The sequence below is a fragment of the Rhinopithecus bieti genome, unplaced genomic scaffold (genome assembly GCF_001698545.2).
Source record: "Rhinopithecus bieti isolate Rb0 unplaced genomic scaffold, ASM169854v2 scaffold_1853, whole genome shotgun sequence".
In the NCBI taxonomy this organism is placed as follows: Eukaryota; Metazoa; Chordata; class Mammalia; order Primates; family Cercopithecidae; genus Rhinopithecus; species Rhinopithecus bieti.
In genome coordinates this window covers 144132-216220 of record NW_016804151.1, presented here as the reverse complement: position 1 = coordinate 216220, position 72089 = coordinate 144132, and the positions used below count along the sequence as shown (strand labels likewise).

Below are 72089 nucleotides of genomic sequence, written 5' to 3'. Positions count from 1 at the left end.
AAATTCTAGGAATAATATTTTTCAGGACAATATATTTCATTTTGATTTAAGTTTCCTTTGAGATTCTGGAATTTCCTGCAAGTATCTCAGACACAAACTTTGTAAATCCTGAAATGCGTCTCTACTTCCATATCATTTTCTGTCTATCTAATCCTGCAACCTCTTCTTTTACCTTACAAGGTAGCAAAACATAGATTGCAATGAAACCTGTTTTTTCTCCCCCATTCCCCCTCCAGAAACTTTGGGTAATTGGAACCCTTTCCAAAAGGAAGCTTAGTTTTTAGAATGAATGCATCTCCAAAACTATGTTTTAATTGTCAAAATGGAAAGGCCAAAATATAATTTATAGATACTCTTACAAGATAAAAAAATCTTAACCAGCTCAAGCTATGGGACTTATATTGAACATAATTTTTAAAAACTTTTATTTTAGGTTTGGGGGTCCATGGTTTGTTATATAAGTAAACTGTGTGTCACAGGGGTTTGGTGTACAGATAATTTCGTTACCTGGGTAATAAGCATAGTACCTGATAAGTATTTTTTCTAATCCTCTCCCTCCTGCCACCCTCTACCCTCAAGGAGGCCCCAGTGTTAAATGCACAAAATCAACATTTTTTTAGGGTTATAGCAGTCTGCACGACTTGGTAGTATAAGTTGCTTTGGATTGACAGTTTAGCTCCTAAATCTGGCATTTGCTCTTTTGATGTGCAGTTCCTCCTTTTTCTTAACCTTTCTCTAAACACAATGAAACTTTTGGCTAGCATGGACCAGGAGATAAAATTTCTCAGTTCTTTCTTTTCTTATCAACTTAAATATTCTTTTTTTCTATTGATACGCTGGTTCTTCTACCTGGAGTGACCTTCCTAATTAGTAAGTGTTGGGCCCTGTCTCTATAAAGAAGTAAATAAATGAATTGACTAATCTTATGGGCCATGTTAGTTCTGTGACTCTCCATTGCTTTATGTGTTCCATGCCTCCTGATGGTCCTGCAAAAATGTCAACATTTCGGGGTGGAAGAAGTGTGCACTTTTGTTTTGAGACGTCCTACTTGCTGAGACATGTTGATTAACACTGTTTTGTTATTTGCTCCTTTGAAGCACATTAAGAAATTTGAAACTAAGAAGAACCAATTTTTTTAAAGCTTTATCATTTACAAAGCAATTCTTGTATTTTTATATTATTGAATACCACAACCATCTTGAGAAGCAGGTATTATTATTGATATCCCCTTTCATCCATAAGCATGGACAAGATATTCTTCCAAAAATCCAATTTAAGTTTGTTCAGTCCTCAAAGTTCTATGTGTTAGCTTGTAGCTATCACAAAAGAAGCATGCATGGCAGGGTGATTTATCTGCCAGCATCATCTCCATTTCAGGTTTTTCTATACCCTTTCTGTACTGGACTAATTTCAATAAGGTTTCCAAGCCATATATGGTCTCTGGGTATATCTTGTCACCTGTGAAACCTTTAGTTTAATGTTACTAGGCTCAATGAGACAACAAAAGTTCTAGAGAGAATAAATTCACTTAAATGAGTGTCCCCCCTTTTTTGAAAAAAATATTCTATTTTTAAGTACCCATTTAAAGGCATCAGGCCATAGTTCTCATGCTTAAACCATGTGTTCATCTTCTGGACATATAACCAGTCAGAGACGAATGAAGGAAGGACATTCTGGAGAAAGGATGCAAAGCGGGTAACATACACCATATCCCAAGGATAGCCATCATCCCAGACCCGACTCATGACCCAGGAACCACTTCTGGTACTGATAATGACCTGGTGGGGAAAGGCAACACAGATTTCAGTATCACTTTGTAAGAAATAAACACAACACAACACACTTCTTTGGGCACTTCCATGCATTTTCCTCAATATCCAAGTAGGAACACTTTTAAAAGGTGGGTCTAAATAAATTGATTAGCAGCCATAAAAAAGAATGAGTTCATGTCCTTTGCAGACACATGGATGAAGCTATAAAAACCATCATCCTCAGCAAATTAACACGGGAACAGAAAACCAAACACCGCATGTTCTCACTCATAAGTGGGAGTTGAACAATGAGAACACATAGACACAGGGAGGGGAACAACACACACGGGGACCTGTCGGGGGAGTGGGGGGCATATGCATACCTATGCATGTTCTGTATGTGTATCCCAGAACTTAAAATTAAAAAAAAAATTTAAAGTCTAAAATTTAAACTAGTAGAGACAGGACTCTCTCACCACTCCTGAGGGCTGGTGTGCAGATGTTGAAAGGATTAGAACCATACCTCAAGGAACAATAGGGCTCTGTGTTCAACTGTGATGGTTTAATCTTCACATACTCATAGACTAAGATGGCAAGTCTGGTAGGGACCAGATGATCCAGTGAGCCCCAGAGGTTGTGGCTGGTGATAGTGCACTAGGTGGAGGAAAAATGTAGCTAAATCTCTAGCTGAAATTAGGCTGATGAGATGTCAAGGATTTAATTCTGTTCTCTGTCCCTGGTTGTCTTTTCCAGTTCTCCCTACACCCATACCCCAAGGACTTTTCCTGAGCAACCCAAACCATGGCAACCGCCTCAGCCCTGAGATGAGTCTGGCTGCTTATCTATTTTACCATCTTTGCAAAATAGACTTTAACTTTGTGATAACTGAAGGGAATTTTTAGTTAAAAAAATTTAGGTTTTATTTACATCTATTTAAGAATTTATTTATTGAGAACCTATTTTCTTAAATATATGTTGTTTCTTTAGGGTCTATCAGTGATACATGATTCAGCTTGGAGTCCTCTGGGAAGTCTTCCTTGACCTTATCCAGGCTAAGTTAGATTCTCTTTTCCCTGTGTTGCCATTGCCACACCTAATTCTACTGGAAGACTCACTACCTCCTTTGGTAATAGTCTGTGTGTACCTGTGAACCTCATCTCCATCCATTGACTCTTCCTTGAAGTCAGGAACTAGTTTAACGTATTTATGCATTTATTTTTAGTTTTTCATAGTTCTGACACATAGTAAGCATAGTAAGTGCCCAATATTTGCTAAGCACCTGCTGTTGATTGAATTTATGTTAGTAAATACCAAATCATGCATATCTTTCAGAACTTCAGGGTGGTAAACAGAGTGCTTTTTGCATGATAGGTTATAATTAATACTGTTAAATAAATAAAGATTAAGTCTGACCAGGAACTAGTCTGTTTGGAGGTGATCAGAATATAAAATGAAAACAAGAAATACACACATACACACTCACCTATCCATACACACACTTATGCACTTATCTTTGGATTCAATGGATTATACTTCCTTACTAGCATTGGGCCACATTACGTGGCTTCACATGGAGGATGTCTCAAGTCCTTCTTGATTTAAAGGACCACATACAAAAAGTGGATCTCTTGTGATGTGACATGTAAGTACCATCCTTAGTGCCTTGGCTGCTGACTTAGTAGCACAGCCCTACCTTAGGTTTATTTCCCAAAACCTTTATGTCATGTACCTGTGTAGCCAGACGGCTGAGCTCAACAGCAATGTCAGATCCCGAATTCTCCAGACCGATCACGAGGACCCTCTTCCCCTTGAAGGCTTCTGGATTCTTATAATCCCAGCTATGGAGGTAGTTGCCTCGAAACCGGTCCAGGCCTAAGTGGAACATGGTGAGTGGTTTGAACTGATTTTCAGAAATTATGAAGATGTTTTCTTTGTGTCTTTTTAAACCTATTATCGGTTTTAATTAAAAAATTCCCCAGTTGAAGTGTATCCAGTTAGCATTTTTTGACATTAAGCCCCCGAAAACTTACTTTTAGTGTCTTAAAAAATCTTAAGGCATGAGAATGTATGTTTCGATAATAATAATGGTTAATATTTACTGAGTAAACTCTGTGGGCTAGATCCTCTGCTAAATGCTTTACATGTTTTAGCCATTTGATCTTGATAACATCCCTGCATGGTAGGCTATTGTCCCTATTTTAAAAGATGAGGAAATTGAGACAAGTTAAGTGGTAAGGAACTAGTGGAATAATAAGTTGAACCCAGGTGTTCTGATCCCATGCTCATAAACATTAAATATACTGCCTGTTAACATTAAGAATTTTAATCTTATTTTCCTTCTGAACCTTTACTCTTTAATTTGACTTGGCCTACGGACATCATACCTAGACATGGGAACTCTAATATCTTTGAGTAGACTGTGTTCCTGTGGCATGGAAGGAAGGCTCCATCTATGTTGTATTTATTTCAGGTTTGCCAGTTTTGGATGGTAATGAAGTGTGCTGCTATACACACACCCATGCGTGTACCCACACGCAAATCACTGAGATTTCTAAAGTTTATTTGCAAATTGTGGATGAAGATGAAATTAGAAACTTAGGAGTCTCCTATAAATAACATAAGCCATTTGGCAGTTGGATTCCTTTTTTTGAATGTAAATGTGGTCGGAGATCCCATGTGCTGTCAGAACTTATATTTCAGTTACTGTCTGTAAAATAGGAACTTGTGTTTGTCTGATCTCTGGCTTGCAGGTCCTTGATTTTTTAATATAAGGACTTGTGAAGCTATTTATTACTATATCTATCCTATCATTAAACTTAATTTTTTTTTCTTTTGAAATCTTTGGGACTTTAAGAATAATCATTATGTAATATCTATAGAAATACATGTTTCTAACTCTTGAGGTTTGCATATAAAGTCCCCAGATTATTATATATTTTTCAAACTTACCAGGAAAGGAATCAGTTGGCAGATTGGGGTATACATGATGTCCTGAACAAATCATTACAGCATCAAAAATAGTAGATTCCTGTTTCCCATCCTTTTCAGTAACAACAACCCATTGGCCCATGACTAAGAAGCTGGTACATTTCTTTATACTGGAAACCAGGGTCTTAAAGAAATCCAGAAAATTTATTTTTCTATTTACAATTCTGTATGTGAAAATTTTTTTCCTTCTTGCCCTGTTTCTGTGGAAGAAATAATTGTTATGAGCTCTCTTGGTCATTCAGAGATGTATAGAAAGATATTAAAATTGGAGTCACAGTGAATCTTCAGTGAGTATTTGAATCTCACAAGAAAAATTACTCACTGGAGTACATTTACTTTTTGACATCAAGTTAGTAGATTTAGGGGTAAATCACACCGAATATTTTTGTGAATGATGTCATCTAACAAATCTGTGTTGTTTTCTTATGGCTACTCTCTACTGACATGGCTTCCTCCTTTTCTGACCTCATCTTCCATCTACTCAATAAATATGGGACTATTTCAAGGTTTGATCGTTGGCGTCTCTTTTGCTCTACATAAATACTCTACCTTAGAAATATTAGCAACTTTCATGGTATGAATATACAAATACATCTATCTTTGGTCTCTCTTCTATCCAGTTTAGCTTGACCTTTCCATCTGGAGGGCCACCTAATACTTCCTCATATGTAGCAGGTTTTGATTGACCTACTTAAATTTCCTTTGAAACTGGCTTCTGACTTTATTTCTTTGAATGATGACATGAACCTCCCAGTCACTTATGCTTCAAATCCACGACTTGTTTTCCTTGTTATTTCTCCATCCTTGCCTTACGTTTAACAATAATTTCTCTCCCAATCTCACGCTTTCTTTCCATGATTGCTAACACTGCCTTCATTCAAGTCCTTATCACTCCCTTGCATGGACTACGGCAAAAACTCTAACTAGCCTGTCTTCAGTCTGCCATTTCCTACAAGCCATCCTTTGTCCTGCCTGTCAGATTAATCTTTCTAAAGGACCATATTATTTCATGTCTCCTGCTCAATTTCTGTTACTTCACAGCCTCTTAAACTTATTCTACATTTCGAATGTGATTACTATTAAGTCCATGCAATTTTGTTCCAATTTACTCTTTTGGTTTTATTTTCTGTTATTCCCACAGACTTTTCTGGAACATATGCTGCAAATTGCTTCCCTAATGTCCATTCTCCCTTCATTCTTACTAACAGAACCCTGATTTTGTTTGGAGTGACAACATACCCAGCAAAGGGATGCATTTTCCAGGTTCCTGTGCAACTAGGGTGGCCTGTGAGATATAAGCAGACAATGTTGGACAGCTTTTTCAAGAGAATTTGTAAAAGGGGAGCTGATTCAGGTGGGAGAACATCCCTTTGCCCTTCATTCTTTCCTTTTTTTTTTTTTTTTTTTTTGGCCTAGAAGGCAGATGTGATGGCTCCAGCTTCAGCAACTGTTTTGGACCACAAGGCAAACCTCATGATGTCGGCCTCATGCTAAGAAGGGTGAAGCTGAATCTTTGATGACTTTGGTGCCATCATAGAAGCTCTGGGTGTCTCTTCTTTGGACTTATTTTACATGGTTGCAAAATAATCCTCTGTTTTTTTCAAAATCACAGTATTTACACACTAGTTTACTGATATATGTAGCCATATCTCATCTTACCAGATATATCTCCCTCCTAGCCAACTTGGTTTGCCCACTGTTCTCCAAATGAGCAGGGCATTTTCTCACCTCTCTAATTGTACTCATGCCACTCATTTATCTAAAACACCTGCTAAATACAACTAAATTTTACCTCCTGTAGAAAATACCTTCCCCCAAAGTGTTGCCTCTTGCTTCATGATCTCCATAGCATTGTTTTATTTATAAACAAATCATATATAGCTTTAAAAAGTTTTCTCTTTGATTGAAATTGTTACTGGAATCTTATTACTTACTCTTTTATATATTTATTTTGAAATAACTTCGTGAGAGCTGAGTCTTAGACCTCCTTTTCTTTTACATATAGCACATAGCACAATCCTAGCACACAGTAGGAACTTCATTAATGGTTGTTGATATTAATACCGTGATGGAAGCAAATGAATGTAATGAATGAATGGAATAAAATGACTATTGGAAAATTTTATTTTTACTATACATTTGGGGCTACTCCAGGTAAAATAATGTAAATATCACCACAATTCATAATTCTGCTGATTGTTTTTCCCACTATATGCATGTGTTCTGCATTTAACAGCAGTTAATTGAGGTTAAGAGTTCCAAACATACAGACAGAAATGCTTAGTAAAGAGTCCCAAACAAATGTAAAACATTATTCTCACAGAAACAATGCTGAAATCTCAAGTCTTTTAATAAAAAAACTTATGAACCGAGTGGGTAAAATGGGGCAATGACTATATTTCCCATTTAAGTTGTTAACCTTTTCATAACGTAATGGGAGAATTCCTACCAAATGCTGTGGTTTTTTGAACCACAACTCGTTGGCATTGAACTGACAAAATTCCTAATATATACTAAAGAATTCTGAATTATTTCCAAAACATCAGAGCATGAGGGTGGAAAGTGGACAATGACGGGATAGCTGCCTCCATTTTCTAAGGTAGTCTGAAAGCTCTCAGGGAGTAGTGGACTAATAAGTCTAGTAGAAAAAAAAATCAGTGCGTGAATGCTTTATAATCAGAGCCAGTCTTTGATTACTGAGGTGCCTAAACATTTGGCTCCAAGTTTTATAATAGTTTGCTGTCTCCTTTGCTCTAACCCACACATATATTAATTTCAACAGTACAAGTTATGAGGCCCCTACCTCAAACTGTATGTATCTTAAAAGATCCTTCTTTTGAGCAAATGTCTTTATATATTCCTGGAGCTTGCTGTGGTGCATGTAGTTTGGGTAATCATCCGGGTAAGGGAAGTCTGGAAAGCACATCATTTCTTTGGAAGAGTTCGTGAATACAGACTGGTAAATGCTGGCTCTGCCTTCTTCTGTGTGGTCCTAGGGAGAATAAGAAAGCTTAAAGAGAAAGCCAAGAATTGTCTTCCCTTCAGCGAACACAGTGGTTCAATTCTTGGTTGACTAAAAAACCCTTTTAATATTTAAAAGCACAAACAAAAATTAAAAGCTCTCAGTAAGACATGGAATGGAAAGCTCTTTACGTAGCACCTGGCACAGAACTGGAGATCTTTCCACGTGAATCCTCTTACTGTAATTACCCTCAGTGTTAGCTCTGTCTTTATAGTCACTCAGTGGTTTTTGCTTTCTCCTGTGCCACCACTGGTTCTGACCTTATACTCAGGTTAAAACAAACAAACAAACAAACAAACAAAAAACAAAAAACAAAACAGTTTAGAGGAGGCTTTGAGTTCCAGCCTATTTATTTGCTATTGGAGTTTAGCAAACTCTTCACTGGCAGCAACCCGATATTGAAGTGGTTTCCCAACTTTGGCATAATCTGAATCACCTGGAGGGCTCCTTAGACCATAGATTCTTGAGCCCTATTCTTAGAATTTCAGATTCAATCTGTCTCGGGTATTGTCTGAGGTGGTTTGCATTTCTAACAAGTTCCTGGTGATGCTGATGCAGCTGGTTTAGGAACCACACTTTGACAACCACTGCTCTGTTGTAAATGAACCCTGTTCTTTGGCTCATCAGTTGCTGGCCTTCACTCCTCACCAAAGAAACACAGGAAACCAGAGCCCTTAGAACATGTGTTAGTTCTTGGCACTTCATTGTAAAGCCTCTGTGTAATTGAAAAGTGGCTTATCTTTTAGAAGCAGTCAAAGGCTAAATTGAAAATAAACATTTCCTCTCAGCCGTGAGGGTAGGGTAAAAGTGCACACAATGTGCTGCCTTGAACATACATTTCAGAGCTGGCAGCTTCTGCTTCCAAGGTCCCGAAGGGACTCTTGTGCAATGGGGGAAAGAGATGGAATGTCACGTTGCTGATGGATTCAAGATGTGTATCTCCCTCTCACACCAGATGACCTCTGGAAGAGGGAGACAAAAAGTGCTGGAAAGGGTTGAGAGGATTGTGTCCCAGTGGGGAAGTAGGCGGCTGCCCGAAGCCTCAGTATTTTTTCTGAAGTTGAAAACCTAATCTTCCTCTGTTCATGGTTGCTGTATTTCTCATAAACATGGAAGCACAGAAATTTAAACTTTTAAAAATGTTTGTGGAGGTCAGAAAAAGTGTGAAGGCTCATGCCCAGCAGTTTGGCAGGCTGAGTGCTTCCCTTTCACCCACAACTAGTGCCTTTTACTGATGGTTGTGAGAAGGAGGAGAGGTTGGAAGGAGGTTTTTTTCAGCTGCCCATTGAAAGGAGGCAGGGCTGAACTGTGGGATGGAGCCTGGTTGAAGAATATGAGACTCTGTTCTGGGAAACAGATGCTAAGGCCTTGGAATATTTCCATCTTGAAATATTTTTATGCCCCTTGACCCCAGGCAATTATAACACGAGGAGAGAAGAGTTCGTACACTACAGCTCCTTGGAATTTTTCCTAAAACACTGTTCTCCAAACAAACACAAAAAAGCAAATGTATTATGTAACAAGTCAGTTGCTCCAAGGAGCAGGCATTTTTATTATTTCAATATGAGGTGTGGTTTGAGCCAGTAAGGAGGAAATTCAACTTAGACTCTGCCTCTAGCTGAGGGAGCTTGCCCTAGAACCAGAGATCTAAGCAGCTGTGGGCACCATCTGTCTTAGATGATAACTGTGTTCATCTCTCATCTTTCCCACGAGAACATAAGTAACTTGAGGGCAAAGCAGAGGTTAATTTCAGAATGTTGTACATGCATCTGAGCAGTCTACCTTGATCTTCTTTCCTATTCCAGCTCTGCTTATGAGTCCCACATCTCCTTGTCTAAATATGCCCTTGAAATATGCTCAAAAGTTGCCTTCAACTTTCTCATGCCTTTCCTTACCTTCCCTCTCAGCTACTGCCAAATCATCTTTAGCTTTACTGAGCTCCCATTATCCTTACTGCCCTAATTATATAGTCACTTATAGTTATTCTAATACTTGTTTTCTCACTGCTTTTACAGTGCTGACTGGTCTCTTATCTGCAGCTATGCTTAACATAGTACCCTACACATAATGTACTCATTACATATTAATCAAATGAATATATGAATAAATGAGTGGGGAAAAGTTCAAATAGTCCTGGTTACAGCTTTTGCAATCAAAATGCTACTAACTTATTGTTAAGCATTTTTTTTTTTTTTGAAATGGTGTCTTTCTTTGTTGCCCAGGCTGGAGTGCAGTGGCATGATCTCAGCTCACTGCAACTTCTGCCTCCTGGGTTCGAGATTCTCCTGCCTCAGCCTCCTGAGTAGCTGGGATTACAGGCACCCACCACCACACCTGGCTAATTTTTGTGTTTTTAGTAGAGATGGGGTTTTTTCGTGTTGGCCAGGCTGGAACTCCTGACCTCAGGTGATCCACCCGCTTCAGCCTCCCAAAGTGCTGGGATAATGGGCATGAGTCTCCGCACCTGGCTGTTAAGCAGCTTGTTATTACAGCAGTAATAAAATCTTTTGAGGACATGAGGCCCTATTTAGGAGTGGATGAAACTGAAAACACACTCACATTCAGCCTGCTAGTGTGTAAATCCCATTTGGTTTTCATTTCTCAGAAAAAGCAAATAGTGAAAAGTTCAGAATTATCAGGTTTCTGTCTGCTAGAACACCTTCTAAAAAAGGCTTGCAAGATACAGTCTTATGTAACATGTTAAAAAAAATTCCTCTCTGATTATATATTGTGCCAAGCAACTTTTCTAAGAAAAGAAGGAAGGGTTGGGGTGTGTGGAGGGGGCTAAAGTTTTCAGTATTTGTATGGGTCCATCTCCTCACCAGGCCTTTGAGTAGAAGATTGCTTACAGACACGACCTTATGGAAAAGAGGAATTTCCTCTTGTGGATAACTCAGAATCCAACTTTGCATCTTATTGATAACTCAGAATCCAACTTTGTATGTTATTGATCTTTGTATCATATTATTGCTTCCTTAAATAAACTTTCTGATCTGGCTATATTGGCTAACTCATGGATCCCTCTCTGCACACACCATGTTCATCGCCTTTTCTGTGCCTCCTGATTGTTAGTCTCTGTTACCTGGTGCTGGCACACAGTCAATGCCTACATAGGTCTATGGAGTGCCATTCGCAGACTCTGTTGGGAAATGCACTCTCTAGGAGTTGTGTCACAGGGTGTCCTCTATTTTGCTTGTCTGGGGTTATCCTTCAAGGCTAAGTGTAATCCCTGTGGGAGGTTTACTTTGACCTACTAAGATTTCCGTAGTCCACCCTCTTCTAAAAGCTCGAGGTACTTGTCCATCGAATTGATGGTGACAAGGTCTATCTTGTTATCATGATTATGCAATCTCTTATTTAAAAGTCTTAGGGCCAGATATATTTTGGAATGTGTACATTTTTGGACTTCGCTCCATAACACTCCTAGACAGATCTGGGGCAGCAATCTGTCAAATGCAATAAACTTTCTGCTGTACAACAGAAAGTGAGCCTTAGCCTCATGTTGATCCAATTCACGTTTTTTAATCTTATGATTTCAGAAGAGATTCTGCTATCAAATGAGTTTTTGCCCATTTTCTATCAAAGGATTGTGGAATTATATTATGGTTTGCTTAATCAAATGAAATGGAACCATTTACAAAGAGTGATTATATTCCATATTTATCATTCCAGTACTTAGCACAAACTAGCAGAATAGATGCTCAAGCATAATTTAATTGTTACTAGGGAGATGGTAGAAAGCCATTTTATGATTTAGTCTAAGCTGTCCACATTTCCCTGAGCAAATGTAAATAAGGAAAATTAAATTCTTGAAAATATTAACTCTTGATTATCCCCTACTGGGAAATAAAATTAATGACCTTATATCTCATGGAGTGCTTTAAGGGTTACAAAACCAAATTTTTTTAAAAAAAAGCTTGGAGAAGAATAAAGATGTGTTTTAAGTTAGCACTGATATACTCTATTGGAGGAGGCTATTGGTGCAGGCAGGGCAATAACTGAGACCAGGACAGGAAGTAGTTACAAGACGAATGATGTGAATATAATGTTTTCAAGCCAAATATGTATCATCAACAACTGATTACAATGACTGGGAAATTCAGGACAGAAGAACTAGAAGTTTCTCCAAACTTGGCTTTGAAATTTAAAAAAAAAATGTGTTTACAAGGACTGTTTCCTAATTATATTATTTCTACGGTGAGTCCAAATGGCAAAGACCATAATTTTTCTCTTTGGATTTGGAGCTGATAGACTATTCAACAACTGCACACACATCACACACAATCATCATCTATTATAATTTCTATCTGCCCAATAGACATAAGTTAATTATAGAATCATATCCTCTGCATTTGACAAATGAGCATTTGAGGTCCAGGGAAACAAAAGCAACTGGCCTGAAATCTATCTGCCTAGAAAACCTACAAGTTGAAATTAGAACTCAGGACTTCTGACCTCAGGATCTCAGTCCAGGTTTGTTTGCCTCTTTTCCAACCATGTTCCTGGCATTTAAGAGCAATAAAGAATAGAATCGTTTCAGTTACCTGGGAAGGCCATGGTACATTTTTGACTAATTACTAACATTAGTGCCCTTTACAGCTTGGAGATCTGGACTTCACCATGCAGGTGATGATGTTTAATGAGCTGAAGATGTCCTTTTCAGAACAAATTTTGCTGGTGTGAAATAGTTTTTAGGGCATTAGTATGATGGGAGAGGTAAGATTTTACTTTCCAGATCTGGAGCTTTTGTGACCTGCCTCCTAAATCTGAATTAGAACTGACCAGATGTGGTTTGCACTGGAACCCATCTCCTTTCACTGGTGTTACAATGATGTGCCACTCACCGAGAATTTCCACAGGCCTCCAACATTGTTGCTCCTTTCAAAGCAAGTGGGCTCCAACCCCTCCTCCAGACAGCACCATATGGCAGCCAAGCCACTGACTCCAGCTCCGATGATGCCAACCCTCTTGCTCATGATTGCCTGTAGGAGAGTCTGGAGAGAACACCTTCAGAAGAGTGTCTTTAATACTTACAATTTTTTCGGTAGAAATTATCAGCCAAGGTTTATGTATCAGGAACCTCACTCAAACATAAGAAGACATAGATGCACATTGATAGTATATGCTCATTATTTTTACCACTTTTGCTATAATAAGATACTAAAACTGGCTGCTTCTGATTATTCAATATGTCAAAAATAGCAGAGTCAGTGAATGCTAGAGCAGGAAGGACCTTGAAGATCATCAATCCAATGCTCTCAATTGCAGATGAAGCTTTGGCATGCCAAGACTAGAAACTACTTCTTCAAGGTCTCAGAGGTAACAAATAAAGGAATGGGAAATAGACGTTCAGCCTGCTGCATGACATCCTCTGTACAAAATCACTCCTCATTTTGAATGCTCTAAGGTGCTTCACCTCTTAAGCAATCACCTTTCTCTCCCCAGAGAATTTGCAGTTCTCTAAATGTGGAAGAGAATGGCATTTAACAATATCTTTTGATGTAAAATTGGGAAAGGGGAGGAGTTATTCTTAAAGTAAAATTCCTTTTTTTTTCCTTGTATTTTTAATGGTATAGAACCCTAGTAAAATCTGAAAGAGAAGGATTGAGTGTGGTAGGGATAAGAGAAGAACAGGGGAGGGGTGGGTGGAGTAAAAAGAAAGGGATAGGAAAAGGGCAAGAATGAAGTCCCTGGTTCTTGTTACAAAAAGTATAAAACAGTGACTGCCATGGCCACGGGAGCTGTAAGGTGAAACTCCTGGGAGATTAGGGGAACAATGATTCTTTTATTTATTTTTGCTTTGGAAATATAGAATATATAAACAAAGGCTATGCACCTGGACTATAATGAAATGTTTTGTTGTGCCAACAGTGAAAAGTAGCTCAGATTTCTGGAAACTTAGGAGGGCCTGATCTGAGTTGCTGAACTAACTCTAGTAGAGGAGCTTGTAAAACTAGTGAACTCAAAAGACAGAATTGTGGTCTTTGAAGCTTGTCTCTGGCTCCCTCACATTTCTATACCTGTGCTTCCTGCTTCTGTTTCCCTCCTTCCCTTCCTCTGGCCATTCCTTTCACTGTACTGACAGCCTTCTATATGTCATGCATTATAATAGTCTTTTGGGGGGTTCAAAGACGAGAAAACACAGCGCTTTCCATCCAGAACCACGAAGTCTAGTGGTGAGAGAGGTGATAAATGTCACAGTGGAAGTATGGTTCAGTGTAGTGCTAGCATGTAGGAAGAAAAATCTAGGTCCACCTGGAGGAAGAATAAGAGAGGCTTCAAGGAGTGTGAGAAGAGTGCACTAAATCATGAACTTCTATCATTCTTCCTTCAAACTGAGTCTTGAAGTAAGAATAGATGTTTTCCAGACAGATAAGGGACAAGAAATAGAAAACAGGCAGAGAGAAAAATATGTGCAAATGCATAGAAAAGTAAGAACACATGATGGGGGAACTATAATTAGTTCAGTTTTGCTGGACCATAAGTGATGGGAATAGCAGAATATGGGTTAAACATGCAGGACACAGGTTATGAAGGATACTGAAGTGCCACAATCACAGGTTTGGATACCACCTTCTGGATTATGGTTGTCCATTAGAGAATTTTGAACAAGGAAGTGACAACATCAGACCAGATCAGATTCACATGGAGGCTGGAGCAGATGGTGACTAGAAGCAAGGAGACCAAAAACCCAGGATGTTATTTCAACAATCTAGGCCAGAGAGGCTGAGGACTTAGAGTAGCATCAGAGGAATGGATAATAGAGACAGGATATATGAGATATTCAGGAATTAGATGTTTGGGGACCTGCTGACTGATTATATGCTTAATGCTTCAGCAAAAGTACTTCTGTTTTTTAAGATTTCATATTATGATTTATATGCATATGCTCATGATTCAGTGCAGGAGATAAAAAACACTATATTTCCTGAAGAAAGGTGTATAATACAGGGAATTAGGTGCTTGCAAAAGGTCGAAGAGCTGAAATAGCAGAAACTAGGAGATTGCTGCAGGAACCTCCTAGACCTACACCACTAGAGCTACTATCAAGAGGGCAGGAAACTGCTTCTATCACTGCAGATGCCTCCAACATACAAATTGGGGGGCTAAAGTGTGGAACACGGAGTTCAGCTGATGAAAGCACACCTGTTGGAATATATTTGCCTATCAACATTATCACAAAAATTTAGCTTTAGCTTTCCTTTGCTTTCTGAGCCTAGATGACTATCTCACTGGCAAAACTAATTGCATCCAAGCCCTAACTGTAACAGAGTCTTAGAAATGTGGTTTTTAGCTTTCCAATTCTTGTAATACATATATTAAATGAAAGCCAGTTCTGCCTTCTTATAAATTTAAGAAATATTCATACTATTATCTAATATTATAGTTAAAAACTCAGTTATTCATCTCTTTGTATATTTTCTGATAATTCTTGCAGGAATTTAGATCTCTCTCCTGTAAAATAAGCAAATAGGATTAATTAATTACTAATGTCCCTTCAACATTTTGTGAATCTCTTAACTTCACGCATATACCTCAGTCAAGCTTTTCAAATACAGAAAATAGAATCTTCTGAAAGGGTTAGAAACTTTTCCATCAGCATCATGGGGAGGAGGAGTGGAAGCATAAGGTGATAAAGGAGAAAAGCCTCATGCTTCCTTTCCAGGACCTCAGGCTTCCCCTAGCTGCAGGCTCAGCTGGAGGTAATACCGAAAAGATGACAACTGAAAGGAAAGCCCAAGGTTTTGATTATCACATATAATGGGATCTATTTTCTGGATTGAGACTGTGTTTGTGATTTAATGAGATCACAGAAAGGCTTGTTACTCAAAAATGATCAGGAAAATCAGACCTTGTGGGTCTTCTGCCTCCCCCTGCATTCTCGCAGCTTGGCAGTGTCTTTAGAGCTATAAGAATGTGGTATCCCAGGTATTTAATCAACTGAAAGGTGAAGCCCCTGGAGTTATTTGATAGGCCAAAGTGAGCAAGACCATGAAACAAAGGGAGAACGTTGTCCACAGTGTCTTGTTCTTCTTCCTCAGTGCCAGGAGTTCTTTACTGGTGAACCCTTTTTGGGCTGGTCCTGAGCACTATGGAGGACCCAGGAGGAAGAGACATGTTAAGGCCAGGGAGAAAGGTGGTCATTTCCAGAGCTCCCCTACCTTCCCCACGGCTGGAAGTTCTATCTCTCTGTGGCCTTTCCATGTCTCCTTGTACTTAAAGCTCCATGCTTTTCCCTTATAGCTCAGGGCTCTCTAGACCATACCACTGAGGCTGGCAGTCCCCAGTGGTTCACACTAGTCACTCCAAGAATAGGATTAAGAATAGGTTGAGATTAATGAACATCTTCAGAATGCTGACAAGAATTTGGAAAGTGTTTTTTCATGTATTTTCTTCCATTAACCTTGTAAGGCAGATATTATTATTATCCTCAATATACTAATGAAAAACTGAACTGTTCAAATTTGCTAAACCAGCAAAAATTGATGACTTGATGCTATGTTTTTTCCAATACCCCATAAACGGGAATAGTGAGAAGACATACTTCAGAGAGTATGAAGAAGATATTCTTACTTTAGAGAGTATGGAACCTTCAGAGGGTTATTCAACAAGTATTGATTGAGCATTTACTGCCTGCCAGGCATTCTTTGCAATATTAGAGATACAGTGGCAACAAAAAAGGACAGAGTACCATCCCCTAGGAAGCTAAGTTCTAGTACAGACTCTGGGACATGGTATATAAAATGCTTCAGACTGTGCCTCACAGTCAGAAAATGATGGGGGGAAATACCACTAAAAATAATCACTTTAGAATGTACATTCACTGGGTGCCGGGCACTAAGCTAAGCACTTTAGATACATTATGTTATTTGTTTTCAAAAGTACCTTATAAGGCAAGTATTACTGTGGCCATTTTTCTGAAGAAAGACTGGGACTTAGCAGGTTAACCTGGCACAGTGATACAACTAACATGTGGCAGGCTATGAAGATGGGCTGCCTCCCCTTAAGAGAAAGAAAAGAAAAGGAAAATGAATTATTATGTACCAAATATTTAATAGGTATTAGTCACAGCATTAGGTCAGATAGATGGGAGGAAGACACATACATTGTTAACTATGCTACAGCTTTGACCATGATTCATATAGTAACAAAGCTTAAAAGGAGCTATTTAAACCTAGAAGAGTGAGAAATTTACTCTGTGGGAGGGGACTGGAGGAAGATTTGCAGTTGCATCAGTGTTTGAAAAAGGACTTGAAGAATGAAGAAAAATGTGTGGTTTGAAATGGAGGCAACGTGTTGTCAGCTATAGGGACCATGGGAGCAAAAGCACATACCTGAGAGTGCACACACAGAGTTGGGGAGAGTGCAGAATGCAAACCATGAGGTGGGGTGTATGACAAAACTGTATATATTTAAGGCACAAAACATGGTGGATATGTGTATGTGTGTATATATATCCCCATTGTGAAATGATAAGCTATTTAACATATTCATCACCTCACATAGTTACCATTATTTTTGAGTGAGAACATTTAAGATCTACTCTTTTAGCAAATTTGAAGCATACAATACAGTATTTTAACCATAGTCACCATATTGTATATTACATCTTCAGAACTTATTCATCCTGAATGACTGAAACTTTGTACTATTTGACCATGATTACTCAATTTCCCCCACCCTCAAGCCCCTGGCAACCACCCTACTACTCTTTGCTTCTGTGAGTTTGTCTTTTTTAGATTCTGCACGTAAGTGAGAATGATCAGTATTTGTCTTTCTGGGCCTGGGTTAATTTACATAGCAAAATGTCTGTCAGGTTCACCCATATTGTTGCAACAGGTTGTTTTCCATTTTCAAGCCTGAGTAATACTCCACTGTAGGTAAGCGCCACATTTTCTTTATCCATTTGTTGATGAGCGCTTAGGTTGATTCTATATTTTGGTCATTGTGAATAATGTTGCAGTGAAAATGGGAGTGCAGACATGTCTTTGACTTACTGATTTCATGTCCTGTGAATATATACCCAGAAGTAGGATTGCAGAATCATATGGTAGTTCCATTCTACTTTTTTGGGGAACCGTCATACTGTTTTCCATAATGGCTATTCTAATTTACATTCCCATGAACAGTGTTCAAGGATTTCCCTTACTCCACATCCTCACCAACACTTGTTATCTTTCATCTTTTTGATAACAGCCATCCTAATAGGTGTGAGGGGACATCTCATTGTTGTTTTGATTAGCATTTTCCTGATGATTAGTGATGTTGAGCATTTTTTCAGATGGCCATTTTTTTTGAGATCTTTATTCAGGTCCTTTGCCCATTTTCAAATCAGGTTATTTGTTTTCTTGCTGTTGACATGTTTATGTTTCTTATATATTTTGATATTAACCCCTTATCACATGTATGGTTTGCAAATCTTTTCTGTCATTCTATAGGTTATCTCTTCACTCTGTTATTTCCTATCCTGTATAGAAGCCTTTTATTTTGAAGCACTCACATTTGTCTTTTTTTTTGCTTTTGTTACCTATGGTTTTGGGGTTATATCTGAAAAAAATCATTGCCCAGACAAATCTCAAAAAGCTTTGTCTCTATGGTTTTTTTTTTCTAGTAGTTTTACAGTTTCATGTTTTACATATGTTTTATACTTACAATTTAAGTCTTTAATATATTTTGAGTTAATTTTTGCATATTGTGTGAGCTAAGGGTCCAATTTCATTATTTTGCATGTGGATACCCAGTTTTTTCCGACACCATTTATTGAAGAAACTATCCTTTTCTCATTGTGTGTCCTTGGCACTTTTGTTAAAGATTAGTTGGCTGTATATGTGTGGGGTAATTACTTGGCTCTCTATACTGTTTCATTGGTCTGTGTCTGTTTTGATGCCAGTACATTACTGTTTTGAATACTATAGCTTTGTAATATATTTTGAAATCAGGTAGTCTGATGTTTCCAGCTTTGTTCTTTTTGCTCAAGACTGCTTTGGCTATCTGGGATATTTTTGGTTCCATATAAATTTTAGGAATGCTTTTTTCTATTTATGTGAAAAATGTCATTTATATTTTGAAAGGAATTGCATTAAATATGTAAATTGCTTTGGGTTGGTTATATGGACATTTTAACAATATTCTTTCAATTAATGAACACAAAATATCTTTGCATTCTTTAGTGTCTTCCTCAATTTCCTTAAAGATTATGGTTGTCAATGTCCAGATTTTTCACCTTATTGGCTAATTGTATTCCTAAGTATTTTTTCTTTTTGATGCTATTTTAAATGGAATTTCTTTCTTAATTTCTTTTTTGGATAGTTTGTTGTTGGTGTATGGAAATGCAATCAATTTTTTTAGTGTTGATTTTGTATTCTGCAACTTTACTGAATGTGTTTATTAGTTATAAAAGTTTTTGGTGAAGTCTTTAGGGCTTTCTATATAAAATATGTCAACTGCAAACAAAGACAATTTCCTGTTTTCCTTTCTGATTTGATTTTTTTTTTTTTTCTTGCTTGATTGCTCTGGCTAGGACTTTCAGTTCTACATTGCATAGAAGGGGTAAGAGTTAGCTTTCTTGGTTTGTTTCTGATCTTAGAAGAAAAGCTTTCAGCTTTTTACCATTTTGCATGAAGTTAGCTGTAAGCTTATCATATATGGTCTCATTATATTGAGGTACATTCCTTGTATATGTAATTGTTGAGAGTTTTCATCTTGAAAGGATGCTGAATTGTCAAACACTTTCTCTGCATCGATTGAGATGATCTTTTTTGTCTTTCTTTTTTGTTAAGTTGATGTATCACATTTACTGATTTGCATATGTTAAACCTTCCTTCTATCCCAAGGATAAATCGCACTTGGTCATAATGTATAATCATTATAATGTGTTGTAAACTCAGTTTGCTAGCATTTTGTTGAGGATTTTTGCATCTATGTTCATTAGGGATATTAGCCTAGAATTTTCTTTTCTTATAGTATCCTTGTCTGGTTTTGTTTTGAAGATAACACTGGCCTTACAAAATGAGTTTGATTTCCTCTGGTTCAATTTTTTGGAAGAGCTTAAGAAGGATTGATATTATTTATTTGAATGTTTTCTAGACTGTAGCTATGAAGTCATCTTTTCCTGGGTTTTTATTTTTCTTTATTTTATTTATTTATTTTTTCGAGACCGGATCTAACTATGTTGCCCAGGCTACAGTGCAGTGGGGCTATCTGTGCTCACCACAACCTCCACGTCCCTGGCTAAAGCTATTCCTCCCACCTCAGCCTCCTAAGTAGCTGGGACTACTGGTGCACACCACCTCAACTGGCTAATTTTGTATTTTTTGTAGAGATGGTGTTTTACCATGTTTCTCAGGCTGGTCTCAAACTCCTGGGCTCAAGCAATCCACCTACCTCAGCCTCCCAAACTGCTGGGATTATAGGCATGAGCCACCATCCCCAGCCTGGTCCTGGGCTTTTCTTTATCGGAAGATTCGAAATTACTACTTAAATTTTTTTTGTTCATCTGTTCAGGTTTTTAATTTCTTCTTGACTCAATTTTGGTTTGTTATGTTTCTAGGAATTCATATATTTCCTCTAGGTTATTCAATTTGTTGGTATATAATTGTTCATAATAGTCTCCCATGATCTTTTTTGTTTCTGAGGCATCCATTATAATGTCTCTTCTTTCATTTATTTTAAAATGTAGGCATTTATCTCTGTAAGCTTTGCTCTTAGAACTGCTTGTGCTGCCTCCCTCAGTTTCGGTATTTTTTTTTTTCTCTCAAGATATTTTAAAATGTTCTTTTTGATTTCTTCTTTGTCCCAGTGATTGCTCAGGAGAATATTATTTAATTTACATATATTTGTGAATTTTCCAAAGTTATTTCTGTCATCGATTTCTGATTTAATATCATTGTGGTCAGTAAAGATACTTGATGTGATTTCAGTCTTTTTAAATTTGTTAAGACTTGTTTTGTGGCCTAACATATTATCTATCCTGGAGAGTAGTCTATGTGCACTTGAGACAAATGTGGGCTCATAGGTGGAAAGGATTCATCTCCAGATAAGATGTTGGACTTCAGACTCGGAACTTGGGACTTTTAAGTTCATACTAGAATGAGTTAAGACTTTGGGGGACTATTGGGAAGGGCTAATTTTGCAATGTGAGAAGGACATGAGGTTTGGGGGCTAGGTGTGGGGGAATGATGTAGTTTCAGTGTTTGTGCCCTCCAAATCTTATGTTGAAATGTAATCCCCAATATTGGAAGTGGGACCTGGTAGGAGATGCTTGGATCCTGGGGTCATATTGCTCATGAATGGCTTATTGGCATCCCCTTGGTCATGTGTAATTTCTTGCTCTGGTAGTTCACTCAAGATCTGAGTGGCCACCTCCTCTCTTTCTCTCTTGATCCCTCTCTGGCTATGTAACATGCTTGCTTTTCTTCAGTTTCTGCCATAATTGCAAGTTTCCCAAGGCCCTTACCAAAGGCAGATGCTGGCACTCTGCTTCCTATACAACCTGAAGAACTGTGAGTGAAAAATAAAACCTCTTTTCTTTATAAATCACCCAGCATCAGGTATTCCTTTATAGAAATGCAAGAACAGACTAACACACCACATATAGTATTCTTGATTGGCATTTTATTTTTCTTTCAGCATGTTGAGTATATCATTCCATTTTTGCCTACAAAGTTTCTACTGAGAAATCTACTGATTGTTTTATTAGTGTTCTCTTGTATGTGATGAATCACATTTTTATTGGTGCCTTTAAACTTGTCTTTGACTTTTGTTAATTTGATTATGTGTCACAGTGAAGATCTCTTTATGTTTAATCTAACTGAGTTCTTTGGGATTTATGGATCTGGATGTGTAGTTCCCTTTCTAGATTTGGAAAGTCTGCTGTCATTATTTCTTTATATAAGCTTTCTACCTCTATTTCTTTGTTCTTTGTGGGGTTCCCATAATGCATACTTTGGTTCACTTGATGGTTTCCCACTTGTTTTGTAGACTTCCTTTACTATCTGTCATTCTTTTTTCTTTTTTCTGTTTGTTTATCTCAATTTCAACTAATCTGTCTTAAAGTTTGCTGATTTATTTTTCTGCTTGATCAAGTCTGCTGTGGAAGTTCTCTATTGAATCTTTCAGTTCTGTAATTGTGTTTTTCAGCTTCAGATTTTTGTGTGTGTGTGTTTTTTGAATCATTTTTATGTCTTTGTTAAACTCGTCATTTTGTTTGTGTATTTTCCCCTGATTTCATTTAGTTGCCTATCTGTGTTCTATTTTAGCTCACTGGAGTTCTTTAAGGCAATTACTTTACATTCTTTTTCAGGGAGTTTGTAGATCTTCATTTCTTTAGTGTTGGTTTACTGGTGCTTTATTCTGTTCCTTTGGTGGTGTCACATTTCCCAGATTATTTGTGATCTTGTGGTCTTGAACTGCTGTCTACAGATTTTAAAAAGTAGGGACCTCTTCTAGTTGTTAGAGACAGGTTTTGGCAGGGAGATCCCTTTGCAGTCTGACTGGGCAGAGATTCTTGGCAGTCTGACATGCAAGGTCTGTGACAGGTTTGCTACTGAAGTCCTCAGGTGAGTTGGCTTGGTGCCTAAGTTAGCAGGTGAGCAGGTCTGATGCCTAGATTCACAGAGGTCAGCTTGATGCTTAGGTCCATGGGAAAGACTTGGAGTCTGGGTCCGCCTGGCTTGGTCTGAAGCTGCAGCCATGTGGACAGTCCTGGTGCTTGCATCCACAGGGGCCAGCATGGCTCTGTGGTCCACTGGGGTGAGCTTGGTGACTGTCCATGAGGATGGGCTTGAAGCTTGTGTCTACAGGAGCTATCCTGGCACTGGGGCAGTTCTTAGGCCCAAGTCCACAGGGGGTGGCCTGGTACTGGGGTGGGCCTAAAACCCGGGTTCTCAGTGGTCAGTCTGGTGTCTGGGGTCATGACAGCTGCTGACCTTAAATCACAGGCAGGCCTGAAAAACCAGGTTCACAGGAGTTATCCTGCAGCCTAGGACCATTAGATATGGCCTGGCACCTGGTTAGGCCTGGAGCCTGGGTCTGTGAGGACTCACGTGGTCCTGGGGTTTAGTAGGGCAGGCCTGGTAATAGGATCGAGAGCAAAGTTGCCTACTCATTTTCTTCTCCTTACTTAAAAGGAGGGCATCTGTCTCCAGACTGTGTTGCCTAGGCATGGGGGAGAGGTGATGCAGGTAGTGTGAAACTGTCTCTCCTATCCTCTTCTATGTGTTTTTTTCTTATTTCTGTGCGCCATTCAGGTGCTGTAATCTCTCACCTGGATTTCTTTGGTCTTGTGCAGTTATTTTTGTTGTGGATGGTTATAAAATTGATATTACTGTGAGAGAATGAGCACTGGAAATTCCTGTTCCACCAGCTGACACTCTCTAGTGTTTTCTTATTAATAACACAGAAAAGTGATTAAATTTATCTGCCAGGGGATTTTAGGCTCTCTGGTACCCCGGGATTTGGAACAGACTTTATTTCTTACCACAGGAATGCTAAGAGCCATTTTTCCTTTGTTTTGAATGTAATACGCTATGTTTATCTTTTCAGGCAAGTCTATGCCAAATACATTTTTTGGTCATTACTACTGGTTGCAAAACACATTCTCTACATTTGTTGTGTTATGGGAACAGCTTCAGGTTTGGATCCACTTAAATCTTTCTTTTGACATGGTCAAGGGGAGGAGTGAAGGAAGGCAGTGAATTAGATGCTGAGAAGTTTTTCAAGTTTGAGATTAGGTTAACCACTGTAAAAAGAATCTATTTTCTTTTATTTCCTCAAGTGGACATTACTGTTTAATCGAAGCATTCCCATATTCAGAATCCCCTATTATCATTCAAGTCTGACTTCCTGGACTGACATTCAATTCAGTTACATTTATTCATTAAATAATTTAATCATTCATTTTCACACAAATACACACATACACATACATATGTGGTGTATTATACTCTAGGTCTAGTTCTAAGCACTGGGGATTCAGCAGTGAACAAGTTCAACAACTAGCTATTGAGAAGTCAGAGGCAATATGGAAATAAATGAAATACTGTTCTAGCATTCATTGATTTTTTTCTAATACATATGTATTTGTGTATGGAGAAAGATGACAATGAAAAGGGGAGAGATTAAGACAGCTATAGGGATAACTGTAGTACAGGGCAAAATATAAGTGACACCAAAAAGCATCTAAGTTGCTGTAGAGATTCTAAGGAGAGAGAAAAACACATATATGGAGAGTAAATTAAGAAAGCCTCAAAGGACGAGGATTTAAACCCATTTGAGATGTGTTTAAAGGCTTCCTGATTAAATTACTTTCTCTCAACTTCAAACATGTTCTTTTATGCTGTGCTTTATGTTGCTGGGACTGGGACTCCGCAAACCTTATTCCTTTTCGCTCCTTCCTGGTTGCTTCCTGTTCATGTTAGTATTGTTGCAGAAAAAGGTCTTCACCTCTGCAGCCATGCTGGTGCTGTAGCTAGTTCCAATTTATAGTTGTTCCCAAACTCCTAGAACAAGTTTCTTCATGTGACTTCAGGGAGAGCAACACCAGCCAGCTGACACCCTCTTCGGAGATGAGATTCCAGCTCTGCAAGTTCCTCCTAAGTCTCTAAGTTTTAACAATACCAACCTGTTTCTGTTTTCTCTTCAGGCATAGGAGAGGCAGCTCCTTCTGTAGAAACTATCTGTGTGATACTCTGAGTTCTCTTTTTGCCTTTAAGAGTCTCTGATACCTTGCTAATGCTTTTAAATATTATATTTGTATTAGTCCATTTTCACACTGCTGATAAAGACATAGCAGAGACTGGGCAATTTACAAAACAAAGAGGTTTATTGGACTTACAGTTCCACGTGTTTGGGAAGGCCTCAAAATCACGGCAGAAGGTGAAAGGCACATCTCTCATGGCAGCAGACAAGAGAAGAGAGCTTGTGCAGGGAAGCTCCCCTCTTTAAAACCATCAGATCTCATGAGACTTATTCACTATCATGAGAACAGCACAGGAAAGACCTGCTTCCATGATTCAATTATCTCCCACTGGGTCTCGTCCACAACACGTGGGAATTCAAGGTGAGATTTGGTTGGGGACACAGCAAAATGATATCAATATTCTCTATGTTAAAATTATTGAAAAGGTTTCTCTTTCCTGAAAACATCCTAACTGATACAGAAGTTGGCGCCAGGAATGGTCCAAGAAAATGGGCACTTAAAAATAAGATATTGGGATTGGTTTGGTCGTGTCCTTGGACTTGAATGCAGTGCTGAGCTCCTTAAAATTTGTGAATTGTGATACAGTAATCCATGCAAGCAGTGGCATCACAATTAACCACATTATCACCTGTATTTGATTGTGAGGAAGAGCCTACTGAAGCAAGTCCCTTGGTGGGGCAGGGACGGGGTAGGGCAGATGACAAGTGGCTGCTACATTTACCTGCATGATGACAGTAATGACCACAAGATCAAGGGTAGGGATGTAACTTCTGAGTGCACTGAAGCACTTAAGAAAGAAGATGACAGGCACAGGTTTTTCAGCTCTTGGCTCAAGTCGTGCCAGACAGCCAGAGTGCTCCTGTGGTAGACTTAAAATAATCTTTTATTTGTTGCAACAAAGGTTCAACTTGTCTGAAAATCAGAACAAATTTTAATTTTGCAGGTTTCAGAATGACAACTTGTGCTAAATACCGAGCCCCATCAAGTCTTTTAATGAAGCTGAGAATCTCAAACCTTTGAATGACTTTGAGCTTGTCTTTAAGCAGCCCACCACCCCAAGTCTGAGGATGCTGCAAAATCCCATAATAACCTCACCAGTGGCAATTGCTTTGCGAAAGGATGGCTATTCTCGAGATGTACCCCAATCCAGTGTTTGCTGCCCTTAGATTAATGACTAGAGTTAGATCTCAGCATACTCCAGGGAAACAAGTACAAAGTCTGACCCCAAAGGAAATAATTTAGATTTAAGATGGGTTTGACAAATGCCTGGATTTCAGGCATTTTTATATGGTTGTACATTTCATGTATTACCATAAATATATACATGAAGGTGGGTTTATTCAGGGAGAAAACTCTAAATAGTATAGTTTGTCTGGCACGTAGTTACAAATAAGACTGGAAAAGTAGCTTTAGTCATATTGGGAGGCCCCGTGCATGAGATTTAAATGGGGAGAAAGAACCAGTAAAGAATTTTATGCAAGTGTAAGGTGTTTTAGAGGCTCACTTCAGGAAGATGAATCTGGCAGTAGTATACAGGATAAACTATGACAGGGAAACTAAAGTCTAACTGGCAAGTTAGAGGCCTATTCCAGCAGTCTCAGAAATTATGATAGCTGGGAGTGGGGTGATATGTTCCATGTACTCGGGAGGCTCAGATGGGAGGATTGCTTGAGCCCAGGAGTTCCAGACCAGCCTGGACAACATAACAAAAACTTGCCTCTAAAAACAACAACAACAACAACAACAACAAAATAAAACATAAACAAAAATAAATAAATAAAAAAAACCCAGGCAGCAAAAGCAAAATAGACAAATAATACTATATCAAAACTTAAAAAATGATAGCCAGATCTAATTTGCTGGAGTGGGACTTATAAGATGGAAAGAGGCAAAAGACATGTAGAAAGTAGACTTTATAGAACCTATCCTTAGATTGCAAATAGGGATTCAAGCCAGGGGAAGAGCGAATGAGGCTGAAATATTGAGTCTGGGTATGGGTAGCATAAAAATCAGAGAGAGAGAGAGAGAGATAAGAAATGATGAAATGATGAAATGAATTGGTTGAAGGCAAAGTGGGGTGGCAACAAGGAATGAAGATGCCAAAAAGGAGCATTCTGCTGACTTAGAATGAGATCTTACTGGGATAAAATAGAAGGAGTTGCAGCTGGATTTCTGCACTAGAGATTAGGGAAATATAGAACTTCAGAATATTGAAAAATTGACTAGAAATCCATCAGGTTAGGGCTGATACACTGTAAGTGATATCATTTCAGTAGCTCCAGAAAAAGTACACCTGGTACTCAAAGGGAGTTGGTAAACATTGGCCTCACGTGTTTCCTGGGTTGCTTTGCTTTACAACTAGAGGACTGGACTAGATAACTTTTAAGGCCATTTATTTTCTATTATTCGATGTCATGATATATTCTTCTCTAATAATTTTAATTTTTATTTTTTTTGAGACGGAGTCATGCTCTGTCACCAGGCACCAAGCTGGAGCACAGTGGCATGATCTTGGCTCACTGCAACCTCTGCCTCCCATGTTCAAGCAATTCTCCTGCCTCAGCCAGCCAAATAGCTGGGACTACAGGTGCATGCCACCACACCCGGCTAATTTTTGTATTTTTAGTAGATACAAGGCTTCACCATGTTGACCAGGATGGTCTTGATCTCTTGACCTTGTGATCCACCTGTCTCGGCCTCCCAAAGTGCTGGGATTATAGGCGTGAGCCACAGTGCCTGGCCCGTGTATTTTTAAATAGAGTATTTTCCCCTGATAGAATGTGACTTTCTTAAAAGTGGTATCATTTTAATCTAATATCCTGTTGAATCACCAGGTCCTAGAATATACCCTAGTACATAACTAGTACAAAAACTGTTGGTAGAAAGCATGAATTCTGTTTGCCCTTTACTATTATCATTTTTATGGAAACTTTAGCACTGGGAAACATTATTCTGGAGCTGAAAATACTGTGCTATGACTTGGATATACTTTGCTTGGCCCTGTCAAGTCTCAGGTTGATATTGGATCTCAATGTTGGAAGTGGGTCCTGGTGGGAGGTATTTGGATCTTGAGGGTGGACCTCTCATGAACTACTTGGTGTCATTCTCACAGGAGTGAGTTCTCATTCTTAGTTCTGTGAGAACTGGTTGTTAAAAAGAGTATGACACCTCCTCCTCTCTCAACTGCTTCCTGCCTTACCATGTAATTTCTGCAAATATCAGTTCCCCTTTGCCTTCCATCATGAGTGGAAGCAGCCTGAGGCCTTCATCAGAAGCAGATGCTACTGCAATGCTTCTTGTATAGCCTGCAGAACCATGAGCCAAAGAAACCCTTTTTCTTTATAAATTATCCAGCCTCAGATATTCCTTTATAGCAGCACATATGGGCTGAGACACAGTGGCACTGGAAAGCTATTTGCAGTAGAGCAGCAGTCTAAAAATAAGCAGATCATGTGACTCCCACTATTATCTGTCTGTTTTATGTTCCACAGGAAGAAAACTGCTTGAAAACAGGCTGGGGCAACAACATAAAACACTGACAGGAGTAGTGTTACCTGAGAGGATGCAAATGACATAGTGAAATTTAGATAACCATTTGCCATTATCTTGCTGGAAAATTTTCTAAAAGTTTAACACTTATCTTTGAAGGCCCTGAGCTGCAGTTCATAGCTTAGAGCCTGTCCTTAATTTACTCAAGCTTGGGAAAGGAGGATTAATAATTGCCAGCTGTGCCTTCACACAGAAGCACATTTTCACCTAAACACAGAGAAATTTCAGTCTGCTGAGTCTGCTGTTCCTGATCACTAAGCCAATCCACACCAAGGTGGAAGGTGAACAATGGTCAGCTGCAGGGTCTGGAATTAGTCTTGCTTTGGCAATACTGGTATCTGGTACAAGCTCTGCATCTGTTCCCTCACCAAGCCTTTGGTAAATCCTACTGGGCTGGCTCCTTCTGGTGGTCATGAGAAGCTGCAGATCTCCAACTACAGGGACCATAATTGACCAGTGGACCCAAACTACAGGGAGCATAATTGACTAATGGATCCAAGCTGCTCATTGAATGCTGCCTTTGAACTGAGGCTATACTTATTCAGGCTATTCCCAGCCAATGACTGAGTATGGCAGAGATACCTAGGCAGGCCTCTTCCTTACAGACACAGGACTCCTCTGATGCCCAGCTTTGGTCAGGCATTCCCTTACAGCGTTGCCAAACCATTCCTAGACTGCTTGGCAGTCTGGAATGTTTTCACCCAACTCTCCTCCCCTCACTTCTTTACTTGGGGTCATACTTGCATCCTTGTCTGACAGCTCTCCCTGTCTTTTCCAACTCCTTTCCTATTATCTTTCACAGGTATTCTCCTGATCAATTCCTTGCATGTTTAGTCCTATGTTGTCATATGCTCCTTGGAGGACCATTCTTAGAGAATATACCCATGCTCTATGACTTGACTTACTGGAGCCTTATTCTGACCTCCAGGTCACTTCACTGGGACTCTGGTATTCGCTCTGGTTCTTAGGAGTATCCCTTACCTGTAATTAGGAGCTAAATCCTTTCTTCATGTCATTTTCTTCTGGCTGGAGTCTTATTCCACCAATGTGTGGGCTATCTAGAATGACATTGGTCTTCTGGAACCATTTGTAAGACTTTGACTCTTGTTACAACTGATGAACTCATCCTGTCCTCATTGTAGCTATGACTGAGAAACCAAGAAACTCACTAGCTCATCCTCTTGGATGCCAGCTATAAATTGATCAAGTTGGACCCTGGAATTTTGATCATTTGCTACCTTTCTATCATTGTCAGATAAGTTGCATAAGCCTGTGGTATGCATGACTTTGGACTATGTTCCTTTTCACACTGGCCTACAGTTGAGGTACCAGATTCTCATACATCAGTAATTAGAGTAGTAATCAATTATATGAGATGTTGAAATGTACTCCCTTCAAGAAAGGTGACATTTTCAGCTGTTTTCTTAATGGGAAAACATTCTTAGTGGGAACAAATTACAGATCCTTTAATGAGATTAGTGTGAAAGCAGAAGAAATGTGAAGGCAGTGGCTATTTGAGTGACATGAAAATATTCCAAAGGGCACAAAAGCAGAAAGGGAAAGCTGGTAACTTCACAGTAAACCTCATTGCCTCCATAGTTTTTCCCAGTATCAGGAAGTGCCTTTCTACAAACCTGTGTCACAAACTTAACACAGAGAGAATTGAAATTTCTACTTGTTGGATAACTATACAGTTACACAACAAACAGGAGGCTATGCATTTCCATGTGGAGACTAATATTACAACTTAATCCTTTTGGCAATCAGAGATGGGCAATTATCCTAACCAACTTATGTTTCCAACTTAGAAAGCTCTCTGTTTTCAGGGCTTTATCCATACTTAAATCTGGTGACCAAGCCTATGAAAAGAAGTTTCAAATACAGCAGGTATAAATGTCTGTAGGAAAAGGCTTGAGCAGTGTAGGAACCATCTCAGAATTATAAGAGGGTGGACAGAACTTCTTTTGTTAAATACTATTATCTTAACCCAAGAGAACTGTTAATAGAGAGCTGAGTTCCTGCATTATGGGTGCTTCCCTCCTATGTCTTAAGATTAGCCAGCAGCATGCAAGGAATTGGAAGCATGTCCTTACATGACACAGCAAGAAGGATGACAAGATCCTATTTGTGTTTGAAAAAGTTTACTCTTGCTGCTGCATACAAAATGGAATGTTAAGATGCAAGAATGGAATCAAGTAGGAGGCTCTTAGAATAATGGCAAAGATTTAATGGTGGATTTGACCCGAGTGGAGGCTATGGAGGCAGACAGAAGTGAGAATATTTGCTGATGCTGTAGGTAGGGGAATGGTGAGGTGTTATGGACTGACTTGTGTCACCCTCAAATTTATATGTTGAAGTTCTAACCCCTAGTACCTTAGAATGTTACTATATTTGAAGAGAGCATTCTTAAAAAGACTATTAAGTTAAAATGAGGTCATAGCATGGTCCCTAATCCAATAATGATAGGTTTCTTCATGAGAAGAGGAGATTAAGTCACAGGTATATACAGAAGAAGACTGTGAAGACACAGGGAGAAGAACTTATCCACAAACGAATGAGAGAGGCCTCAGAAGAAACCAACATTGCTGACACCCTGATCTTGGATTTCTAGACTCAGGAATTGTGAGAAAATACATTTTTATTGTTAAGCCACCCAGTCTGTGGTACTTTCTTATGGCATCCCTGGCTAACAAATACAGGAGGCAGCTAAAGGAATTGAGGATTATGCCTAGTTTTGTGGCTTGAGAAATGGCGTATTTAGAAGTCTCATTACCAGAATAAGTAAGATTGAGGAAAGAACATGTTTGGGATCCACATGGGAATGTTGTTGGTGGGGAGAATTGAGAGGTAAATGGAGCAGTTTATGTGTGAGATGCCTATGCACATGCAAGAAAAGATATCAAGGAGGCAGTGGTATGTGCAAATCTAGAAATTTTAGAAATTCTTATGCAGATGATTTAAATAAATAAATTTGAACCCTCTCGTCCATTCTCAATCCCTTCTGGATTTCAACAAAAAGGGCTGGTTATATGGGGCTAGCATCATATATCAATGTCAGTAAGTTAGGTTGTCCATTATTTTGTATTGAGTAGAACTACGTGCTGCATGATTTCTGTGTCTCTAAAAGTCAACAGACCTTGGACAGACAATGTCACCCTGAAAAACCACTCTGAATTAGGAGGCGGTTGCGACATTCTAAACAAATTTACTAGAGTACATATCAAGAGATATGGCTTTGGGTTCAAATTCTACTCTTTTTAGATTAGTGTTCTTGGATCATAATCTCGGAGACTTAGATTTTTCATTCATTTTATGGTGAATCTCATTGGGGTACTTCACTTGATTTAGGGTATTTTTGGAATTTTCAGGGTCAGTTTTTGTTGTTGCGTGATTGGGAAGTTCTAGTTATTAGAAGCTCTGTGAAGTCCTGCAAAATGATTGGACACAAAGTCCTCTTGGATGTGTACTTACAGTTGCACAACTTGAAAAGATTCTATACTTTACAATTGGGCTACAGTGACACACATACACACACACACATATACACATTTAACACATTTGTGTATTAATTTTACTTCAGGACTGTAGATAAAGTGTTACAAAATTCTAGCTATTAAAAGGGGGCATTGAACCAAGTTGTGTTGTGTTGAGAACCACTGACCTATAATATCTTTTTACTGCATTTATTATTTGGAATGGACACATAATAATTGTACAATTTATGGGGTACATGTGATATTTTGATGCATGTATATCATGAATAGTGATCAAATCAGGGTAACTAGCATATCCATCACCTCAACCATTTGTCATTGCTTTGTACATGGATAAAGAAAATGTGCTGTATGCATTTGTCCATTGATGAACACTTAGATTGATTCCATAACTTGGCCATTGTGAATAGTACTGCAACAACCATGGGAGTGCAGCTGTCTCTTCATATCGCTTTCCTTTCAATATGATATATAGCAATATATATATACACTCACATACACACACACACACATACACATATAGGGGATATAGAAATGGAAGAAAGGAAGAAGATCACGTTTTTATCTAATGCTTTCTTCTTTTCTATTGTTACTTTCTTTATATTTTTATCTTTGAAGCTCAGATTTATCATAAATGTTATATACAATTTTAAATATTTTCCTTTTCCTAATTGTTTACGGTAGCAAAGTAACATTCTGCTTTTAAGGTCTTCTTACCAGATGTGAAATATTCCCAAATATTCCCAAATGAAGCAAAACTTTTCTTGAAAACTTGTGCCCTAAATGGAATGAAGTAACTAAAAATTAAACACAGCCCATAAATTTTTTTTTACTTCATGTTATAAATGCCAGTACAAAAAATGGAAGATTAAGTTGCTATAATCCAATTTTAATATCCTTTTCTGTATGATGCAATGGTTTGAATGTTTTTTCTCTCCAGATCTCATGTTGAAAACTAATCCTCATTGTAGCAGTGTTGCAAGGAGAGGCCTTTAAGAGGTGATTGGGTTATGAGGACTCTGCCTAAATAAATGGAAGCATCATTTATGGATTAATGAATTAATGGATTATCACAGGAATGGGACTGGCAGACCTTTAAGAGGAATATATATACACACACATATGTATTTGCTCCATTGATCTAACTTGGAAGTGAAGGTTTAGTAAGAAATACGTAATATAATAACTGGTGGAGCCCTCTGACGACTGATGACTCTGACAGATGGTTTTATCTGCCTATGATGTCAAAATTTAAAAATTATAATTATGAAAATTTTAATTATAAAATATAATACATTATAAAATATAATTTTAGATTTATTCTGGTACCTCAGAAGTTTAATCTATTGGGGTAGACTGTATAAGACTATAAGTCTGTATAAGCATTAGATTTTGATCACAGTTTTGGCTAAATATTTAATTTTTTAAAAGATTTAGCTAAAAAGGTGTATTTGGTACTAAACTCATTGTTATTGTTGTTATTCTTTTGCTGCTAGAAGTTGAAAAATTTGTTTCCTTATTGAGAATATAAATAAAACAAATTACTTTGTGTTAACTTTCAGTATAGACCCGGTCCTTATGCTATGTTTCTTGGGCAGGGGAGAGGTGGTCTTACCTGGATTATGTTGCACAAAACAAACAAATGAAAAATAATATAATAGCCAAACTCCCCCCTTGACCCTGCAAATAGCTTATAGAAGTAGCCTGAGAATATCATATTATAATTATTCTGCTTAATTTGCTCTTTGTTTAGATTTAAAATACATCTTTCAAACATTGTTTAAAGGGAAAAAGGAATCATGTCAAAATGTTTCAGGAAATGATTTAAGTTAGATATAAAGAACATAGTTCTGATTTTGAAGTGTTAGTGGAACCCAAACAGAAATGATTAGTGCTCTCTTAAGATTATGATATGATTCTTAAAGTAGCTATTTCAAAGCCTAGAAATAACACTGTGCTACTGACTAACGTCTACAGAGTACTGCAAAAGATGCTGAATAGAAAAGTAGATGGTGTGAAAATTTTAATTTTTAAATAGCAAAGCCATTGTCTGGGTATTGTCAGTAACTTTCAGAAATCCTAGATAAAATGATGATTAGGTCAACACAAGGAAAACAGCAATTAACAGAATAGGAACTGCAAAGAGCTTCAGCCAATGGAAAAAGAAGCGAGGCTTCTGAAGACTCCCGACAACTCGTGTCTGCAAGGGTTTCAACGACCGGTCCCACTGGGTCAGGATGGCATTTCTGGCTCCTGGCCACTTCCCTGGGCCCACCAGCCTAAACTGGTAGGAACTACAAGGGCCAAAATAAACTTCCATAGCCAATTTGGGATCTGTGAGAAACAGCCATGGGATGTTGGGCTTTACCCCAATGAAGGAGGAGAGTTCATCCATATAAACAATGTAATCTGTCTCTAAGGTCTCGCTTTTGCCATACCTAGAGATGGGAGAGAAAACACCATGTGGATACCCAAACTCTGTGTAGAAACAGAAAAGACAAAATGGCTCACAACTTTATATCAGTGAGAATTAACATCAGTCTCTCTCTCTCTTTAAAAAAACTTCCCACACTACCCTGACATAAAACATCAATTTCTTGTGTAAGGAGAATATCATTTGTTTATCCTGTACTTTGTAGTTTTTTAAAGAACTTTCATATTGGTCTCATTTGGAAATACCCCAACACTGCAATGTAGCTGAGAAAGACATTTTTATCCTTATTTACAAATGGATAGATTGTCTCTTGCTCAAGTGATGCTTCTATAATAGTTCATGGCCACTGAGCTAATTAGTGACAACTGGAAATGAAGGCCAGTTCTCCAGATTCATTCTCACTTTTCTAAGTCATTTTCATTAGAGGTATACCTTTGAAATATCCTCTGCATCTTAGAGGATTTATGGGCTAGAGAATGGAAGTCCATATCCATGTATTCCCAAACTCTTCTGATTTCAAATCCTTTCTGGGTCTTTCTATGATATATTACAGGAGGCATGGAGGGCTAAAACTGACTATGTAATGTAGATTCTCAATCCTATTATTCACTCTGTGCCTTGCACTAAAAAGAACTTAATACAATGTCAGAAGCAACGTAGGTCTTCAATTAATATTTGTTGAATGGATAAATATAGCTTGTAGCTGTGATTCCAATGACGTCATTCTGGATCATTTAAGATTAAAACAGTTCCAAGCATTCACAAATTCTCACTTTTCTATGGAAATTCTACACTCCTACTACAATAGATACTCTTACCACTTGCGCTTTCTCTCCATTTTCTCATTAATATCATTCATCATGTCTTCCACAGAAGGCAAAGTACAAGTTCCTGAAAAAGAAGAAAAGACATGATGGTAGTTAAATGAGTCTGGCATAGGACCAGCCTACAATTTTCCCTTTTTAATAATAGTTATGAATCACATTAATTGATCATTTTCAGACAGACATCAAATTTAGTTCTAGTCTTCTCAGAACTCATGTTTGTCATAATAATTAAAAAACATTACCTAAATAGCTTTGCTCTTAAACTGGTTACAAGATGTTTAAACTCAATTTCATAGATATATTTTAATCTCTCAGTCATATTTTAAGAATGTTATATTTTAAATTATAGCCAGAGATGAATTGGCATCACTTTTCCAAGATTTATGAAGAAAAAACTTCATAGACATTAATCCTGCTTTGCCAGAAAATGGAATTTCCAGAAGATAGAGAATTTGGTGAAGGGCTAAGTTTTTCTATGGAAAGCCAATAGTTCTTGAATGTGACTGAGGATATAGACTGTCCACAAGTCAGCAAGGACATAAGGGAGACCCAGGAGACTAGCTCTGACTTGGGGCTGCCCCAGGATCCAGGTTTACATAGGTTTGCAGAGTTCTCTGAAACCCAGACCAAAACAGGCTTTTGTGTCCAGAAATTCTTCATATTTAGGATGATTTCTTTGGTAGTCTTGGAATTAACTTGAAAGAGAATAAAACTCTCAGCCCAGATATGATTGCTCAAGACCTATAATGGCTTGCTTAATTTCCCATTTCTACACTTCTTACAGGGAGGGTCATTTGAACAGCTTTTGTAGATGTGGCCTGGTTCCAGGCCTTGGAACTTGTCATGCTTTTCAGGGGAAGAGATTGAAAAGAAAGAGACTGTTTTTTAGCCCACCAACTATTGCCATTGCGTTGTTGTAACTAGCCCCTCTTGTCTTGGTACTTTGGTTTTCCAAACCTAGGTTGTTTGCCTTGTCTCTCATTTCCCTTAAGACAGCCTGTGCCTTGTACATCAATTTTCCCCATAAATTGCCTTGTTTCCTTTCTTCAGAGCCCAAGTTACAACTCTTGTCCTCAGACAGAGTAAGGGTCCATTAAAGGTTCCTTTAATGCCAGCCCCTCTGGGTCTGAACCCTAAGTGGAACACTGAGTGAAATTTCATGCCTTTACCTTCCTGACTACCTGGTCATATGATCCACATCTTTCCACAACCATATTCTAACCTGCTGCTGGGGGATACTGCCTGCCTTTCTTGCCTGACCCCAATCAAGTTTGTTCTTTCCTTTATAAAATATAAGGACTTAGCATTCTTATGTATTACAGACTGATCATCTACCACACTTAGCACTTTCTGCCTCTATTGATCCACTGTTTGTTCTTAGCACTTCCTGCCTCTGTTGATTCACTGTTTGTCCTTATTTTGTCAGGGAAGAAACAGTAGTAGAAAAGCCATTGCCTTCCAGCAATCATATTTTCCATGACTGTGAACATTCGAAGTTGGCTGGATATTGGCTTGTAAACATATTTTCTTATGAACTTTTCAAGCAATGTAATTCTACTGAGTTTTGCAATCATAATTTTTTAAAGTTGTCATTCACTTAAGTGGATGCAAGCTTTGGTGGTCTCAAATCTAATGAATGATCTTGGGTAATTATCAGCTGTAAGAAGTTATAAGTCACAAAATACCTCCTCTAATAATATCTTGTACTATTGCATACAATAATCCAAACTGGTATACTTTAAATTGCTTACAAAATATAGCACCAAAGAATATAGAATTCTAAATTTTCAAAACTGAAGGGGACCTTGTAACTAGGATTATTGTTTTCACAAAGATACAAAGTTATTGTCACTGGCATTCATCTTCCCAATCCATGAGCCTTTTTATTGACTTACCCTTTATTACTTGTGCTGCCCAGCGGGACTGGAGGTCAACTGTGGGAATGGCAGCCCCAAGGGACTGGACAAAGCCAATCACTGCTATGGTTGACTTCTCAAGTAGAGGAGGAAAGACTCCTTTAAATAAAATGATCTCATTGTTTCTGTTTTTGATGATAGACTCATCAAGGAACGTGTAGGCATAACTATAGCCTGTTGCAAAGATTACACAGTCAATGCCCTCAAATGTGGTCCCATCCTCAAAAATGGCCGAAGTCTCTGTGAATTTCTTCACATTAGGCTTTACGGACACAATGCCACACAGAATGCAAGCTGGGAGCTCATCATTAAATACAGGCTCTTTCCTCAGGACTCTGTATGGAAAACAGAGATAATAATTAGAAGTGTAATATTTCCCTCTTGTTTTGTTGGTCCATATATAAATTGATAAGGAAAAAATGGCACAATATTTTTTTTTTCTGAGCCATAGAGTATCTCCAATATGGCTGAAGAACAAAATTGATGGAAGGTAACATTGGGAAGTAAGAGAAGTTGCCGTTTGCTGGCTCCATCTCTATTTTCTGTGATCCTTCTCTTCCATGGAGCTCTTTCCAAATCCCGGAATAAAGACTTATGCCCAGTTCCCTGTTAAAGCCTTTTTCAGGAAAAACTCTGAAGTGAGGGTACTTCAGTGTTTACATTTTTAAATTTGCTACTTATTCAGTGGGAACCTTGATAAGATTATGTTTTTTAAATTCTTGGTGTCTCACATTTCTCATCTGGAATGTCAGTAATGTTTGTACTACCTCAGAAGTTCCCTAAATTATATAAAGAGTTTTGCACAGTCTCTAGCATGCACATAGAGCTTGAAAATGTTAACTGCTGTTCTTAATTCTGTATACTCCAAGGTGGTCATCATAATGTGGAGAAGATCAAATAGGAGGAGAAAAGTCAAAGGTGTGAAAGCTGCAGCTGGGCTCTTGAGGGATGAAGTATGAGCCCTGTGCAGACAGAGGCACCAGTCAGGTGAAGGAGGGAGCACCCAGGAATTTAAATAAGGCCAGAGGGAGGGTGCCAGTTTGAAGTTTTGGTGACTGCAAATCTGCAAAGAGAGCTTTGGACTACTTTTTATTGAATAATATCTGTAGTGGGAGCAGACAAATCTGAACTCGGGGATGAACGTGAATACAGTTGAAGGAAAGAGTGCTGTTCTTGTATGGCTGTGGGAGCTGTGAGAGAGTGCTACAGGCAGATTCTACTGGAGAACAAACTGAGTTGGACAAGAGATTGGTTGGAACCTTGGAAGAAGGCTTGACTCACTTGCGCTTATTACCTGCCATGTATGTTAAACCTGTGGCCATCAAGTTTTCACCTCCACCACCACCACACTGAAACGGCTCTTGTCAAGGCCGTCAGAATCAGGCTCCCAGATCCGGTGGTCCACTCTCACTTTCCCTTTTACTCAACTTAGCATTTAACACAGTTGATGGTTTTTTCTTTCTTGAAACACTGTATTCATTTTGTTTCCAGGTCATCACTCTCTCTCAGTTCCTTTCCTACTTTCCTGGCTATTCTTTCTCTGTTTCCCACAGATGTCTTCTCCTCTTCTCCTCTTCCTGACTTCTGACAATGGCATACCTCAGGACTCAGCCTTCAGATCTTTAGTCTCCTCCATTTACACGCATTCAAGAGATGTCATCTAGTTTCATTTCTTTAGGAAAAATTTTCGCATGACTCCAAAGTTTTAACTTCTGGTTTGAGCCTCAAAGTCAGTGTTTCCCACTGCTGGTCAACATTCTTCTACCTGAATGTCTAATAGGCATTCCAATTTTAATATGTCTAAAACTGAACTTCTGTTCCTCCTGTAGTTTTTCACATTTTAGTAAATGTCAATGTCATCCTTTTTCAAGTGTCTTGAAAGACATTCTTACCCCCTCCTTGCTCTCTCATCCTCTATCCAGTCCACAGAAAATCCTATTTGGGTCTACTTTCAAGCTATCCAGAAGTCTGCCCTATTCTGACCACTCACTGCTAACAATTTTGGTCCAGACCAACATCCCCTCTTATGCAGGTTTTTGAGAGTAGCTTTTTAGCTGGTCATTTCGTTTCCTTCCTTGCCCTGCCCTTACATTGAATGATGACCACAGCAGCTGATCAATCTCTGCAATGCTAACTTAGGTCTTGTCATTCATTTGCTCAGATGCCTGCTGTGGTTTCCCATTGCTTTCAGCATAAAAGCCAGAGTCCTTACAATGATCTACAAGGCCCATACCATCCAACAATTTTTATGTCTCTGGTTTTATCTCCTGGCGCTCTCCCCTCTTCTCTTTTCTCCAGGAAGAGAAGCCCCATTGTTGTTTGTTGATCATGCCAGCTCCGCCTGTGAAGAGACAATGCCCTGGCTGTGTCCTCAGTCTGGAATACCCTTCCCCAGAGACCCTCATGACTCATTCCCTCAACTCCTTCAGAGGTTTTCTTAAAAGTCTCCTTCTCTCTGAGACATACTCTGACGACTCTATTGGAAATTGTCCTGACGGCACTTGCCATTACCTTTATCTGCTTTGTTTTCTTCCCCAAAGCACACATCGCCATATGATCTTATGCTATTGTTTGTTGTCTGTTTCCCACTACTTAGAATGTAGGTTCCATGAGGACAGGGATTTTTGCCTGTTTTGTTCACTGCTATATCCTCAGGGCTAAACACAGGACCTGACATATAATAAACGTGTAATAAATGTTTGTCAAATTAATGAATTCACTTTGTTGTAAACAGCTCATAACTTAGGTTTTTCAACTCGTGTCAAAGTCATTTCTTGTTATCTTGCTGGCTTGGAGGATCTTATAGGAGAAGATGGGAAGGAGACTGAAGATGCAAGCATTGGCATGTATGTGTTTAGTGAGAGGGGTCCATTAAGGAGTGGCTAATGAAATGGAAAGGGAAAGGTAGGACAGGAAAAGTTCTCTTGCTGTGCTTAACTTTGCCATTAAATAACAGGCAGTAGAGCAAGTGGCCAAGAGTGAGATGCTCTGGAATCAGCAGATCTGGGTTTGCTTTGAATGCTGCTTCTACTTTCTAGCTGTGGGACCTTAGTAAAGTTATTAACTACACTGAAACTCAGTTATCTCATCTCAAAAATGGAGATACTAATAGAGCTCTCTTCATAATTGTTGTAAGGATAAAACCAAATAATATATGCCAGAGCCTTAGCAGAGTCTTGCTAAATCTCTGACATGTATAAAATGCTTAAAAGAGGTTAACTTTGATTATCATTACTCCTGGGACTAATTCTTGAGGCATTATATAATTTTCCAGCTGTGTAAATATAGCAGGGATTGTAAAATAGGAAATCACTCTTAATTTTTGCAGTTCTTTATCTTCTGATAGATGAGATGTGATTGCTAATTTTTTTTTTTTGTTTTGGAGTTACAGGACCTTAAGGGTTGTTGACACTGAACTAAAGGCCAGCAGGCATATCACGTTTAACTCTGCATTACCCATTTAAAGGCATCAAGCCATAGTTTTCATGCTTGAATCTTGCATTCATCTGCTTCATGTACAACCAGTCAGAGATGGCTGTCGGTAAATTGTTCTTGAGGAAGGTTCCAAATCGAGTGATAAGCACCATGTCCCAGGGATAACCATTGTCCCAGACGCGGCTTATCACCCAGGAGCCACTTCTGGAGCTGATCACGACCTTAAAAAACACCAATTCAACCATGAAATTAGTGACCATTTGTAGTGGATATTCTGATGAGCTCCCCAGATCCTTCTTGAGGAATGGATCTATTACCCCAGCTGCAGAAAGTGGTGTCAGAAGGCATCTCTCATCTGTCAGTCCTCTTTGACAGTTGTTTTGGCTGAAGAGAGGGGCCTCACCCAACATCTTCTCTTCTTTCTGAGTTTCCTCCATCTAGTGACTGGTCAATGCAGGCATATAAAGGCCCAGTCCCTCACCTCAAATTGGGGCAATGCCCAAGGACCATCCCAGCTTCAAAGTAAACAGAAGCTTTCTTCCCTTCCTGCAGAAGTATTGATCCTGAGACTGCTCCCAAATAAACTTCTGAACTTGACATCTGCATCTTAGGGTCAGCCACCCTGTCATAGTGCTGCAGGCAAATTTTCATATTTTAATCAATCTCTGCTACAGGTGACTAATAACTTAATTCTAGTCACGTTTTCCCTAGTGCTTATCTAACTATTGCTGTCTACAAATAAGCAATTATGATCTCAAAATAGGCGTTTTAAAACAAAATGCCTGCTACTATCTGGAAAGAAGGTGAGAAATTTGGAATCAGAAAACCACACGCTCAAACACTGACTCTCCTACTTATTAATGATGTGATTTGAAAAAATTCCTTTAACTTCTCTAATCTTGTTCTCTCATTCCTAAAATGGAGAGAATTGAATTTGCCTCATCAAATTTGTGTAAGGGTTAATTCGATGTGATAAACTATGTCACATGGCTAACGTTACCTGGCAGATAGTATGTGCTCAGTAAATGTCAGTTTCCTCTCCTTCCCCTTCTGTTATGCTAATCCCTAATGTAGTTTTCAGGCTTTGTCTTTTTTAAAACCAATTTTTATATACCGTATCACTTCAAGGCATTTGTTATAAGAGGAACTAGACAAATAAGAAGAGACTAAAGGAGTCTGGGCGTGGTGGCTCACGCCTATAATCCCAGCACTTTGGGAGGCCGAGGTGGGCAGATCATCTGAGGTCAGGAGTTCGAGACCAGCCTGGCCAACATAGTGAAACCCCATCTGTACTAAAAATACAAAAATTAGCTGGGTGTGGGATGTGGTGGCAGGTGCCTGTAATCCCAGCTACTCGGGCTGAGATGGGAGGATTGTTTGAACCTGGGAGATGGAGGCTGCAGTGAGCCGAGATTGTGCCACTGCACTCCAGCCTAGGCAACAGAGTGAGACTGTGTCTGAAAAAAAAGGAAAAAAGAGAGAAGTGTTCACTCTCTGCATTAGGCACCTGCTTTATCCAGTTGCCTTCNAAAAAAAAAAAAAAAAAAAAAAAGAGAGAGAGAGACTAAAGGATCAATTAATTAAATAGAGAGCCTCTGAAATTGGTTTTCCCTCTAATTTATCACATACGCAAATAATCACATATACAAATACAAATCTCTTAAAACTATGAGTTCATCATAAATTTCCTGAACCCAAGAAGCTGAAATAATGATTTACCTTTATTTATGCAGAAATCTATTTTATCCTGTCATTCAAGTTCTTAAAATATGTGATATAACCTGATTTCAATCTTTCTTTCCTGTAACTCAATCCTATATCTACTGTTCCTTGGATTCAGAAACTTTGACTTTCAGTTCTGTAACCCTTCAGTGGTTCAAACATTAATTTTCTCGATGACTTTCAAGAAGACAATTGACATTTCTGGTCCTCATTTATCCTTTCTGTAATAAAACTACCTTCTTCCCAAAAGCAAAGGAGCTCATTTACAGGAAGGTATTTGAGTACCATAATGCATCATACAAATTGTTAGCATTAAGAACCTCCATTCGGCCGGGGGCGGTGGCTCACGCCTGTCATCCCAGCACTTTGGGAGTGCAAGGTGGGCGGATCACAAGGTCAGGAGATCGAGACTATCCTGGCTAACATGGTGAAAGCCCATCTCTACTAAAAATACAAAAAATTAGCCAGGCGTGGTGGCGGGCGCCTGTAGTCCCAGCTACTCCGGAGGCTGAGGCAGGAGAATGGCGTAAACCCGGGAGATGGAGCTTGCAGTGAGCTGAGATCCGGCCACTGCACTCCAGCTTGGGCGACAAAGCGAGACTCCTTCTCAAAAAAGAAAGAAAAAAGAAAAAAAAAAGGAAAAAACAAACAAAAAAAACCCCAAAAAACAACCTCCATTACAGCAAGATGAAACTATAACCTACAATAGTCAAATATACAGCGCTCATTTTCTTATCTTCATGCCTCTGCTCAAGGCATTTCCAATTCTAAGAACAGCCTCTGTCGCCTCTTCAGTCACATGATTTATATTTATTGTTCAAGGACTGGCTCAGTTCTACCTCCTTTGTGAAGCATCCAGTTTTGGAATCATAGCATTTAGTGCCTGAATCACTTGTTTATCCTTTCTTCCAGTGACAGCTCTTATTCCAGAGCAGGGATCCTGCCTGTTATGTTCACCACTCTCTTCAGCACCCAAGCCAGTGCCTGGCAAATAGTAGGCTCTCAATAAGTAGTCATGGAATAAATGTATGCATGCATGCATAAATGAATGAATAAATGAGCCACTCTATATTGCTTAAATCCTGTTCCAAAGCTTTAACTTTATCACAAGCCCCAGAAGTAGGTTCTATTTTTATCTGTTTCACCATTGAGAAAACTGCCTCAGAGAGATTGAACGACTTGCCTGAGTCTCAGAATCATAATCTTAACCCTAAATCTGTGCTAGTTTTAGAGAATTTGATCAGAGACATTAGGCACCAAATGTCCTGAAGAAGGAGATTGTTGAATGACAGTATTACTCCTTGCTGCCTTTGTCTATGAAGTGATTTAAAACCTCAGCTGTTACTTGGGGAAGCTCAGCTATGTGAAATACCACTTAGTCTTTACATCAGATACCCTTCCCTCCTCCCCCACATTTCCTATCACACCTTTCCAACGATAATAACTCCTCTGTCAGTAAAGAGAGTCGCCTGAGTACCCGGGTAGTAGTACCTGTTCTGCTGTGTGGCTGAGTTCTGTGGCAATGTCACAGCCCGAATTCCCCAGGCCAATCACCAGAACACGCTTTCCATTGAATACACCTGGTTCTTTGTAGTCCCTGCTGTGGAAGCATTTGCCTTTAAAGTGGTTTAGTCCTGAGTGAAAAGCGAGATATATATGACAATTTGAGTCATATATTTAAACAAAGACTTTAACAGAAGCAACCTTGTGAATAGATACAGTCACAATAATGTGCTATTTTAACACACCAAGGGTATTAGATATAACAGAAGTATATTTTAATTTAACCTGCTTGTACCTTTAGAAAAAAGAAGACATTATCGAGATATTCATTTTTGTCAGTTATGTTGCTAGCAGCTTAAATTGTGGCCTTACCTGGAAAGGACTCTTTTGGTAAGTTGGGATAGACATGATGTCCAGAGCAAATCATCACAGCATCAAAGACAGCCGATTCTCTTTTACCATCCCTTTCAGTGGTAACATCCCATTGGCCAGTAGTTGCAAAATCAGGACGTTTATTTACACTGGATACAAATGTCTAAGAGAAATACAGAAAGAAACCCCCCTTTTCTATGCTAGCAAATGGATTAGGCAGAAACAGTATAAAAAAGAGAAAGTGGGTTACCAAAAATATTTAACTAATTATTAAGATACATATTACAAATTTAAAATTCCCTCAGAATAAATCAAAACACTAAATGGTATCTGTCTATCTATTTGTCCCTGCATGATTTCTTGTGCATAACCAGTATTTTCTGGAGTACAAGAGCGACACCCCTTGGAGATATGGCAGTGACTTCAATTACAATTTACAAGAGGTATACGTCACGTATACTAGAAAATCTGATGGCCAATAATGTTCTGGATCACATTCCCATATGTTCTGGTTCAGTACATCAAAGATAGCTCAAAGATAGACGTACTGAACCAGAACATATGAAAATGTGATCCAAAAAATTATTAAATTTGTTAAGTTAAAATTAAAACTATTAAATTCAAATTTCTAACATGCTCCTAGGTGATGCTGATGTCACTTGGACTATACACTGAGTAGCTTTGACTAGATTATCAATAAATATTTGTTCACAGTTAAATGACTGCCTGTTGGTGTGCTCCCTGTTTTAAAAAAATCTTTCAATTCTTCTGATTATTTTGGAAAAAGAATCTATTTGCTATTAATTGTTCTTAAAAAGTTTATTATATATTATTTCATACATATAGAAGAATACACACACAAACACATGTAACATTTTTGTTAGTTATGAAATATAATGAGAACGTATGGACTCATAAGACCTAATACATCATTTGTTTAGAATAACTCTGGGATTATTTAGTTAATTAGTTATGCTATTGCATATGTCAACTTCTTTTTGTATGAGTTTCTGTTTGCTGCTGGTTTACAGAAATGTAATCTATTTTTATATATTGATCTTATATACCACCATCTTGCCTAACTTTTTTTGTATTGCTATTAATTCTAGTAATTTATCTATTCTTTTAGAATACATAGACAATCATTATCTTCAATAATTGTGTTTTACTTTCTTTTGAGTTGTCATTCCATTTATTTTTCTTTACTTACTGCACTGTTTCTTAAATTTCTTAAGACTATTGAAAAGAAGTAACTACTATTGAAAACAGTGATTAGGAATTCTTATCTTGTTCTGAAACTTTACAGTGAATGCTTCTAACTTTTCATTCTTTAGGACAGCACTGACCAGTACCAATATAGTATGAGCAACATATGCAATTTAAAAATTTCTAAGACCGGGCACGGTGGCTCACGCCTATAATCCCAGCACTTTGGCAGGCCAAGGCGGGTAGATCACCTGAGATGGGGAGCTCGAGAACAGCCTGACCAACATGGAGAAACCCCATCTCTACTAAAAATACAAAATTAGTCGGGCATGATGGTGCATGCCTGTATTCTCAGCTACTTGGGAGGTTGAGGCAGGAAAATCATTTGAACCTGGGAGGCGGAGGTTGCGGTGAGCTGAGATCGCACCATTGCACTCCAGCCTGGGCAGCAAGAACGAAACTCTGTCTCAAAAAAAAAAAAAAAAAAAAAAATCTAATACATTAAAAGTGAAAAAAATGTATAATTTAAATCTGCCATGTTAGCATTTCAAAATGTAATTAAAATTTATTAAGGTATTTTACTTTCCTTTTTAATAATAAGACTTGGAAAGTTAGTGTATATTTTATACTTATTCCACATCTCAGTTTTGTGACTAGTGGCTACTATATTGAACAGTGCAGATTTAAGATAAATTAAGATAAAGATTAAGATAATATTTGTGTATGTTTTGCTGGTTCAAGACAATTCTGCTCTAAGTTTGGCAAGAGTTTTCTTTTGATATTTTTCTTTCAAGCACAAATAGCTGTTAAATTGATTTTTGAAGGATTTTTGCATTGATTTTCATGAAGGAGATTGACCTGTAATTTTCCTATTTCGTATGATCTGGTCCACCTTTGATGTAAAGGTAATAATGTCATAAAATAACTTTGGAAATCATATCTCATTTTCAAATCTCTGAAAGTTTATAAAACTTTGAAGTAATTTGTTTGCTGCAAATTTGGAAGTACTCACCCGTGGAGCTGCTTGTTTTCTTTATGGGAAGATTTTTAATTTCTAGGTCAAAAGAACTATAAATCACCAAATGACAATTCAGGCTTTCTACTTATCATTGAGTGAGTTTTGAAAAGTTTTTGTTAAAAAATTGAGAAAATTTAACTAACTTAAAATATTACTTGGCAAACACTTTTATAGTATTCTTGTTATATTTTTTATTTCATCTGTATCCATTTTGTCTACCCTTTCCTTCTCAATATTATTTATTTGTGCCTTTGATTTTTTCCCTTAAACTGCCAGATATTTATCTATTTTTTATTTATTTTTTGAGACAGGATCTCACTCTGTCACCCAGGCTGGAATGCAGTGGCGTGATCTCAGCTCACTGCAACCTCTACCTCCTGAGCTCAAGCAATCCTCCCACCTCAGCCTCCTGAGTAGCTGGGACCACAGGTATGTGCCACCACATCTAGCTAATTTTTGGATTTTTTGTAGAGACGAGGTTTCTCCATGTCATCCAGGCTAGTTTCCAACTCCTGGACTCAAGCGATCTGCCTGCCTTGTCCTCCCAAAGTGCTGAGACTATAAGCATGGGCCATTGCCCTTGGCCACTGTTCTTTATTTTATTAGTCTTTTCAAATAATTAACTTTCAATTTTGTACATATGCTTCATTTTGTATTTCATAAATTTCTTCTTATATCCCCTTCATTCTATGTTCGTTGAGTTTATTCTGCCTTTCTTTCACTAATTTCTTAAACTTTCTTACCTTATTTTTAAACTTTTTTATTTTCCAATATAAACATTTACATTTCTAATTTTCATGAAAATATAGCTTCCTGTTTCCCACAAGTATTGATACATAGACTAAATTAACATTCATTTACAGATATTTTTAAATTCCCATTGAAATTTCTTCTTTGACCTATATGTTGTTTAGAAAAAAAGAGTTTTTAATTTCCAAAATCACAGGTATTTTACATTTATTTCTTTGGTATTGATTTCTAAATTAGTAGTGATTTGGCCTAAGAACTACAGGTGGTCAAATTTTGTGAATTTTCCATGTATCCTTGAGAAGAAGATAATTCTCTAAACCTAGAGTTAGAGAAGCCACACTGTTAAAAATGTTGACAAATTAGTAAGGGATACTGAAAGGAACAAGTGAGAATCCAGTAGCAGACATAGACTTCTTCAGCATTATGACGAGAGCTAAATTGTTGATAACATCTTACCTTAAATTGTATGTACTTCAGGAGGTTCTTTTCTTTGGCGAATGCAGTGAGATATTCCTGGATCTTGCTGTTGTGCATAAAGTTGGGGAAGTCATCAGGATATGGGAAGTCTGGGAAACACATCATCTCTTTGGAAGAGTTGGTAAAGACTGATTTGTAAATGCTAGCCCTGCCCTCCTCTGCATGGTTCTGTGAATGTATAGTTTCAAATGGAAGAGAATTGGTAAATGAGTATACTGATCATGGTCAGGGCTAGTTCCAAGTAATTACAATCATCCCTTGGTATCTATGGAGGGTTCCAGGACCTCTTTGGTTACCAAAATCTGCGATTGCTCAAGTCTTTTATATAAAATGATATAGTATTTTCATATAACCTATATACATAAACTTTGAATCATCTCTAGGTTACTTATAATACCTAATGCAATGTAAATGCTAAATGAATAGTTGTAGTGTAATTTTATTTTTATTTTTATTTTTTATTAGTTTTTTTTGGATTTTTTTTTATCAATGGTTGGTTGAAGCTGTGGATACAGAACTTGGAAAAACAGATGGCCAACTGTATACTTATTTGAGTCATCCTTTATTCACAGTAAATTCAGTAAGACACACATAAATTAACTTCACTTCAACAATTGATGCTAGTCATGGAAACTTATTAAATGAACTTAGGATATGGAAGAATACTTTTCTTAATATCCTTTAAGAAAATAAGTCTTAATCTTTTCTTTTCTAAGGGAAACAAATTTTAAATTTCGTTATGTCCTTTAGGCCTATGTAACTAGAATGCTTTCATTCCCTTGAACCGTTTAATATGGTGATGGAGATTTTTCAGAATTCAACTTTGCATAATTTTGGTGTGTCAACTCATGAGCACGAGCATCTGATGGTCAATTTATAAAAGCAAACAGTAACAGGAGGTTGCAACTATTGATCAGATTTGTAAATCTTAAGACTTAATATTTAAAAAATTAACCTTAGAATTTCTATAATGTATAAAATAAGGTTAACTCTTTTGAATCTAACACAGAATTTATGGGTATCACATGCCTTTTGAGTACTTATGTAAGTAACAAAGTTTTAGCTTTCAATGATGTAAAAATATCTGAATTTGCTTTAACTCTAAGGAACTATAGAACCATGCTAATAAAGCCTCAGAGGAAATGTTAAGTGATGATGAATAAAGAAAAAGGACATTGAAGGAAGAATGATCAGCAATGAGAAGGTTAGGACATTGTGTTGTGGTTCTTTAGCCACACACTGAAACAAACTGGGAGCTTTAAAAAAACAGTGAGCATTAGGTCCCACTCTCAGAGAATTCAATTTAATTGACAAGAAGTTTTAAAAGCTCTTCGGGTAATCCTAAGGTGCAGCCAAGTTTGCAGTCACAATGTAGAGTTCAACAAATAGAAGCTCATGACCAACAAGCTACAGTTACTGTGGAAGAGCTTACCATAGGACACATCTGCTACAGCTGTGAGCTCTGCAAAGCAAGCTGTTGAGTGAATAAAAGGCATCAAGTTTAAAAAAGGTACTGGCAGGAGCATGAGTTGAAAGAGGCGGAGCCTTAGTTTAGCTCTGTTAAAGCACCAAGGTATTCACATCTCAAGTTTCATGATGAAAGATCAGATTGTAGATCACTATGTGTAGTTGCTAGTTCATAGTGGAAAGTACTGAGCACTAGAAATTTCTAATTAGAGCTTATCTAACTCAAAGTTGTCAGGGCCCCCAGAACATGAAATTTTAGTACAATATTGGAATATTACAATCACATCAAAAGCCAGTGTGGCTGCAGTTTCATTACTGACTAGTAATTAATTGGCAGATTAGTTGCCATGTTCACTTCAGAAAGCAGTGTGTTCTTGAAATAGGGCATGAGTTTTCTGCTGCTCACACGGTTTGTTGACCCTGCTATAGGCAAGTGGGATGGGGAAGTGAAAGAATTTGTAGCTTTCTGTGAGTTGGGTAAGTTTAAAGAGATGATAATCAGCATAAAGAGAGAAGAAACATTAAAAGAAAAAATTGATATATAGTCTAGAAAAAAAAATCAGAAGTTAAAAAAGGGTGGTATGCCCAGATGAAAGCCTCTATTCCTAAAACTTCATGCAAAATTTCATATAATTTACTGATTTATTGTTTGGGGAGCTTCTGAGAAAAGAGGACATTTTACCCAGATCCGTGGCCTAATCAGAAATGTGGCCTGTGATTAGGCCACAGATCTGGGTGAAATGTCCTCCTTCTGTGACCAAAGAAGGTGAGAGAAATATATCATCGTGGTTCTAGATCAGGGTTAGAAGTCAGAACTAGAAGGGCATAGGAAAGTGCTCTAGTAAACAGCTCCAAAAGTTTCAACTATATGCACCCTTAGTGTTAGTTAAGTTTTAACCAATGTTTGGATCTCTCTGAAATTTAAAAAAAGATAATGTAAAATGATGATGTTAGAAACCAAAGGTAAGGCAAATACAAAATTAACACAATTTTAAAACAATCTCATAATGTGAATACTCAGCCTATTGCTGCACACTTCTAGTGATCTGAGAAACACTGCTGTTTACTCCATCATTTGCAATCCATATGCCTCCTCACAGTAGTAAAATAGGAAACACTGAAAAACCAAAGATATTTGTTTCTTATGGCTGCTGTAATAAATTACTGCAAACTTAATGGCTTAAAATAATAGCAACTGATTCACAGTTCTAGAAGTCAGCAGTCGGGAATCACTATAAGTGGGCTGAAAACAAGGTGTGATAATGCCAGGTTCATTTCAAGAGGCTCCAGGAGAGAATCCATTCCTTGCCTCTTCTGGCTTCTTATTTTTTTTTCAGTGGCAAGAGCCCACTTGTATGCCTTCATTCATGGCCGCTGTGGCCATCTTCAAAGATAAAGCATAGCATCTTTAAATTTCTCTCTTTCTGTTGAGGTCATCACATCACTTCTCTCTTCTCTTTGTGTTAAATCTCCCTCTGCCTCTCTCTTTTAAGGATGCATTCGTTATAGCATTTGGGGCTCACCCACATAATACAGAAAAATCCATCTTAAGATTTTTAACTTAATTATATTTGCAGACATCCTTTTCTCTTATAAGGTAAGTAAGATAACATTTACAGTTCCAGGAATTTGGATGCGATATCTTTGAGGAGGGGCATTGTTCAATTGTTCAGCCTATTACAGGCCGTCCTCTGGTTCCCAAGGATTCACATCCATCCCATCTGCAAAATACATTAACCCAATCCCAACATCCTCTAAGTCTCAACCCATAGCAGCATGAAATCAACTTTCAACTCTCATTTATATATTTTCAATTCAAAAGTCCCAAATCTTATCATCATATAAATTATCCAAATCAGGTATAAATGAGACTCTGGGTATGGACCAGGATGAGGCAAAATTTCTATTTGTGAATCTGTGAAACTAGAAAACAAGTTATCTTCTTCCAAAATACAATGTTGGGACAAGCATGGGTAACACTTATAGACATTCCCATTTAACCAGGGAGGAAAAAAGAGGAAAGAAAAGAATCACGAATCCCAAACAATTTGAAATCCAGCAGGACAAATTCCATTAGGCTTGAAGGCTGTGGCTCAAGCCTCTGCCCTCAGGGCCTGAGGCTCTACCCTCTGGGCTATCCTTTCTTTTTCTTGAAGGGTAGCACACGTTGCAGTTCAGTTTTATCAACGTATGATGCCAGCTTCAAATTTAAAGTCTTCCTCGAGCAGCAAGAAAGGCAAATTAGCTGTCTTTAGCTGTGTTCCTCTCAATAGCCATATCAGCAGTGTGTTCTATCTTCAGCAACATCTTGCAAAGTAAGTTTGAGTATGAGGCTTTGGTTAAGATCACTGTGTATAAAATATGGCAGGCCAGACATGGCGGCTCATGCCTGTAATTGCAGCGCTTTGGGAGGCTGAGGTGGGTGGATCACCTGAGGTCAGGAGTTCGAGACCATCCTGGCCAACATGGCGAAACCCCATCTCTACTAAAAATACAAAAATTAGTGGGTTGTGGTGGCACACACATGTAATCCCAGCTACTCGGGAGGCTGAGGCAGGAGAATCCCTTGATTCCAGGAGGCGGAGGTTGTAGTGAGCTGAGATTGTGCCATTGCACTCCAGCCTGGGCAACAAGAGAGAAACTCCGTTTCAAAAAAAAGATGGTCAGCTCAATAGACCACTTGGTGAAATGGCAACCAGCAATTTACAAAGGAGTCAAGAATGGGATGGAGAGAAAGGCAAGCTTGAATTGGGATCTTTTCTCCAACATTATCAGCTGTATGATTTTTTTTCTTTTCTTTTTAAGCCTCAAATTCATTTGTAAAAGGAAAAAAATATACCTAGCTTATAGGATTATTGTAAATATTTAATTAAATAGAAAAAGTCATGTATCATATAGAATGTGCTTGATAAAATAGCCCTAAGTTTGACCACAAAGAAACAAAATAACAACCAAAAGCCCTAAGAATCACCAGTGTGTTCATCTGTAGCCCTGTCAACACGTTCCAATAACATACAGTAGGCTCCACAACATTGTATAAGATGCTGGGTAGTTTCAAAAGATTTTTGCAGTTTGCAAAATATCTGTATTAATAAGAATTATATCTCATGTCTTTATAATATTTAAAGAGCCGTTACAGACACTGTTTCATTAAATACAACTTCTTCATTGAGGTAAATGACATAATACTGATTTTGTATTTGAGGAGGAAATAGTGGTTTAAAAGGGTTATTGATCTTCCTAAATTTGCATATATACTAATGGGTTTACCAGGAGAAGAAAAATAAGACTTAGGCAATAAGGCTGGAAGACTGTACTGATTGAGTGGAGAACATAGGGAAGCCCCATTCCTGCTGCTGTTTGGCAACACATGAAGTGATTTAATGAGTGCATACATTCATGTCTGCTGTAGAACCCTTATTATAAATGCATGGGACAAAGGGGCATTGAAGCACTTCGAAGCAAGTCTCAATTATGTAGTTTCACAAGACCAAAGTCAGCACCTGAAACTCTAAAATCCATGGTCCGACTCACTTTGGTAGCCTCACCAAATGAATGGAAAAAGCCAACAACAATAAAAAATTATCTAGGAACCCATTTAACCAGAGGTGAAAGATCTCTGTGGGGAAAACCACAAAACATGAATAAAAGAAATTGTAGCTGACATAAACAAATGGTAAAACATCTCATGCTCATGGATTGGAAGGGCCAATATCATTAAAATAACCATTTGCCCAAAAGACTTAATGCAATTCCTAACAAAATATCAATGTTATTTTTACAGAATTAGAACAATTCTAAAATTCATACGGAACCAAAAAAAAAAAAAAAAAAAAAAAAAAAAAGCCCAAATAACCTAAGCAATTCTAAGCAAAAAGAACGAAGCTGGAGGCATCATATTACCTGACTTCAAATTATAGTACAAGACTATAGTAATTCAAATAGCATGGTACTGGTATAAAAATAGACACATAGATCAGTGGAACAGAATAGATAACTAAGAAAGCCTCATCCCTACAGCCAACTGATCTTCAGCAAAGTTGACAACAGCATTCACTGGGGAAAGGACACCCTGTTCAGTAAATTGTGTTTGGAAAATGAATCGCCACATGCAGAACAAAAGTGGACCCTATCTCTTACCATATACACAAATTAACTCAACATAGATTAAAGACTTAAATGTAAGACCCGAAACTACAAAAATTCTAGAAAAAAAAACAGGTAAAACTTTCACCTAGGCTATGACTAAGAATTTATGACTAAGGCCTCAAAAGCAAATGTAATGAAAACAAAATAGACAATCTAAAATATTTTCACGTAAAAGAAATAATTAACAGAGTGAACAGACTACCTTCAGAATGGGAGAAAATATTTGCAAACTATGCATCTAACAAAGGACAAATATCCATAATTTATAAGGAACTCAAGCAACTCAATTTTTAAAGAAGCACAGATAACACCATTAAAAAGTGGGTAAAGGAGATAAATAAGCATTTTTCAAAAAAAGACATACCAATGGCCAATAAACATATGGGAAAATGCTTAACATCATGAATTACAGAGAAAATGCAAATTAAAAGTAAAATACTATCTTACACCACAGTAAAATACTATCTTACACCAGTGAGAATGGCTGTTATTAAAAAGTCAAAAAGGCCAGGCACGGTGGCTCATGCCTGTAATCCTGGCTCTTTGGGAGTCCGAGGCCAGAGGATTACCTAAGGTCAGGAGTTTGAGACCAGCCTGACCAACATGGTGAAACTCTGTCTCCACTAAAAATACAAAAATTACCTGGGTGTGGTGGCGGGTGCCTGTAATCCCAGCTACTCAGGAGGCTAAGGTAGGAGAATTGTTTGAACCCAGGAGGTGGAGGTTGCAGTGAACTGAGATGGTGCCACTGCACTCCAGCCTGGGAGACAGATTGAGACTCCAACTCAAAAAAAAAAAAAAAAAAAAAAAAAGTAAAAAAATAACAGATATTGGTGAGTATGTGGAGAAAAAGAAACACTGTTGGTCAGAATGTAAACTATAGAAAATAGTATGGAGATTTCTCAAAGAATTAAAAATAGATCTACCATTTGATCCAACAATGCCCCTACTAGATATCTATCCAAAGGAAAAGAAGTCGTTATATAAAAGATTCCTGCATCCATATGTTTATCACAGTACCATTCACAGTAGCAAAGAAATAGAATCTACCTTGTCCAACAAAGATGATTAAAAAAAGAAAATGTGGTATATTCATACATACATGTATGCATACACACAGTTACATATACATATATATGTATGTATATATGCACACACCATGGAATATTATCCAGCAATAATACAGAGTGAAATTATGTCCTCTGCAGCAACATGGATGGAACTGGAGGCCATTATCTTAAGTGAAATAACTCAGAAACAGAAAGTCAAATGCCACATGTTCTCTCACTTATGATTGGGAGCTACATAATGTGTACACATTGACATAGAGTGTGGGAATAATAGACATTGGAAACTTGAAAGGGTAGGAGAGTGGGAGGGGGTTGAGGTATGAGAAATTACTTAATGGGTACAATGTACATTATTTGGGTGATAGCTACACAAAAAGCCCAGACTTAACTGCTACACATTATAATGTAATAAAACTGCACTTGTACCCCCTGAATCTGTAAAAAAAAAAAAAAAAAAAAAAGTGAAAAGTTGTTGTGTTTTAAACAAGTAAATAACTTAATTATAACTACACAAACCTAACTAATATTTACCACAAATTTTATGTCCAAGTGGCTCTTATTAATGATCTATCAAGGGAGAATTCTGTAATGGAGAATTTCAAAGCCATTGTCTAATTTACTTCTGACTTGCAAGGAGGTTACTTTCCACCTTGCTCTTGACATTGTACTTAGTGGATTCCAATTCTAACAGATATGATAACTACCATGGTAGCAGGTTTAGAAACCTGTGTGCACAGAGCATGTTATACACTTCCCAACCTATTTCCCTGTCTATTACAACAACATGCTACTCACTGAAAATTTCCACAGGCCCCCAATGTCGTTGCTCTTCTCAAAGCAGGTGGGCTCCAGCCCCTCTTCCAGACAGCTCCTGATGGAGGCCAAGCCACTCACGCCAGCTCCAATGATGGCCACTTTCTTCCCCATGGTCATCTATGCAAAGGCCCAGAGAACATTTCCAGTAACCACATTGCTGAAAATTTATTTACTTATTTATCTATTTGTTTTGATTTCACTCTTTGGCTTAATAAAAACTTACTTTTTAAGAAACACTGGCTGAGTATGGTAGCTCATGCCTGTAATCTCAGCACTTTGGGAAGCTGAGGTGGGAGGATCACTTGAGCCCAGGAGTTTGGGACCTGCCTGGGTAACAGAGTGAGACCTTGTCTCTACAAAGCAAACCAAAACAAAAAACAAACAAACAAACAAACAAACAAAAAATCAACTGGATGTGGTGGCACGTGCCTGTACTCCCAGCTACTCAGGAGGCTGAGGCGGGAGAGTTCAGGAGTTCCAGGCTGCAGTGAGCCATGATTGTACCATTGCACTCCAGCCTGGGTGACAGAGTAAGACCTTGTCTCTAGAAAACAAATTCCTTTTAGTGATCTAACTACATTTTCATTTCTCTCTAATTTCTAAAGAGAAAATTTTCTTCTGAAAAAAAAAAAAAAATAAACACTTTGTTTTAGTCATCAGCTCTCCAAAAGTAAGAGACTGATGACCCAGCATACATATTTGTCTTTTTTGCTTTTGGACTTTGTAATTTAGTCTACCAAAAAGAGTAAGCAGAAGAAACAAAAGATTCACAACTAAAACACATGCAGACATATCCACCTACCCACCCACATACGTATGCCTGTATATGGGAATGAAGAAACATATATGTATATGTATACACACATACACACACACATACACACACACACAATCTGTATCCTCTTTCTACTTTGATACAGATAATGAGGAATAAAGTCTGAAGATGTCTGTATTTCAGTGTGCCAGGTGGTCACCCCTTCTCCCCACCAACAATGTTCTTCACCTTCTCAATTAAAAAGACAAGTAAATGGTGCATACCTATAGTCCCAGCTACTCTGGGACTGTATATTCCTGTTGAGCAGGGATATCGCTTGAGCCCAAGAGTTTGAGGCTGCAGTGAGCTATGGTTGCAGCACTGCACTCTAGCCTAGGTGACAGAGTGAGACCTTCTCTCAGGGAGGAGGAGGGGGGATATAAAAGTCATGTTCTTACCTACAAACAGTTTTTTCCCACTATCTTCAACCTCCATTCTCCTCTAAGAAATGTTCCTGACACTGTCTTTAGGCTCTACCACTACTTCTTTCACTAGTTTTTTTTTCTTTTTAGACAAAATCACATAGCTATGCCGGGAAATAGACTTGGATGATAAAAATCATGATCCGTGATTTCTAGAAACAAACTGCCCGAATTATATCATTCTCATTCTAGCCATATTTAGTATAAAACTACAGCATGCTCCTTCTTCATTTACCCATCCCACCCTCAACCCTTTACCATATTACCCTTTTTTTCTTTTCTTTTCTTTTTTGTTTTTTTTGAAACGGAGTTTCGCTCTTGTCCAGGTTGGAGTGCAATGGCGCAGTCTCAGCTCACTGCAACCTCTGCTTCCTGGGTTCAAGTGATTCTCCTGCCTCAGCCTCCCAAGTAGCTGGGATTATAGGCATGCACCACTACACCTGGCTAATTTTTGTATTTTTAGTAGAGATTGGGTTTCACCATATTGGCCAGGCTGGTCTCAAACTCCTGACCTCAGATGATCCACCCGCCTTGGTCTCCTACCTTTTTAATTTTTCTACCTGTTCTTTGTCTTCTCTTCTTCTGTATGTCTATGTCCTGTCCAACTGTCTGGGCAGTATGAAAGAGAAAATGTTCTAGTGAGCCCAAATATTAGGAAGATTGTTGGAAAATGGGAGGAGCTGCTCTTAAAGAGATAGTCATTTATTTGTCCTTGAATGGGTGAGCACACACCAGCTCCGTGATGGATGGGACTCTAGGCCAGTCTCCCATGGCCACCCAGTTTCTGCTTTTCCTTTGATTATAGTAAGCACAAGCTGCTGGTTATACTCTTGGACCCTTGGCCTGGGAGTCAAGCAGTTTCTCCCAGGTGACTTTGCAGTTCTCTACTCCATTTCATTATGTGTTATTTCAAAGCTTACCTTGTTTTCCTTATTCCTAGTTCTTTTGTGGGTACCTCATAGTAGTCCTCCAAATACTGTAGAAACTTAGCTACTTAATTAAGATAGCCCAGTAAGGAGGATGCCTTTGCTCTCTTTTCATGTCCTGTCTTGGAATTTTGGGGTCAAAGGCCTGTATTTCTCAAACTTGTATTTACGTGTTTCTGAGTACAGTGTGTGGTCACAGAAAAGATCAAAATTCCACAAATTGATCTATTAGTACCAGGAACCAGGTAAAATTAGTACCGGGTAAAATTATGTTGGCAGTAAGACAAAATAAACTGCACTTAACTCCCAGTCATGAAATATAGTAAAATTTCAAAAAACAGTTTTCCTATCAACTATATTTCGATGTCACTTAGAATTATAACATCTCACTCATTTTATCTAGTTAACCCCTTCATTAAGCAAGCGATACTTAGCATAAACTGGTATATGTCTAATTTTGAGGAATTATCCTTCATGCCTTTTGAAGACAGTAATCTTCATCTCTGAAATGTGAGAGTATGATAGATTTCAAATCACTTGTATAGCTCTGTGGCCTTGGGCAAGTCACTTAACCTTTCCAATTCTTGGTTTACTCATTAATAAAATAGGGATAAATATACTATTACTATCTGTCTGGCTTTTTTTTTTTTTTTTTAAAAAAAACAAGAATTAGAGGATTAAAGGGCATGCACACATAAATATGTTTATGCATATGTACATATAAAATGTGGCATGTAGTTAAAAATGAGCAAATTGACTTGTAGATAAAATTAAAACAAGCCATAGGTTCATGAAGTTTTCTAGGACTGCAATTCAGACGACATGATTTTCTCTGCTCTCATTTTACATAGAACTCCTTTTCAGTTTTTAATGCTACACAAATAGCATTAAAATAATGCAAAGAAAAGATTGTGAATACTTTAGGAAGCAATACGATTCCTACAGCCTTATTCATTTAAAGACAGGCACGACACACCCAATTCCACCTTGGCTTCCAATGTTTTATCTCTCTAGGAGGTGAAAAGGCCACCTATTCTTTGCTGTCCTTCACAAGAATATATCTATAGTAGACACATTTATTAGTACTGTCTCTCTTTAGCCTATCCTTTGCTTGCCACAGCTTTCCGCAGAGCCCCTTTTTATTTTCTATTTATTATTATTATTATTATTTTTTAGAGAGGGAGTCCCGTTCTGTCACCCAGGCTGGAGTACAGTGGCGATACCTCGGCTCACTGCAACCTCTGTCCCCCGGGTTCAAGCGATTCTTCTGTCTCAGCCTCCCGAGTAGCTGGGATTACAGGCGCCTGCCACTGCACCCAGCTAATTTTTTGTATTTTTAGTAGAGACGGGGTTTCACCATCTTGGCCAGGCTGGTCTTGAACTCCTGGCCTCGTGATCCACTCGCCTTGGCCTCCCAAAGTGCTGGGATTACAGACGTGAGCCACCGTGCCCAGCCTGGAGCCCCTTTTTAAATCTTCAGAATCTCAGATGCCCAGGCTCTGGTTGGGGGAGTGGACATTCTCTATTGTCCCCTCTGAATCACAAAACTGCTAAGAAGAAACTTTCATCCCTGGATGGTTACTAGATTATTGTTGCTGTTGGAGGATGTGAGTGGAAGACTTCACATTCTGCTGTCTTGCTCTACATTTTCTTTATATTTTAAAGAAATTTTTGTTTTATTCTAATTGACTTACTGGAGGCAAGACATATATGTCTTGTGACACATGTTGTCATGTCTGATGATGCATAATGGTTGAAAGACTTCTATGAAATGACAGTGGCTTTTGGAGACCCAGACTTGATCATCAAAGCTATGATGGAACATTACAAAGATGTGGATTCTTTAGGGTCCATATTCTGAAGCTAATATCTCGTAAAGAGTCGAGTGAACAACAATTAGTGCAGGCAGTGCTAAATGAAGCTGACAGTCTGTTGCACCTTCTGCTACAAGTTCAAAAAGTGTCTCAAACTTTTTTAGTTTCACAGCCAGAGGAATTCTGTGTTTATTTCCAAAGATATATATATTTTTTCATATGTTTTTAGCTATCTTTGTCATGTATGTGTGGGCTCTAAGTCAGCGATGTTAAATTATGTAAAATGTTTTCTTTAATGGGGCTGTCAATTGTTAACTTCAATAATGATGATGGTGATGATAAAATAAAGTACTTTCAGTTTTCTTGAGATAAAAAATATATGCTGTTTGATCAGGTGATTTTACTCTTGGGAATATATTTTATAAAAATACAAATATAAGCATGCTTGAACAAATTGTATAAAAAAGTTTATTTCAGTTTTGTTCAAAGTATCAAAATGAGACAGAATGAATGCTTTTGTTAGAGAAATGAAAAAATCATTCTGTGTAAATTAGAGCTAACAGATAGCTTGGAGAAATACCCCATTAAAGTACTGGAAAGGAAAAAAGCAACATGCAAAAAAGTGCTTATAATGTGATCCTTTTTTCAAAATGAATGTTGATTTTAAAATTCTGTATAAATGTGAACACAAACACACATAGACATATGATCTGTAGTGGATTTTGATCAGGGAGAAAATATGAATGTATATATAAGAAGTTTTAGTATGCCTTACCTTTGGGGGTTGTCATATGTGAGTAGATGAAAGAGCTTAGACTAAATAAATAGGAAAACTAAACTAAAAAAATTGTGATAGGGAAAAAAATAAAACCAAAACATTTTAGAACTTAGGTAATAAAAGGCTGTCTATTTAATCCTGGAACTAACAAGCAAGTGCAAACAATGTTTCTCTGTGACCACTCACTGTGGTTTTTGACATTTGGTTGCCCTGTTGAGAAACACCAAGTTAAAGTCAGGTCCAATGATAGGTCCGGAGTGGTCACCCTACTTGTTCCTTTACAAAGGGGCAAGGTCTCTGCTCCTCACATTGCCACTATTGCCCCAGGGGCAGGAAAACCAAGAGAGCCATGATTAAGGAAAATAAATGAAGGAGAGCTTATCTTACAACTCTGAGTTCCCATCTGAGAGCCTTCCGTGGCAGCTGCTGATGTTATAAATAACCCTAAGTTACCAGGAAAATGGCAGCCATTACCAGAGCCTTCCAGAGCAGGAGCCTTATGGAATAAGAAAGATCACTTTTAAGGCTCATTAGAGGAAGAACCCTTGTGTTGGTTGCTTTGGTAATTGTGAGCGAGTAGAGGTGAGGGGACAAGATAGCCTTTTAGGCTCCATTCCATTTCTCATATTCTATCAGCTGGAACTGGGTTGCTGTATAAGGGCCAAAAAGACTTTCCAGGCTAGTTTTGGACCCATGACGAACAAGGATAGTAGTCTGAGTTTCACACCAGAGAATCTGACCATTTCATTCGTAGAGCCCACATACCGCACCTGAGAGTGATGGGCCAGCCAGGAACACACATGAAGGCCAAAGAAGAAGCAAAACAGAAACTCTATTGGCTGATGTTAGCCCGATACTCATGTCTGCATTGTAAAACAATAATTTTCAAAATGTACTTTCCACGTAGAATCATATAATTTTAGAACTTGAAAGAACTTTAAGGATTAAATGTATGAATGATCTCACTATGACATTTTGGGCCAGGCAATTTTTCTTTTTCTTTCTTTATTTTTTGAGTTGGAGTCTTGTTCTGTCACCCAGGCTGGAATGCTGTGGTGCGATCATGGCTCACTGTACCCTCCCGACTCTCCCGACTTCAGAATACCATCAAGAGGAGGATACCCATCATTTATTGGCCCATAAGTAATATAGAAGCCACTGAGACAGTATAATTAAAAAATGAGGAATGAGGGCAGTAGTTTGAGTTTCACACCAGAGAATCTGACCATTTCATTCTTAGAGTCCACATACTGCACCTGAGAGTGATGGACCACCCAGGAACACACAGGAAGGCAAAAGAGGCAGCAAAACAGGCACCCTACTAGCTGATGTTAGTGTGATATTCATGTCTGCCTTAGAGTTTATGAAAATGTTACATATTACAATAAAAAAAGTTACAGTGATGAGTAGTATAGCTTTTATAGATAGATTAATCAAGTTAATTTGAAGATAAGCATGTATTTGTTTTTTATTAACCAGGAATATTTCCTTTATTAAAATATGATAGAATTACTTCACTAAGATCCTACATAATTTAGTACATTCAGTGACACTTTGTAACAAAAGGTTATCTTCGAAACGGTGTACTCTTACCCAAGAATGACAAGCACTGCACAAATTACTTTAGTCGCTTTTAGAAACCTTCTCTTGTAGGAAAGTTGTAGGAGCCTACATTTATGAGGTCAGCCAACAGCAGCCAACTGAATGTTTCCTAATGAATCTCTACTTCCAAATTTTTCTCAGGAGCTCTCCTTTGGTAGTTTCTTATAAGTTTTTAATTAAAATGATAATTAATTTATTCTTTTTTTTTGAAAGAAAATGAGCATTTCTTTTTTATATATGATATGTTCAGGTAAATAATCAAACCTTTTGAAGAATCACACACACATTTTCTTGAACATAGTAGCTTTGCAGAATGCTGACATCACTCACAGTCCTGCAGGCGACTTCCTATTCTCCCTCACAGAACATGTAAGTAACGATGAAACACCGGACTTGGGCCATGCGATCATATGGGACCAAATGGCTCAACAGGTTCGTCTTTATCAGGGTTTCCCGTAAAGTACCAGGGAACCAATACAGTACCCGAGAACAAAAAGAAGTCCTGTTAATATGAATAGGCAGCTCGGAATTAGTAACTTGCCTTGAATTATATCCTCCCTCCTAAGAGTCATTAGTGGAGGGGACAGAAGATGCTGAGTCTTGACTGCCCACATCAGGCATTTGCTTCACAAGCATCCCCTGCACTGAGGTATAACTGCTTATCTCCTCTCTCTTTCCTTGGCTAGTTCTGTTTCCTGTAAGCTACTTGGACTTCTGTTTATTATGATATATTTTTGTTTCATGGCCCAGACGTAAATGAGTGCCTTCCCACTAGGTTTCAGGAGTCCAACATCTTCTTGAAGAGCTGTCACTCTATGTTCTGTTGTTGCAAAATGGGGAATAACAGCAATGGAGATTCAGGCATACCAAACCCACTGTGGACTGGTACTGACAATACATCACAAACAAAAGCCTGGAATTGTCTCACTCTACAAATGTCCACAAGGTTTTGACTCTGATCACAACCAATCAAATCTAACTCCTTATTGATGCCAAGGTGCTTTCTCCATTACCATATTCAGTATGAGCCACTATTAAACCACGTGGCAAAGCCTTCAAAAACTCAATGATGTGTGGCCAAGCAGTATGTCTCATGCTGTTGAAGTGCCCAGCAACCTATTCATAAACTTGATGGACGTACTCTTGCTCTAGTTATCAGGTTTCTTTGTCACTCTCTGGAAATGAGGGAGGAGTCTCTTTCCTCTGGCTATCACAAGCCAAAGGGTAACCCATGGGTCCGAAGGTATCTAGATTCTCCTGTCATCACCAGCCAACTCTAACAAGGCAACATAACTGGCACTGTGATACCATCTGCGTACTTAAAATCCATGACAGTCATGCCCAGCTTAATATTGATTTATGGTCAATTGTTCAGGTTTATGTTTAATGTTACCCTCCCTCAGCTATTTCTCCAAAAAGCGATCACAAACATCAGGAAGACCCCCAGGCAAAGGCTTATCTTTATCTACATTGTTGTTCTCACAGTGGAACTCATAACCAAAATGCTTTACTCTTCTGTGTTTCAAGCATTTTTGAAAATTTTGATGGTCCGTATCTTTTGTTCAATCAACACTTTCCAAAAGAATTTTCTCATCCTCAGAAGAAATTATTTCTTCTACTACTATGAGGCCTGGTAGTAAGGCTTGAGGCCCCAATTCCTTCCATTGTGCTTTTTCCACAAAATTCAAATACAGAATAATCTTTTATCCTAACTCATCCACTATTTCTTTCCCATTGAGGGTAACATAGGCTCTCTTAGGTTCTTCTGTAGTTTTGTATCTTTCAAATGAGAAGGGCTTGTTAGGTGGCATTAAGAGAGCATCCACCAGTCCACATTTCTCTAAAACCAGGAGTAGTTGGTTTCTACTCACACCATTACCTAAACCACCATTGGCAACAACTAGCCTCTCCTCTTCAGCTCAGGCTGGATTCAGATTCTCACCCTGCAAGTGCCTTGTTCTTCGCTACCCTCTCCACTCTAGAGCCAGAAAACTGTCATGGATACTTGCACAACGCCTCCTTTGGGCTTGGCCATGTTGGAGAAAAGCAGCATATGTTTGTTTATAGGAGACGTGGAATATTTGTAAGTTAGTTTTGTTGGCTTGACCTATGAGGTGCCGGAAGAGATTCAAATGTTCTTTGATCTTCTCACCAGAGAACAACAACAAAAAACTTGTTCGAGCACATAACTTAGCATTTTCTGTTGTGATGAAAATTAAAGTTGTTATATAATCTCTACTTTATAGTGAAATGGTATTTTTCTCCTTTATTCTTAGGAATTACTTCAACTCAAGTCCCTGTTTACTTTGGCATCTGAACTTTCACTTTATCCATTAGCTACAATTCCTTGGTTATCATTATCATTGCATAATTTTTTCTTTCTGAAGATGGATGATAGTTCTTACAGAGTGTAGGAGTCATGTCTTGCAGTCTAACTTGGATTTTCCTCAGCACTCAGCATGATGCCCTATGCATACATAGTTTATCACAAAATTATTTACTGAATGGTCAGAAGTTTTAAAAATGAGCCTATTTTAGAATAGGAAGCCTAGTACAGAGGAGAAGACTATGGTTTTTAGTAGTTTCTCCACAGTTAAGCCCGCTTAAATTCATAAAACATTGACAAATACTGTTTTACTGCTTCTCATTGACCTTTACCTATTGGTAACATTAACCCGTATATCTTTGCTGGGATTATGATGAGATCTGGAAAAAAAAGATAACAAAACTATTTTCTTTTCAAGCAGAGACCTCATATTCCTGGCAAATAAATCGACCTTGACACAATAAAACACAGTCATTAAACAATGAGATGAATGAATAAGGAGTAGAAAAAATTTATGTGTAATCTTCACAATGAAACTTGAAATTATCAGAAACTAATCTTGTTGGTCCTTTTAGTGGGCACCAAACCAATGAATTATTCAGAAAATTCATACATGAACAGAACGTCCAGTTTAAAACCTACCTAGTGCCAAGGTTGACAACTTCCTCAATACTAAGAGCCAGGAATAAGACTGAGGTATGCTTGTGGGTAACAGGATGGGACTTAATACATGGGCAAGGGATAAAATGAAGACAGGAGAGAAAATGAAGACAGAGAAAAGTCAAAGGAGAATAATTTAGCATCAGGCAGACCTAATTTGAAACTCAACCTCCAGTGAGTATCAGCTGCATGAACTTGAGAAAGTTATCTCCTTTCTTAAATTTGCTTTTTAAAAAAATCTGTAAAATAGGGATACTGTAAAAGGTGGTCACAGGAATAAATTAGCTGATGAATATGAAACAGCAAGTTTCTACTTGACAGAGAGTATTTTTGCACACAGGCTCATTTAGTGGCAAAGCACCATCTCCCTGGAAGAAAGCACAGCTGGTAAGAAAAATATTGGTACAAAATATACACTTCTGTTTCAGAGAAGCTTTTGTAGGTTAAAGCAGTATGTTTCGCAGCTTTTAGCAGAGGTAAGCACGGTGGCTCCAGAAAATAAGAGATGAATTACTTAAAGTGGACTTTGTTCAGTCACTTAAACTAAGCTAAACCAAATCTGTATTGCCCTGAAACATGCTTGAGAGCAATAGTTCTTAAATAGTGGACAGCAAGCTAATGTGAATGGATTACGAATCAAAATAAAACAGATTATCAGGCCTCATCCTGAGCCTACTGGGTCAAAAATGAAGGGTGAAGCCTAGAAAGGAGTCACTTCCCCTGAAACACTCTCCCCACCTACCACCACTCAAAGAAAGCAACAAACTTCCCTCACTGTGAGAATTGCTGAGTTTACAAATGAAGAGAGCCCAGTGTGCAAACTAAAACAAATTATACCAGATTTGGTACCCTTGATCACATGGGCTAGGGGTTTAGACTACACTGGTCAATTCCTCAACAAAGAGTAACTGGACATTTATATCAGCATCCTGCTTCACGTTTTTTAGACCAATGCTACTTATATTTATCTTAACTTAGCTATAGTGAAGGCCATCTGGTTTTTATCCCAGAGCGTGTGTTTGAGATACTCTTAAAAACTTGTGTGACTTGCATGAAGTTTAGAATTTGAAAGTTGCTTCTGCCACCTACTGGATGTTTGACCTTAGGTAAATTATTTAATCTTTCTGAGCTTCAATTTTCTCTTTCATAAAATGAAGATATTAATATGATTGCGTTGTAGTAGTAAATTCCTACATTAAATGAATCCTTTCTATTACACTCAGGATCCAGAAATCTCAAATAGACAAAACTCAGGGAAACAACATTTATATAATGCTGATTAACAAAGCCTGTTTCCATCTAGAAATGCAATAATCTATAAAACCACTTTTACAGAACTTGTCATAAAATAGGTTCTCAGAAATGCCAGTTTTTTTTTCTCTCTCCCTAACTTATGGCCACTTTTTATGTACTACCTTGCTTGTTATTTCGCATTGCATTATTATGATCTCTTGTATTATTACTTAATTTTCTATGTGTGCCTTGTTTTTCCAATTGCCTTTTAAACTCTTTGAAGAAAGCGAATACATCTTATATTCATGGTATTATTCCTAATGCCAAGCATGGAGCATTCCTAGTGCCAATCAGATAAAAGTGCTCAATAAAAATTTCAATTGATTGAGGGTGGAAATACTAAAAGATTGATGAAGAGAAGAGATGGGAGTTTATGGTGGGCAGAGTTAATGAAATACAGAGTAGCACTAATGCTAGGGATGTTTAGTCTCCCTCACAGTTGGGTTTTGGCTTCTGTGACATCCCATCTTCGTTACTCAAACTTCGTTTATATCATAATTTGAATGTATATATATATTTTTGAATGTGTATTTGGAAAGAATTTATATAATGAAAATATTTTAAAGTGATACATATTTGAAGCTAAAAGTAAGCTACACAGATTGGACCTAGGGTGTGTAGACTGGTAGATACCTCTCAATATCCCCCAGCAATTGAGTGCCATAAAAGTGTATAAGGGAGCTGAATCAAATACCTTATTTCAGAAATAGAGGGAGACCATGACTCTGAGAAAATTTGTATATGAAATTGGATTGTAAAGAATAAGTAGACTATGGCTAAGAATTTTAATTTTTGAAATGTCTTTTGTTTTAGTCAGACTACCACAACAGATAGCTGAAAAGAAAAAAAAAAAAAGTATCAGGTTAGTATACATAATGCTTGGTTGGTATTTCTATTTTCTGGCCTTCTCTGGTTCTCACATCTCTGGTCCTAACCCATTTCTGGGATATCGAAATAAAACTTCTCTCCAACCACAACTGTTGACTTTCTAACTTATAAGAATAAACGGTAGACCTGATCCAGATATTCCATTGGGGGTTTAGAGTCTAGAACTGTGCTACCCTTTATTATTTAACAATGTGCCAGTTAAAGATATCACCCCAATGAAAAATAATAATTATAATACATTTCAAATTAGAGATATATTAATGTAGTTGACCGAATACTGGAAGTTAGAGTTGAAAGACTTAACTCTCCCCACTAGCTATTTTGCTAATCATGAACAAGTCACTTGGAATCTCTAGATTCAGGTTCCTCCTCGATTTCAATGTACCTCAGGCTAATGTTGTAAGAATAAAATAAGATATCACATGTAAGGTATTTAAAATGGAAAGGCACTAGGGGCAGTGCGGTGGTATTAGCCTGAGGAATCTGCATGTGTGGTCCTGGGATAACTGTGACAGGTGTGGAAGAGCCATTTGAGATATTTCTTCTGGGTTTTAATACTTTTGACAGGGATGCAGCCTTGAAAATAACCACAGAATATGTCCATGTTGAAGAGAAATGAATAGAAAGAACTTTCAGGATGAAAAAATCAATAAAAAAATGTAAACATCTAAGGGATATTGACATTGACCTCAAAAAGCATGCCAGAGTTTTCATAGTTTAGTGATACAAAGATCTGCAATAATGTATAATTACTATTTAAAAATGAATATCATTTTGGTTGTGAAGATTTTGCATTACAAATACATATAAGAGATTGATAAAACACCACATATGTAATCTAAAAACTCCTCCACGGTTGCAGCTAAACTTCTGATTTTAAAATTTTCTAACATAGTGGTTCAGTTAAATTATTTCATGTCTACATCCTTAAGCTGCTGTCTATACTGCAGATAAAATGTGATTCATATGTGATCACTACTGAGAAAAACTGAGTACAAGGAACTATTGAATATAAGAATGAATTATTTTTATAAGTTTAAGAAAAGTTAGGAACTGGATAAAGAGTTGAAAAGGAAGGGCTTTGAAGAATGTGCTAGGACGGCCTTGAATCTTCATCCAAGCTTTGCACAATTGACAGTCTAATAGGCTTGGACCTTGGAACTGAAAATGATTCTTCTGGGGCAGCCACCAAGTAGACATCTGTTTCAAGTGCATATGATGGATAACTTCCTCCCCGATCCCCGCTGCCCCACATTTTCAATTCCTTAAGATACGCTTTAGTTTTTTAATTTCACTTGTAACTTTTGTAAGAACTTGTGATAGCCTCTTGGGAAAGAAGAAACCTAGATATTTTAATAAAGCTTGATGGGATATAATTTTATATTAGAATTTTATAAAGCAAAATTAATAAATACAAGTGTATTAGTCTGTTTTCATGTTGCTGATAAAGACATACCTGAGACTGGGCAATTTACAAAAGAAAGACGTTTAATAGACTTCCATGTGGCTGAGGAAGCCTCCTAATCATGGCACTAGGCAAAGAGAAAGCTTGTGCAGGGAAACTTCCCCTTAGAGAACCATCAGATCTCGTGGGATTTATTCACTATAGTGAGGACAGCATGGGAAAGACCTCTCCCCCATGATTCAATTACCTCCCACTGGGTCACTCCCACAACACATGGGAATTCAAGTTGAGATCTGGGTTCTCAACGCAGCAAAACCGTATCATTCAGACTTTGAGTTAAAATAACAACATTTTATGTAATTTTTATGCTTGACTACGTATCAGAAAGAATTATCTTGCTAGCTTTGCCTTTCTCCGCATTTCCTGCTGCCTCTGCCATCCCCATCCCCAATATAAATAGAACGTGTGAATTTTGTAATCAAATAGATCTCCAGTCTGATAGAATAGGTAGTAAGAAAGGGAGTAGAGGCAAATATGGGTGGGCTGGGTTCAAAGAAAGAGGCATGGTGGAATTGAGGAATTTCCTGGATGATGACTTCTATTTTTGTCTATAATGTAGGGAGCAAAGTCATCCGTTGAGAATGAGTGAGTAAGGGGTCAAGTAGTAGATTTCAGGAGTGTTACATAAAGGCAGGAACTACCTGTAAGGCTTGCCTGGGGTATCAAAGTCTGGTTGGGGTTGAGGAACACAGATTTCTAATAGACCACGACTTCTTCATGGGCAATAGCAGCATTCTACATGCACGTGTAACGTTTCTCGGGGAGCAGTGTAATCCAGGAGCAGAGAAGAAAGTAAAATAGGTGAATTCGTCTAAGGTTTTGGTTTTCCTAGATAGGTTCAAAGGAAGGGGGATGGTGGGGTAGCAGCTTTTGTTCTGAGGATGGCAGCTGAAGTGAAAGACAAGAGTCCTAAGCTGTGAAAAGAAGGCAATGAAGATTTGAGAACAGGGTTTAAGGGTCTGAATCTTCCCAGTAAAGTGAAAGATGAGATATGATAGGAATGAAGGTGTCATGAGCTGAACTGTGCGCCCCACCAAACTCCCATGTTGAAGTCCTAACCCCTAGTACAGCAGAAGATGACTGCGTTTGGAGATAGGGTCTTTAAAGGGGTAACTATGATTAAGTGAGTTCATTAGGGTGGGTTCTAATTTGGACTGACTAGTATCTTAATAAGAAGAGGAAATTAAGACACAGAGGAAAGGTCGTGAGAGGACACAGAGAGGATGGCCAGCTATAAGCCAAGGAGAGAGGTCTTAGATAAGAAACCAGATCTGGGGCCAGGCACGGTGGCTCACACCTGTAATCCCAGCACTTTGGGAGGCTAAGGCAGGCGGATAACCTGAGATCAGGAATTTGAGACTAGCCTGGGCAACATGGTGAAATCCGTCTCTACTAAAAATATAAAAAAATTAGCAGGGCATGGTGGTGGGCACCTGTAATCCCAGCTACTTGGGAGGCTGAAGCAGGAGAATTGCTTGAACCCAGAAGACTGAGGTTGCAGTGAACTGACAGGGTGCCAATGCACTCCAGCCTGGTTGACAGAGTAAGACTCTGTCTCAAAAAAAAAAAAAAAAAAAAAAAAAAAAAAAAAAAAAAAAAAGAAGAAGAAACCAGATCTACCAGCAAATTAATCTTAGATGTTTAGCCTTCAGAATTGTAAGAAAATGAATTTCTGTTGATTAAGCAGGATTACTTCAATTTAAGATATCAGTAGTGGAGTAATTCTGCATGATTCAGGGTGTGGCTATGGGAGTGGAGGTTGAAATGGTAAGGATGTGAACATCACTAGATGCAAAGACAGTAAAGCATGTAATATAAAGACAAATAAAACCAATTTTACAGTGTTATAAAAAACAAATTTAACAGTTTTGGTGGCAATTGCGAGGTCAGTTTACAATGTACTCTGTACGTATCTTTTAAGAACAAAAGCTATCACGTGAAATAGTAAATGTGAAAGTGCCTTTTAATTTTAAGCCATAAAATAAAGGCTCTGAAGCCTGAGGTGCATAAATATAGGCCTATATAAGCCTATTAAGAAAAAAAAAATCTGAAACATCTGATTTATATGCCCTACAAAACACTATCTTCCTGTGACTTTTCCTTCCTTACATTTTGATGTAGCAATTAAATGCTATAGCAGTTAAATTATAGGATACATATAGAATGCTTAGCTCTTTGGAAGAGCTCAATTAAAGTTAACTACTATATACAAATTAGACATAGAAACCTACCATATCTGGGGAAGGGAATGGGGAAACTGGAGCTGCAGAACTGGGCAGGTGTCTGGTACTTTCTAATTGTGGCTAAATAAATTAAAACATTGCAAAGAATTTTTAGAAGTCAATGCTTTGACAGAATAATATTTTTTAAAAAATATTTCTTCATTCAGTAAAGAATTAATCCATGTTTGAAATTCCTCTAAGTTCCTCTGAATGTGTAGGTTCTATTTACTGGAAACTCTTCTAGAATAATTAGAGAATATTTCATGGTCAAGGTTACTCTATAAATTGTTTTAGTAAATATATCTGTAAAGTGATGGACATTTTATTATCAAGAAATGAATTAAAATACTCATGATTTATGCCATTAATTTGTGTGGATGCCAGGCCCTATTGATTTATATCTTCTGTATCTTGTTGAAGTACACTGTGAAACCCCTTCCCTAGTTCATTTACCGCAATGAACTTCTTGTTCATTTAAAGCCACTGCCAGCCCAGACAACTTCTATTGCTTAGAATTTTTCTTCCAGTCACCCATTACCCTCTATTAAAAGGCTTTTTTCCCTCTCTTTTAGAAAACTACTCTTGACTACAGTTATAACTCCCTGATGGGAGGCCTTCCTCTATAACTGATGTCATGAAGGAAAATTTTACCTTGAGACATTTTTCATATACATAAATGGTAAAAAAAAAAAAAAAAGAATAAAAGGAAAGGAAAAAAGGCAGTAACAGAAATCAAGTTGTAAATAAATGGCACACCTAAATACCAGGAATTAAATTGTCTGACGTTGTGGAATAACTTAGTAACTCTTGACCTTGTAAATATATTTCTAAGTAGTCAATTCCAATTCAACCAATATTGTTAATATGATAGATGTGGTTTCCACAGTTCTTAAGAACTTCCAAAGAATCCCTCCCTCCTCCCTCAATCCTCCTCCCGTCCCTCCGTCCTCCCTCACCTCATCGTCCTCCCTCCTCTTGTCCCTCGCCTCCCTTCCTATCCTTCCTACCTTCCTTTTTTCTTTCCTTCCTTTTTTCTTTCCTTTCCTTCCTTCTTTTTTCTTTTTGTTTTCTTTTTCTTTTTTTAAACAAGGTTTTACCCTGTTGCCCAGGCTGGAGTGCAGTAGTGAAATCAAGGCTCACTGCAGTCTCAACCACCATGGCCTCAGGTGATCTTCCCACCTCAGCTTCCTGAGTAGCTGGGAGCACAAGCCCATGGCACCATACCTGGCTAATTTTTGTGTTTTTTGTAGAGATAGAGTTTCACCATGTTTCCCAGGTTGGTCTTGAACTGGGCTCAAGCGATCCACCTGCCTCAGCCTCCCAAAATGCTAGGATTATAAGTGTGAGCCATAGTGCCTGGCCTGAAAGGGATATTTCTTACCATTCTTCTTCCAAAGTGTAGTTTCATAGTTTGACTAGGTTGATTTCAATGTCACTGTAAGGTGGTAGAGGAAGAGGTGCAGAGAAGGTCCCATTTGTAAACCAAAAAGTATCTGAGACAGGACTCAATTTAGAATCTTATTTTGCCAAGATTAAGGACCACAGTCAATGATATAGCTTCAGGAGGTCCTGAGAACATGTGTCCAAGGTGATTGGGTTACAGGTTTGTTTTATACATTTTAGGGAGACAGGAATTACAGGCAAAGACATAAATCAAAACATGTAAGGTATACATTGGTTTGGCCTGAAAAGGTGGGACATCTTAAATGGGTGGCAGAGGGGGGCTTCCAGGTCATGGATTCAGAGCTTTCCTGGTTGGCGATTGGGTGGAAGAGTTAAGCTCTGCCTGAAGACTTGAACTCAACATAGATAAATGCTTGAGTTTAGATAAAGGGTTTGTGGTAACCAAGGTTCTTGTCATACAGATGAAGCCCCCAAGTAGCAGGCTTCAGAGAGAATAGATGGCGAATGTCTCTTATCAGAACTTAAAAGGTGTCAGACTCTAAAAAAAAAAGGACCTAGTAAGGGAAAGAGAGTCTCTACAGAATGCAAGTCTTCCCCACAAGAGACAGATTTCAGGACCCTTTCAGAATTTGTCAAAGAAATATATTTTGGGATAAAATACTTTGTTTTCCTTCAGAGCCTGTTATCTGTCATGTGATGCTATACCAGAGTCAGGTTGGAATTGTCTTATTGCTATAGAGCCTGTTTTGTTAGTCTTGAGTTTTCCGTTTCAATGTTAAATTCTAGTCCGTTGCATCTAAACTCCAAGGA

General features: G+C 38.1%; 2 protein-coding genes and 1 pseudogene across 3 annotated transcripts in view; all 3 read right to left on the bottom strand.

Moving 5' to 3' along the window:
• LOC108526232 (putative dimethylaniline monooxygenase [N-oxide-forming] 6) overlaps window positions 1–13927 on the bottom strand; it is a 24161-nt gene extending 10234 nt beyond the window's left edge. The window contains exons 1-5 of the mRNA XM_017866879.1: window positions 12606–13927; window positions 7543–7731; window positions 4701–4863; window positions 3481–3623; window positions 1579–1778 (exon numbers count right to left, since the gene is read on the bottom strand). Of these exons, the coding sequence (XP_017722368.1) occupies window positions 1579–1778; window positions 3481–3623; window positions 4701–4863; window positions 7543–7731; window positions 12606–12737 (827 nt within the window). The 5' untranslated portion in view covers window positions 12738–13927. The remainder of the gene's footprint in view (window positions 1–1578; window positions 1779–3480; window positions 3624–4700; window positions 4864–7542; window positions 7732–12605) is intronic.
• A 19294-nt stretch (window positions 13928–33221) lies between these two features.
• Window positions 33222–56578, bottom strand: LOC108526241 (dimethylaniline monooxygenase [N-oxide-forming] 3). Of its 2 annotated transcripts, none has more exons than XM_017866882.1 (9): window positions 56445–56578; window positions 54645–54782; window positions 47143–47331; window positions 43713–43875; window positions 43329–43471; window positions 40137–40336; window positions 36660–37015; window positions 34756–34828; window positions 33222–33941 (listed from the first exon to the last, which is right to left on the bottom strand). In XM_017866882.1, the coding sequence occupies exons 2-9, from the start codon at window positions 54780–54782 to the stop codon at window positions 33599–33601; spliced, it is 1605 nt and encodes a 534-aa protein (XP_017722371.1). In that variant the 5' UTR covers window positions 56445–56578; the 3' UTR covers window positions 33222–33598. The 2 variants fall into 2 exon arrangements, with proteins under 2 accessions (XP_017722371.1, XP_017722373.1); XM_017866884.1 differs by having other exon boundaries at window positions 56462–56546.
• Window positions 56579–62340: 5762 nt separating this feature from the next.
• On the bottom strand, window positions 62341–63692 carry LOC108526217 (alkylated DNA repair protein alkB homolog 8-like; annotated as a pseudogene).
• Window positions 63693–72089: the final 8397 nt, after the last annotated feature.

What these genes read in the sequence shown, in the direction of transcription:
- LOC108526241 (XM_017866882.1), bottom strand. Translation starts at nt 54,782, where the DNA reads ATGACCATGGGGAAGAAAGTGGCCATCATTGGAGCTGGCGTGAGTGGC. An exon ending in TGAAGTACATACAATTTAAG is followed by an intron (nt 43,876 to 47,142) that starts GTAAGATGTTAT and finishes TATTTCTCTTAG; the next exon opens with ACATTTGTATCCAGTGTAAA. An exon ending in GGCAGCACAAGTAATAAAGG is followed by an intron (nt 34,829 to 36,659) that starts GTAAGTCAATAA and finishes CTTCTTTTTCAG; the next exon opens with GAACTTGTACTTTGCCTTCT.